General features: G+C 43.1%; 3 protein-coding genes, 1 long non-coding RNA gene and 1 pseudogene across 5 annotated transcripts; all 5 read right to left on the reverse strand.

The window, feature by feature from the left end:
* Positions 1 to 2,038: 2,038 nt before the first annotated feature.
* On the reverse strand, positions 2,039 to 4,647 carry LOC148652180 (uncharacterized). The gene is made up of 4 exons (XM_088597599.1): positions 3,478 to 4,647; positions 2,860 to 3,030; positions 2,242 to 2,712; positions 2,039 to 2,144 (listed from the first exon to the last, which is right to left on the reverse strand). Exons 1-4 carry the CDS (start codon positions 4,592 to 4,594, stop codon positions 2,134 to 2,136), a joined length of 1,770 nt encoding a protein of 589 aa, XP_088453725.1. The 5' UTR covers positions 4,595 to 4,647; the 3' UTR covers positions 2,039 to 2,133.
* A 12,535-nt stretch (positions 4,648 to 17,182) lies between these two features.
* On the reverse strand, positions 17,183 to 19,288 carry LOC148652181 (uncharacterized). The gene is made up of 2 exons (XM_088598870.1): positions 17,386 to 19,288; positions 17,183 to 17,288 (listed from the first exon to the last, which is right to left on the reverse strand). The coding sequence occupies exons 1-2, from the start codon at positions 19,235 to 19,237 to the stop codon at positions 17,278 to 17,280; spliced, it is 1,863 nt and encodes a 620-aa protein (XP_088454996.1). The 5' UTR covers positions 19,238 to 19,288; the 3' UTR covers positions 17,183 to 17,277.
* Positions 19,289 to 24,077: 4,789 nt separating this feature from the next.
* LOC148652182 (uncharacterized) lies at positions 24,078 to 55,211 on the reverse strand. The gene is made up of 6 exons (XM_088597600.1): positions 53,749 to 55,211; positions 53,377 to 53,643; positions 39,071 to 40,279; positions 24,773 to 24,847; positions 24,281 to 24,709; positions 24,078 to 24,183 (listed from the first exon to the last, which is right to left on the reverse strand). The coding sequence occupies exons 1-6, from the start codon at positions 55,181 to 55,183 to the stop codon at positions 24,173 to 24,175; spliced, it is 3,426 nt and encodes a 1,141-aa protein (XP_088453726.1). The 5' UTR covers positions 55,184 to 55,211; the 3' UTR covers positions 24,078 to 24,172.
* LOC148652183 (uncharacterized) lies at positions 38,718 to 39,017 on the reverse strand. Its single transcript, XR_015925249.1, has 2 exons — positions 38,921 to 39,017; positions 38,718 to 38,823 (listed from the first exon to the last, which is right to left on the reverse strand). It is a non-coding gene; the product is annotated as an uncharacterized LOC148652183 (long non-coding RNA).
* Positions 55,212 to 67,778: 12,567 nt separating the features above from the next.
* LOC148652184 (uncharacterized) lies at positions 67,779 to 69,861 on the reverse strand (annotated as a pseudogene). The gene is made up of 2 exons (XR_015925250.1): positions 67,983 to 69,861; positions 67,779 to 67,884 (listed from the first exon to the last, which is right to left on the reverse strand). The product of XR_015925250.1 is annotated as an uncharacterized LOC148652184 (transcript).
* Between the last annotated feature and the right edge of the window lie 2,228 nt (positions 69,862 to 72,089).

The following is a 72,089-nucleotide window of genomic DNA, read 5'->3' on the forward strand; positions in this document are numbered from 1 at the left end:
AATAGAAACTCTATAGGCACTCAAACATTTTACTGTTTTTTTCAGGCAGGTGGCAAGATCCCCTCCGCAAAACCCTTGAATGGCAAGCTGTGGGCATTGATTCGTCGAATATACGTATATTCACGGCGAAAATACGGCTATACGTATATATACGTCGCCGCGACGTATTATCAACGTCGAATTGCAACCGTAAAATCGACGACATTAATAAACGCATATATAACGTCGAAAACACATCTAACACAGTGCCTGAGGCTTTTTACTGTATATATCGTGTGTGCCGCAACTAGGAGTATACGGCACTCTGCACAGTGTACGAAGTAAATTATTTTCGCAGTAATTAATTTATTTACACATGTATAATAAATATAGTAATAAATATAATAAATTAATTAATTACTGCCGTATACTCCTACGTATATACGTATAGCCGTATTTTCGCCGTGAATATACGTATATTCGACGAATCAATGCCCACTGGGCAGTGCGTGGCGTCCTTCTTTGATTGCTTACCTGGTTGTGGACGTTGGCCTGTTTAAAGACTTTGGTTGCTGAGCCAATCACCATCACTGTGAAGTGCAATGTTCTCGTGGGCACTGTCCATCTCCTGGAGTACAATTTGATTCTGGATGTTACTCAACATCCAAAAACAAACCACTGTCGCCCATTTGATTGACTTGGTCTTGTCTGCCTCTTCCTTGAAGAGTTTCTCATGCTTTAACTAAAATGTCTTTGGACATTTGATGTGCGACAAGTCACACTCTCACAACACACAAAATAAAATCAAGGTTTTTGTGATGAACCAATACATATTCATTTCACCAGGAGCGATGAAGCAAGCAAACATCTAGCTTTAATTTATTAGGAATAGCCATTTTGTCCAAAATGTTTGACAAATGTGATTAGTGGCATCGTGAGCTGCCCTGTCAAAATCAAAACAGGCTGCTCTCATGCAGAATAGTGTAATAATATATGATTAAACAATTCCCTCTACATTATGAGCTTTCACTGGGTAGCATACTTTTGAGACTGATGGAGCAGTCAAAGACAGTTAAGATTTAATTCAGCTGGGCTTCCTTGCGGATTCCTGAATGGATCAGAGAAGGCAGTCTTCTCTGGAGACCAACGTCTGTGGAAAGGAAGTCCCGACCATGAGGGGTACTAGCTAGTCAGAAATGCTCAGAGGCCTCCAGCACAAGTACGTGCTAGCACACTCACTACAGTTTTCCCTTCTGGGGCATCTGCTATTCAATCAGAGCCCTACCAGGGGAGAAGGGCAGGCTGCTTTGCTTGCTGGCTTCCTTGTTCAGTATCATTCGCCCATCATTTCCCCTAAAGGCACAGCTGCTGCACAGGCAGCGGTCTGCTCTCGGCCATCTTGCACCAACACACCAAGAGACCTGCAAGATGCTGCTGTGGACAAGCACTCCTAGGTTGGGCCACTGATCTTGATCTTCCTCCATTTGTTCTTCAATCATGGCATGAGTTGTTTCCACACAACAGGATAGTCAAGACTAATCTCATTTCTTTTCTGCTCTTCATACAGAGTAGGTCCTTCCAAACTCAGCCCCCACCAGCTAGTCAGCCACTTCATTATTTGCTTAATTAACCTAATGAAACTAGGGGTTCAATTTCTCACATCCACTATACCTTAGTTACACACTGTTTTTCTAGAGATAGGGATATTCAATTGAAGCTTTACTTGATCTGGTTAAGCTGCGATGGAATGAAAACCAACAGGTATGTGGGTCACCGGGAGCAGTGGTTCCCACCCCTTTCAGATGCCTGCAGGAGGGCAAGCACTTGCACTCCAGATCTGCAAGTTTCCAAGAACCTGGTGTCTGCTCCTGCTTTATGAGGCACATATGGTGGCTCAATCTCTCGGCCCAATATGGCCGCACTCCTGGCAGATCAAAGCACTGGAAGGTAAGAATTGTAGGGCCTGTGGCAAGGGGGAGTCCACAAGCAAGTACAGAGCTATTTCTAAATGGCAACCATGAGGTAGGCGAGCACACAAAGCTGAACACATTCCCAGGCATCTGAATTATACAGGTTTATTGGCATCTCAAAGCAATCCAAGACCAGGGATTCACATAGTCCTCCAGTCACTCCAAGCACTAAAGCAGTAACAGCTCACCAGAACCCTGCAAGAAAGACAGAATGTTAGGTCATGGCAAGAGAAAACAAGTAACGGTGCCACACAAAACGGAACAAAAGTAGAGAAGTTCACAATATTCTCACCCTCCACGTCCCCTTCAGCAGCAGTGGGGTCACCCTCCACGTCACCAAAATCCCCTTCCAGGGAAGAGGGGTCACCCTCCACGTCACCAATATCCCCTTCCAGGGAAGAGGGGTCACCCTCCAGGTCACCTTCAGCAGCAGTGGGGTCACCCTCCACGTCACCAAGATCACCTTCAGCAGCAGTGGGGTCTCCCTCCACGTCACCTTCAGCAGCAGTGGGGTCACCCTCCACGTCACCAATATCCCCTTCCAGGGAAGAGGGGTCTGCCTCCAGGTCACCTTCAGCAGCAGTGGGGTCACCCTCCACGTCACCAACATCCCCTTCCAGGGCAGAGGGATCACCTTCAGCAGCAGAGGGGTCACCCTCCACAGCAGTGGGGTCACCCTCCACGTCACCAACATCCCCTTCTAGTGCAGTGGGGTCCCCCTCAACATCACCTTCAGCAGCAGTGGGGTCACCCTCCACATCACCTACATTCCCTTCCAGGGCAGAGGGATCACCTTCAGCAGCAGTGGGGTCACCCTCCACAGCAGTGGGGTCACCCTCCACGTCACCAACATCCCCTTCCAGGGCAGAGGTATCACCTTCAGCAGCAGAGGGGTCACCCTCCACATCACCAATATCCCCTTCTAGTGCAGTGGGGTCCCCCTCAACATCACCTTCAGCAGCAGTGGGGTCACCCTCCACATCCCCTTCCAGGGAAGAGGGGTCTCCCTCCAGGTCACCTTCTGCAGCAGTGGGGTCACCTTCCACATCACCAACATCCCCTTCCAGGGAAGAGGGATCACCTTCAGCAGCAGTGGGGTCACCCTCCACGTCACCAATATCCCCTTCCAGTGCAGTGGGGTCACCCTCCACGTCACCAATATCCCCTTCCAGGGAAGAGGGGTCTGCCTCCAGGTCACCTTCAGCAGCAGTGGGGTCACCCTCCACATCACCAATATCCCCTTCCAGTGCAGTGGGGTCCCCCTCAACGTCACCTTCTGCAGCAGTGGGGTCCCCCTCAACGTCACCTACATCCCCTTCCAGGGAAGAGGGGTCTCCCTCCACGTCACCTTCAGCAGCAGTGGGGTCACCCTCCACGTCACCAATATCCCCTTCCAGTGCAGTGGGGTCACCCTCCACGTCACCAATATCCCCTTCCAGGGAAGAGGGGTCTGCCTCCAGGTCACCTTCAGCAGCAGTGGGGTCACCCTCCACATCACCAATATCCCCTTCTAGTGCAGTGGGGTCACCCTCCACGTCACCTTCAGCAGCAGTGGGGTCACCTTCAGCAGCAGTGGGGTCACCCTCCACGTCACCTATATCCCCATCCAGGGAAGAGGGGTCCCCCTCAACGTCACCTTCTGCAGCAGTGGGGTCCCCCTCAACGTCACCTACATCCCCTTCCAGGGAAGAGGGGTCTCCCTCCACGTCACCTTCAGCAGCAGTGGGGTCACCCTCCACGTCACCAATATCCCCTTCCAGTGCAGTGGGGTCACCCTCAACGTCACCTTCTGCAGCAGTGGGGTCCCCCTCAACGTCACCTACATCCCCTTCCAGGGAAGAGGGGTCTCCCTCCAGGTCACCTTCAGCAGCAGTGGGGTCCCCCTCCACATCACCAATATCCCCTTCCAGTGCAGTGGGGTCCCCCTCCACGGAAGAGGGGTCTGCCTCCAGGTCACCTTCAGCAGCAGTGGGGTCACCCTCCACGTCACCAATATCCCCTTCTAGTGCAGTGGGGTCACCCTCCACGTCACCAATATCCCTTTCCAGTGCAGTGGGGTCTCCCTCCACGTCACCTTCAGCAGCAGTGGGGTCACCCTCCACGTCACCTGTATCCCCTTCCAGGGAAGAGGGGTCTCCCTCCAGGTCACCTTCAGCAGCAGTGGGGTCCCCCTCCACGTCACCAATATCCCCTTCCAGTGCAGTGGGGTCACCCTCCACGTCACCAATATCCCCTTCCAGTGCAGTGGGGTCCCATTCAATAGCTGTGGGGTCCCCCTCCAGGTCACCAACAGCCTCATCAGGAGAAGGAGCACTTTCTAGGGCATATGGGTACGCTTTAACGGATGATGGGCCATCTTTCCGTGTTGCATCACTCATTGCTTTGTGAAGAACATCGATGTGTAGACTATCTGGAAATGCAGCTGAACTGGCCTGAGCTTTTACCTCGTCTATCCTTTCCCCATGCTGTGCGTCACTGACAAACAAGTTGCTCTTCAATGCAGCCGTGTAATCGCTGCCATCACTCAGCTGCATTTCTTTCCAACGGGATATTCTCGGCCCGCGATCCACTAATGGAACTGCTGCCGTCAGTCCCAGCAGAAGCACATGCAGCAGAAACCAGCGCGTTTTTTTCCGTAACATCATTTTGTCCCACAAAGCTCGTGGAGGTAAGTGCGCTCCTCCGGTATTTATTGAACACCCAAGCTGTCGGCATTAAACGTGGAAGAGCCCGGTGTTTTCACAAACATTCTCACGCGAGTAGAGGGAGTCAAATTGAAGACACTTTATTTCAGGTAATCGCAAATTACAAAGTGGGCTTCTGATTTGTCGTCTTTTCTCCAACCCGAAGGAAAACAGATGATAATGTAATTAAGGCGAGTATTTCGATGACGGAATTGGGAAGCTCTTTGTAGTCAAGCTATTAATATGTCATATCTTCTTACTGTTTGTTTTACTCACTTGTTTTGCTGTAGGTCTAATTCTTCTTGCATCATTTTCAGTCGTGTTGTTTGTCTAATTGTACACAGCTCAGAGTTTCTTTTTAAATACAATACTTTACTATATGTAATCAAGTATTTCGCCATTGAATGTGAGAAATTGATACATATTTCTTATTGTTACTATTAATGTTAGTAGTTTTTTGTGTCTTGCGTTTCGTTATTTCATACAACGTTTCCTTAATAAATACCGAGTGTTCTAGTTTATGTACGTAGTGGGCTCATATTTTCCACCTTGTTGTAGTGCTTTCTGAATGATTATCGCGATTAAGGATTGTAATATTTTCCAGAAGTCAAAAAAAAGTTTTTTTTTCCCCTTCAGTCGTCGTTTTTTAAACTACAAACAGACGAAAAGTATCGGTTGACAGGTTTTTGAATTGCAACCTCCATTTTTAAATCGGACTGGCAAAGTTTTTCTTGTTAAATTTCTTTTCGGATAGAGGCAGCACTGTGAGACACGTTCGTTGTATCCAGAAGCTCTATGAGGACGGGCTGTCTATTAAATTTCATTACCATTACTTTAAGCTCACTCCTTTAGAATCGGAGACCAACAGATAAGTACACGTAAATCACTCCTGTCTCTTCCGTCAGTATCTCTAGCACATTCCAGTAGTTAAACGTTGCTGCAGTAGCAAAGCACTGCAGAAGGTTGGTGAAGGCAGCGCAGCTCATTCCCGGCTGTGAGCTACCAAACATCCAGGATATCCACTAAGCTACAGTAAATGTCTTTAGAAGGCCACGTCAGTTGTCAAGGACCCCAGTCATTCAAGTGATAAACTGTTTTTTCTCCTACCGTCCTTTTAACGGTATAGAAGCATTCAGTCAAAGACCAACAGATTACGGAACAGTTTATACAGTACCTCCAGGCAATAAGACTGCTAAACAGCCAAGCTGCAGTCACCTTCAGCAACCACCGTAATGGTCTTTGTGAATGGTTAGGTTACATGGATATACAGTTTCCATTGTATTTTGCACACTGTATATTGCACTATTTGGACATAATATATTGCATACACCTGGGATATGTAGCAGTTCTATTTATATTATTTTTAAATTCGTTTTGTATTGCACTATTAGTATGCAACTTTGTTCTGTAACTTTTAATTTTGTGATTTTTATTTTTAATTCCCCCTGGTGAGCTCACAGAAAAGACATTTCATTGCCATCAATTACTGCTACACGCTGTGTTGTTGTGCATTTGATAAATAAACTTTGATTGATTGATAAAGCAGCAACAGAAGAACTGAGTCCTTACAGTGGAAAGGCTGGAGAACGCTGCATTGCTGTTTCCACAGTCTGTGACCTCGCTCTCATTTCATGGAAACCCGAACATACAATATAAGGTGAGTCCTTGGAGATAAACGTAAATGATTTTATTAAAACTCAATACACAGAAGCCTTATAAGAGAAAGGCCGCCAAATTGATCTATCTCCAGTAAATTCCTAATTCTGTTATCAATTGTGCACAATTAGCAATTTACTGGAGATCAATTTGAATGTCTTTTCTTTCTACAACTTACATCTTGTTTCTTGTTTCCATGTTAAATGAAATTCTGGATTAATAAAGATGGAAACATAGTAAATAGCATCATTAGATTCTTCAGCTGTCTTCCTCTGGTGAACTGAGGTCCCACTAAGAACTTCTGTCTTTCTCGAACAGTGCAGGAAAGAAGGAAACATATGGTTTTCCATCCAAGCAAAGTGAAATATAATTTGGGATCCAAAATTGGGAAAGAACTGATTGGCATTTTCTATGCCCCCTTTTTTGGGGACCCTTTTTCAATCAGTAATTCTTAATAAGGTTCTCCATATCAAAGTTATTTAAAGTTTCTTTGTATTAGTTACTTTTGCAATTTGCTATACAAATTACTGGTCTTATTACAGGTAGTTCATAAAATTAACAGATCTTTGGCTTAACAGATGCACTGTTTATAGTTGTGTCTGGAAACCTGTACCAATATGGTACAGTATGTAAGTTTCTGGTTGAAATATATAATAATAATAATAACAACAACATTATAACATCACTTTATTAACCCTTTACAATTTCTTGCATTAGGAATTATCTTTTTGCATACCTCAGCTTGCTCCCCATGAGACACACAGACAGGGAGAGAATCTTGGGGTCAGAGCACAGTGTCAGCCATTGTACAGCACCCCTGGAGCAGTTGGGGTTAAGGGACTTGCTCAGGAGCCCCACAGAGTAGGATTCCTCTGCTAGCTGCAGGATTTGAACCAGCAACCTTCCAGCCACAGGTGCAGATCCTATGCCACAGAGCCACCGCTCTGCCCCAAATATACTTTTGTATGATACTGTATAATGAATTCGGTGAAAATTATGTTCTCTCTCTGATGACGCTAAAAACTGTGGAAAAATCAAGGTTTTTATGAAGTTTATGGTCTTCTAAAAGGAAGGAATGCAGTCATCAGTAGTGGCTCAGTTCAGGGACTTTTTCTGAAATGGCGAACCATATCAGTTTAACAGGACACCAATTTTTCTTTTTGGACCTCCCTTCATTATCTTTTAACCAAAGTTCTGTGGCACATTCTCTGCAATATTAACCCTCAGTTTTTTTCATGCCAACATGCTTGCTGATCTTGGCCAAGCTTGCAACTTTATTTTAGATTTTCATTTGGATCCTCTGGGTTCAGGAGACCATGCACCTTACAAGCGAACTGGATTTCATGCCTTGTCCGGCTTCCCCTCTGATGCAAAACCCTTTTAGACTCTTTCTAAAATCTTAGTAGTGCCACTCAAATTTATATTTTTAGTTTGAGTTTTGTATCATACCCACCCTAATTAGAAAAGCCAATTATTATTATCATAATATTAATCATTACATCATTTTAATTAATCTTTTATCCAATTCAGGGTTACAGTGCCTCAGAGCCTATCCTGGGAAGCATTGGGCACAAGGCAGCATTCATCCTGGATGGGACATCGCAGGGCACACACAGACACAAACACGTACCTGCTGACACCACGGTCAGTTTTCCTCTCTTTACAGGCCCCCACCACCAATGTGTGGCTCCACCCAGATGATGTGACGGCAGCCATAGTGCGCCAGTGCGCTCATCGGGATTTTGAATGACCAAAGAGAGTCAGAACCTCTGTTTTACGTCTCATCCGAAGGACACCGCCTTTGCACGGTATAGTGTCCCCGTCCCTATACTGGGGCATTAGGGCCCACACAGGTGAGCACCCCCTGCTGGCCCCACTAACAGTTCTGACTGGAAGATACAGTAGCTCAAGCATGATGGTCTCTGGTTCCTGCCTTCAGCCTCTTGTCTAGTCTTCTGTTCCTTAGAGCTCTTTGAGGGGAGCTTTCCTGTACAATGGCCTTCATATCCAAGTCATGACAATAGAGCTCTTAGAATGGATGGGGCGCTGTCTGGAATGCCTTGAATGCCTGGGTCTTTGTCATTGACATGCTCGGAGGGAGGAGGGGTGCAGTCCCTCCAGACGATAGTTGTGGGGCGACACCACCCAGTGGGCAAAAGACGTATAATATACGTCTATTAAACGCATACCTTAGACGTCTAAATGTGGTCCGCAATTCGTCTAAAATGAAATTCTAATATACGTCTATTGTTATACGTCAGTTATACGTCTATGATTAGATGTTCATTATACGTAAATGGTTGGAGTTCTATTATACGGATAAATTTAGAGGACTATTATACATATATGTTTGGAGTTCCGGATAACTTTAGAGGACTATTATACTTATATGGTTAGAGGTCTATTATACGGATAACTTTAGAGGTCTATTATACGTTTATGGTTAGAGGTTGAAGTAGAACATAAAACATACTTATGTGTGCTCAAAAGTACGATAAAAAATGGATCAACCCGATTGGAAGTAACAAACATTGCTTGTTGAAAAACAAGAAAATGGAATACGTGATGCTGTGTTTTAAAACTTACACAGCTGTTAAAACAGATACATATAAAAGTAAAATGTATACCGCTTTTACGCTAAAACAATAATTAAAAAAATGGTAACTAAAATGTTCGTGAAATACGACATGATCCAACAATTTCCAAATTTAATGCAAAAGCACTATAGATGTGTACGTTTGTTTTTATTAATTTGTGTGCCGGCCTGTGTATGTGTGTGTGTGCGCGCGTGTGTAGGTGAAAAAGCTCAGTGTGTGACTGCGTGTTTCAAATAAGACTATGTGAATGTGTTAAGCCAGCCGGACTGGCTAGACATTAGAGACTTGATTAAAATAAATCAAGAAGCAACTCAGGTGAACAGAAAAATATAAGATCATCTAAAATGTATAAATACAAATACCAACAGAGTACAGGTAGACCTAAATGACTCAGATATATAAATGAGTCAGATAGTATTTGTATAAAAATTAGCTATACAAATTTAGTTGAAACAAAGCATAAATATATGAGGAGAGCACAATCTCACAATAATTAGCATTTGTGCCTCATACAGCTTAGCCTTGGGTTCAATTAATGGGGTGCTGTGTGCATTGAGTCTATATCTTCTCCCCGTATTTGTGTGGGTTCTGTTCCTACGCTCTGGATTCCTCCCACAGTCCAAAGACATGTGGGTGGGTCAAATGGTATCTAAAAAAAAAGGGAAAAGTTTGACCTAGGTGTGAGTGTGTACAGAGCCCCATATCTGTGTGTGCCTTGGGATGGACTGGTGTCTCATTCAGGGTGTTGGACAGGGATGCACTCCAGGTAGTAAAAAAAAAGGGGGAACAGATGAAAATAAGAGTAGGACCCCTGGTTTTCACTTTAGAAGTAAGACCTCAAAAAGAGTTTATAGTTCTCAGATAGACAGGGAGTGAGCCTCAGAGTGGTGGAACAAGGTGGTTAAATTCACGTCTTGAAAAAAAAAAGACTAAAGAAACTATTAAAAGATGCGCCTTAGCAGAGAGTTAGGCCCTGCTTATTTCACAGTTAGTAATTAAAATGTAAAGCATTGCAGGGTTCAGAATGTAAGACTGCCGAGGGTAAAAGTTAAAAAATTTAAGTCAATGTGCTGAATAATGGAGAGCCAGTGCAGAGATGCCACAGTTGGGGCGATGTGGTCACAGTGCCTTAAATGTGTTAGGAGTCACACAGTGGAGTTTTAACCATATAGTTTATTTAGAAGATGAATAGAGAGACCCACTGTAAACTTATGACAGTAATCTAGTTGAGGTGTGATGGAGGCATGAGTGAGGGTGTTTGCAGCACTGTGTAAAGGATGGTCTTGGCAGTTATGACTATGTGGTCTTCCTCACTATATGTTTGACTTAGATGTCTGAAAGCTGTAGTCGTCTATGTCTAGGAGAAGACTGACAATGACAGAGTCACAGCAAATTTAACAATGTGTTCTCAAAAGGGATTCTACAGTTGATTGAATGCAGAATTTATAGGGTGTGGGACAACACAGAGCCCTAAGGCAATCCAGAGGGAGAACAAAGCTGCTCTGATATAACACCTTTAGGTCTCACTCTTTGTCATCATTAAAAAAAGGTAGGTAAAGGCACCACTTTGTAACAAGAATGAGATTAAGGAATTTTTGACATCATATAGATTCCTTCTGGATGAAATAGCCATAGTATGTATTGAATCTTATTGGAATATACAAGTTTGGGAGTAACAGACGAATGTCTATATAATTAAGGTCATGAAGGGATAAGCTAAGGTAATGGCCCTTTGGTATCTGAAGTGACAGGGTCTTCCCAAATAGGAAATTTAAATATTCAAGACATCCAACAGAGAGCTTCACTCAGAGAGGAAACAGAATGGAAGCAGCAGGGTGTAACACCTGGAGAGAAGGGAATCTGGAGAGATTCTCAGCAGAAAGATGCAGGAACTCTGAGGAGTTGACATAGTCATAAAAATCAGGCCTGTTAAGTGATGGAATTTGATGCCACGAGCCCTGTGACTCACGGAAGGAGCACAAAGCAGTAGGCCCTGGCTGATCAGAGCTGAAAGGTAAATGGCGACCAATCCTAATTTCTTCAGATAGGACACAAGGGAAAAGCATGCGTCTAGTCCATTTGGAAGGATTTCTATCCAGATCAACGTGAAGTCTTAATGAATAACGACCCGTGTTTGTTGGACATCTTGTGAGAAAAAAGTTGAAAGTAGTGAGGAAAATTGATAAAAAAACTGTTATTAAGATTCTATTTCTTCAGCAGGAGGGCCAGTAGCTGCTTTCTAAAAAATCTCATTACAGGTGTTATAATATCTGAGCGCTCGAAGAGTGAAGGCCTTGCTTCAGTTACCTTATCAGTCGTAAAACGCAACGCTAATTAATCTGCTTGAGGCCTGGGTGTGTTCAACTCCCAACAGGAGGGACCGCATTGACAAAATAACCTGGCCTTTTGGGTTCCGAGGTGGACTTAGACCTAGTGGACCACCAAGTTATCACCCCAACGACCTCAAGTTAACATAAAGGATTTATTGTTCTTTTCTGAACTGTGGATCCCAATCTTCAGGACGGACAGAGATGCCCCATTTATCTGGGAAACTGGACTGAACTATGAGGGGGGGAATAACCTGACAGATGGTAAACGTAAATATAGGTATAAGTGTTGTACTTTATTTTGTGCACATCGGAGGCCTGTGCAATATCCTGTTATTGCAGAGGCGCCTGATGATATTCTTTGTTATAAGATACCAAGGAAAGTGTTATATGTTGAAGTCTAGTCTAGTGTCTGAAATTGAGTTTTACATTAATTCCGAAGTAAATGGATTATTTACATTGCATTTGAGCAATGACAAGTCAAGCTTTTGGAGAGTGTGAAACCAATTGGACTAAGTTAAACATGATCATTTAAAGAAGTTAATTTAGTAGTGAATTGGTGGTGATTTGTGCAATGGTGTGGAAATGTGGAAGCCATTATGAATCCTTTACTGGTATACCCTTCCTCAGATAGCTCTGCGTAATATTTTAGTAATTAAGCTTATCTAGGAAAGTTTATCACAAGGACCATAGAGGTTATAAAATATAGTCTGTGTAATAGCACAGATGACCACTCAGTAAGTAATGCACTGAGTCAGTCCATTAGATTACATTCTCTTGTGGCACTGCTTATATGTTAAATAATACCAGTTCTGATATAACCTCTTCTGAGCCAATCACTACCTCTTTAAGGGCTGTGCAGAGGTCACCAACCCAGTGCTGTTTTTCATGGTATCGAGGCATGGTGTGCCTGCAAAGCCTGTGCTGCTTGGTGCCACTGGAATCCACGTTCTGCCCACAAGTATCAGAATCCTTCACACTAGAGCGTTATTGTCATTTAAACCCTGGTGGAGTGCAGAGCTGACTGAAGATGGAGAACTAGGAGAGTTGGTTTAGCCTGCAGTATCCAGTAATTAACAGGCAGGACAATCATTAAAGAAGAGGAAATTAAAGGTCAGTCTGGAGCACGGAATAGTGATGAGGTTGGCAGACTCTGTGATGATTGGTGTGTATATAGCTCTTGACACAATTGGTGAGACATTGGGCAGTTGCCACATCAGGAGCCTCAGTGCTATTTCCTGTGACTAGCATCATTTATCACTATTCATGAGATAGTAATTGGCCTTCTAGTCAGATACGAGGAACTAGGGTTTTACCACTGACCCCTCACCCACACCACCAGTTCTTCAACAGAGTTCAGGAAATCAAATCTAAAACTCCCAAGCTCAGGTCCTTCCAATAGGGAATGGCTAAGGCTGTAAGAGGAGTGCAAATACCCAAAACGTCAGGTCAAATGAGTCGACAGACTCTGCTGATGTGTACGTGGAGGGTAATAGGTAACCTACCGGGGCTATCGCCAGGTGGGTAACAGGAGGGACTGAAGTAGAACATAAAACATACTTATATATATATATAATTGATGGAAAATATATATATAATTTATCTGTATTCAACACAACAATTTAATTCAAGAACATTGTGTAATGTATCGGCTGCCTTAACATATCTTAAGCAGCTCCAACAAAGACAGCTACACATCAAAAGACAGGACTTAGCAGATCTACACATATCAAAGGACAGCTACATAACAAAGGACAGGACTTGAGACAGGACCAACTGGTCAACTCATGCTACATATCAAAGGGCAAGACGAATACACATGAAGCAGTGAAACAAAACATCTTCCTGAGATCATACTGTATATAAGAGCTGGGAAACCCTTGCAGTTTCGTCTGTCCTGCGGGGCAGACCCAACGCGCGTTGATGTCATTATTGAGCTCAATAAAACAACTGAATCCACAAAGACTGTGTCCTGCTCCTTGGATGATGGATTTCCCACAACAAGGTCTATTATACATCAAAGATAGGTTTTACAGGTGTAGAAACTAGTAAATCAAGCCAATGATTTGGTTTAGAAATTTATTCTGAAAATACACATTCACACCTGAAAAATATGTATTTCAAATTATACATTGTATACAATCAATCAACATATGGGCAATAATCATAAAAAACACAGCTAGTCTTAAACTTCAGCTACAAATTCTGGTAACATGGCAATATACAGTATAGTAATGACAAACACAAACTAATTACATTAACACACTAACTCAAAACCACATTTTGATTCAAATATACATTTTAAAATGTACAACTTCTATATTTCCAAGAAAAAAAATATTACAATGGAAGTTAAGACGATTTATGTCCACTATTTGCAAACCCTGTCTAATTGTCCTAACAGTTAGAACCAGAAACCTATTATTTTCAGTGTCCAGATCTCCTGGCCCCCTGCCTTGCATATGCATTCTTCAAGTAACACATTGCGTGCTCCTTTATTTCTTTTTCTGTTGATGTAGGATGGGACTTCAGCACCGCAGCTAGGAGAAAATTATAAAATATTACTTCCCAAATAAATAATGATTAATGTCTTCTTTAGTATAATCTAAAAAATGAACGGTTTACTAAGCTCAAAGCTGAAATAAATGTAAAAATTTGGCTTGCATCATAGCAGTTGAGCGATAAAGTCTGTCCTAATTAAAGAGTACCCAAAGTTTGAAAGTACAACATAGAATAAGAATAATTAGAGAAACGGCAATACGATTTTGTGTCATCTTCCCCATTCACACTATTTTCGTGTGCCATTTTTTGCTTATTTACGTACTATTTTAATCAAAATAATATTAAGAAAGATCTGTATGTATTCAGATAGTATTATTATTATTCATACTTACTCGTCAAAAGAGGATTGCTGAGATATTTGCGGATAAATACTTCAATCTTCTACATTTGAAAAACGTGTCCAAAATGGTGACCAACGAATACTAGCAATGCATTGTGGTACAGTATATAACCGGAAAATATGCTGGGTTAGATATTTTCTCAACATATGCGTTTATTAATGTTGTCGATATTATGGTTGAAATTTAACATTGATAATACATCGCGGCTATGTGCTGATGTGCAATTTTAACGCATGCAGTTAGTAAGGATCGGTCACTGTTGTATGGTATTATATATAATGACATTATGGAATAGGATGGGGACAGGCCTGGCATCACAGGGGGAGGGAGGAATGTCGCCTCTTCAGTTTTGGGCAAAAAGATTTACCTAACTTAATTTGCTCCCTAAAAAAATAGTTGTACTTTGTCAATGGTCAGACAACACTAAATGACACTAACAGTCATTCGGACTGTTTGATGTGCAGGAGGGCTATCCATCCAGGAACTGCACATATCAGTGTCGTTATTGAGTGTCAACATTACGATCCTGTTTGCTCAGGTGGACAGATTCCTTTATCATTATACTTAAAATCGTTATATAACTAGGACTAGTTATAGCAGTCTGTGCTTTCTGTTGGTTTTACAACAATTTTTTCTTAACGATTCAGAACCTCCATGTAGCTGCAAAAATGAACGCTTATGGTACTTTTCGCTCCAGGCAATACAAACCACGAGAGTGACGAAAAATGTGAAACTGAACTTCATCGCAAATACTAGATTGCTAGTCGTTATCTATCATGAAGCACTAATCAATGGCATAGCTGCGAGATTTCATTTGGGTAGCTGCACCGTACAGCTCTGTTTCAACCGAAATATCACCCCCCTCAGAATTTCAGACACCCACCTACAGATTTTTTGGGGGACGGGGTGTCCAGGAAATGGTATCAACTTTTCTCAAGAAAATAAAAATAGAAACTCTATAGGCACTCAAACATTTTACTGTTTTTTTCAGGCAGGTGGCAAGCTCCCATCCGCAAAACCCTTGAATGCCAAGCTGTGGGCATTGATTCGTCGAATATACGTATATTCACGGCGAAAATACGGCTATACGTATATATACACATCGCCGCGACGTATACTCAACGTCGAATTGCAACCGTAAAATCGGCGACATTAATAAACGCATATATAACGTCGAAAACACATCTAACACAGTGCCTGAGGCTTTTTACTGTATATATCGTGTGTGCCGCAACTAGGAGTATACGGCACTCTGCACAGTGTACGAAGTAAATTATTTTCGCAGTAATTAATTTATTTACACATGTATAATAAATATAGTAATAAATATAATAAATTAATTAATTACTGCCGTATACTCCTACGTATATACGTATAGCCGTATTTTCGCCGTGAATATACGTATGTTCGACGAATCAATGCCCACTGGGCAGTGCGTGGCGTCCTTCTTTGATTGCTTACCTGGTTGTGGACGTCGGCCTGTTTCAAGACTTTGGTTGCCGAGCCAATCACCATCACTGTGAAGTGCAATGTTCTCGTGGGCACTGTCCATCTCCTGGAGTACAATTTGATTCTGGATGTTACTCAACATCCAAAAACAAACCACTGTCGCCCATTTGATTGACTTGGTCTTGTCTGCCTCTTCCTTGAAGAGTTTCTCATGCTTTAACTAAAATGTCTTTGGACATTTGATGTGCGACAAGTCACACTCTCACAACACACAAAATAAAATCAAGGTTTTTGTGATGAACCAATACATATTCATTTCACCAGGAGCGATGAAGCAAGCAAACATCTAGCTTTAATTTATTAGGAATAGCCATTTTGTCCAAAATGTTTGACAAATGTGATTAGTGGCATCGTGAGCTGCCCTGTCAAAATCAAAACAGGCTGCTCTCATGCAGAATAGTGTAATAATATATGATTAAACAATTCCCTCTACATTATGAGCTTTCACTGGGTAGCATACTTTTGAGACTGATGGAGCAGTCAAAGACAGTTAAGATTTAATTCAGCTGGGCTTCCTTGCGGATTCCTGAATGGATCAGAGAAGGCAGTCTTCTCTGGAGACCAACGTCTGTGGAAAGGAAGTCCTGACCATGAGGGGTACTAGCTAGTCAGAAATGCTCAGAGGCCTCCAGCACAAGTACGTGCTAGCACACTCACTACAGTTTTCCCTTCTGGGGCATCTGCTATTCAATCAGAGCCCTACCAGGGGAGAAGGGCAGGCTGCTTTGCTTGCTGGCTTCCTTGTTCAGTATCATTCGCCCATCATTTCCCCTAAAGGCACAGCTGCTGCACAGGCAGCGGTCTGCTCTCAGCCATCTTGCACCAACACACCAAGAGACCTGCAAGATGCTGCTGTGGACAAGACCTCCTAGGTTGGGCCAATGATCTTGATCTTCCTCCATTTGTAGACTGATAACGGAGATGTAGATTCTCCAGTCCAGAGCAATAATTTTGCAATCCTTTCCAGAGCAAGGAGCTGCAGTAACTCTTTCAGGTGGCCTCAGTCATGTTCTTCAATCATGGCATGAGTTGTTTCCACACAACAGGATAGTCAAGACTAATCTCATTTCTTTTCTGCTCTTCATACAGAGTAGGTCCTTCCAAACTCAGCCCCCACCAGCTAGTCAGCCACTTCATTATTTGCTTAATTAACCTAATGAAACTAGGGGTTCATTTTCTCACATCCACTATACCTTAGTTACACACTGTTTTTCTAGAGACAGGGATATGGTTACTGGAAACTAAAGCAGTCACTGGGTGGAATCCTGGTTTGTGGCTCAAGCACAGACCTGTGTAATGATCGTACCAGCAGGGAACCTATGAAGCAGGGAGCAGTCCTAAGCTTCCATTAACCTGGTGTCTGCTCCTGCTTTATGAGGCACATATGGTGGCTCAATCTCTCTGCCCAATATGGCCGCACTCCTGGCAGATCAAAGCACTGGAAGGTAAGAATTGTAGGGCCTGTGGCAAGGGGGAGTCCACAAGCAAGTACAGAGCTATTTCTAAATGGCAACCATGAGGTAGGCGAGCACACAAAGCTGAACACATTCCCAGGCATCTGAATTATACAGGTTTATTGGCATCTCAAAGCAATCCAAGACCAGGGATTCACATAGTCCTCCAGTCACTCCAAGCACTAAAGCAGTAACAGCTCACCAGAACCCTGCAAGAAAAAAAAAATGTTAGGTCATGGCAAGAGAAAACAAGTAACGGTGCCACACAAAACGGAACAAAAGTAGAGAAGTTCACAATATTCTCACCCTCCACGTCCCCTTCAGCAGCAGTGGGGTCACCCTCCACGTCACCAATATCCCCTTCCAGGGAAGAGGGGTCTCCCTCCAGGTCACCTTCAGCAGCAGTGGGGTCACCTTCAGCAGCAGTGGGGTCACCCTCCACGTCACCAACATCCCCTTCCAGGGCAAAAGAATCACCTTCAGCAGCAGTGTGGTCACCCTCCACGTCACCAATATCCCCTTCCAGGGAAGAGGGGTCTGACTCCAGGTCACCTTCCGCAGCAGTGGGGTCACCCTCCACGTCACCAATATCCCCTTCCAGGGAAGAGGGGTCTCCCTCCAGGTCACCTTCAGCAGCAGTGGGGTCTCCCTCCACATCACCTACATCCCTTTCCAGGGAAGAGGGGTCTCCCTCCAGGTCACCTTCAGCAGCAGTGGGGTCACCCTCCACATCACCTATATCCCCTTCCAGTGCAGTGGGGTCACCCTCCACGTCACCAATATCCCCTTCCAGGGAAGAGGGGTCTGACTCCAGGTCACCTTCCGCAGCAGTGGGGTCACCCTCCACGTCACCTATATCCCCTTCCAGGGAAGAGGGGTCTCCTTCCAGGTCACCTTCAGCAGCAGTGGGGTCCCCCTCCACATCACCAATATCCCCTTCTAGTGCAGTGGGGTCCCCCTCCACATCACCAATATCCCCTTCTAGTGCAGTGGGGTCCCCCTCCACATCACCTTCAGCAGCAGTGGGGTCACCCTCCACGTCACCAATATCCCCTTCCAGTGCAGTGGGGTCACCCTCCACATCACCAATATCCCCTTCCAGGGAAGAGGGGTCTCCTTCCAGGTCACCTTCAGCAGCAGTGGGGTCACCCTCCACATCACCAACATCCCCTTCCAGGGCAGAGGGGTCTCCCTCCACGTCCCCTTCAGCAGCAGTGGGGTCACCCTCCACATCACCAACATCCCCTTCCAGGGAAGAGGGGTCTCCTTCCACATCACCAATATCCCCTTCCAGGGAAGAGGGGTCTCCTTCCAGGTCACCTTCAGCAGCAGTGGGGTCACCCTCCACATCACCAACATCCCCTTCCAGGGCAGAGGGGTCTCCCTCCACGTCCCCTTCAGCAGCAGTGGGGTCACCCTCCACATCACCAATATCCCCTTCTAGTGCAGTGGGGTCCCCCTCCACATCACCTTCAGCAGCAGTGGGGTCACCCTCCACGTCACCAATATCCCCTTCCAGTGCAGTGGGGTCACCCTCCACGTCACCAATATCCCCTTCCAGGGAAGAGGGGTCTCCTTCCAGGTCACCTTCAGCAGCAGTGGGGTCACCCTCCACGTCACCAATATCCCCTTCCAGTGCAGTGGGGTCACCCTCCACGTCACCAATATCCCCTTCCAGGGAAGAGGGGTCTCCTTCCAGGTCACCTTCAGCAGCAGTGGGGTCACCCTCCACATCACCAATATCCCCTTCTAGTGCAGTGGGGTCCCATTCAATAGCTGTGGGGTCCCCCTCCAGGTCACCAACAGCCTCATCAGGAGAAGGAGCACTTTCTAGGGCATATGGGTACGCTTTAACGGATGATGGGCCATCTTTCTGTGTTGCATCACTCATTGCTTTGTGAAGAACATCGATGTGTAGACTATCTGGAAATGCAGCTGAACTGGCCTGAGCTTTTACCTCGTCTATCCTTTCCCCATGCTGTGCGTCACTGACAAACAAGTTGCTCTTCAATGCAGCCGTGTAATCGCTGCCATCACTCTGCTGCATTTCTTTCCAACGGGATATTCTCGGCCCGCGATCCACTAATGGAACTGCTGCCGTCAGTCCCAGCACAAGCACATGCAGCAGAAACCAGCGCGTTTTTTTCCGTAACATCATTTTGTCCCACAAAGCTCGTGGAGGCAAGTGCGCTCCTCCGGTATTTATTGAACACCCTAGCTGTCGGCATTAAATGTGGAAGAGCCCGGTGTTTTCACAAACATTCTCACGCGAGTAGAGGGAGTCAAATTGAAGACACTTTATTTCAGGTAATCGCAAATTACAAAGTGGGCTTCTGATTTGTCGTCTTTTCTCCAACCCGAAGGAAAACAGATGATAATGTAATTAAGGCGAGTATTTCGATGACGGAATTGGGAAGCTCTTTGTAGTCAAGCTATTAATATGACATATCTTCTTACTGTTTGTTTTACTCACTTGTTTTGCTGTAGGTCTAATTCTTCTTGCATCATTTTCAGTCGTGTTGTTTGTCTAATTGTACACAGCTCAGAGTTTCTTTTTAAATACAATACTTTACTATATGTAATCAAGTATTTCGCCATTGAATGTGAGAAATTGATACATATTTCTTATTGTTACTATTAATGTTAGTAGTTTTTTGTGTCTTGCGTTTCGTTATTTCATACAATGTTTCCTTAATAAATACCGAGTGTTCTAGTTTATGTACGTAGTGGGCTCATATTTTCCACCTTGTTGTAGTGCTTTCTGAATGATTATCGCGATTAAGGATTGTAATATTTTCCAGAAGTCAAAAAAAAGTTTTTTTTGTCTACAAAGACGAAAAGTATCGGTTGACAGGTTTTTGAATTGCAATCCCAATTGCAAAATTTCTTTTCGGATAGAGGCAGCACTGTTGAGGCACATTCGTTGTATCCAGAAGCTCTATGAGGACGGGCTGTCTATTAAATTTCTTTAAGCTCACTCCTTCAGAATTGGAGACCAACAGATAAGTACAGGTAAAATCAATCCTGTCTTTCTTCAGTATCTTTAGCACATTCTGGTAGTTAAACGTTGCTGCAGTGGATTAAAGCAACAACAGAAGAACTGAGTCCTTACAGTGGAAAGGCTGGAGAATGCTGCAGTGCTGTTTCCACAGTATGTGACCTCCTGGACCAGCGTTTGAATCGCTCTCATTTCATGGGAACTCGGGTATATAAGATGAGTCCTTGGAGATAAATGTAATTTGTTGTTGGTGTCATTTGTGTTGTCAAAAATGCAAAGAAACTGAAACCTTAAGCTTTATAACAGGAACACACCCAAACTGATCTCCCATAATCTCCTAGTTTTGTTGCCAATTACGCAGAGTACAATCTTGCATTTATATGTTGTTTCCATTTTCATTCAGGTCCTGGATCAATGAAAATGGAAAGACTGTAAATATCATCACCCAATGAGGAACTTACTCTGTCAGCCTTCGCACAATCTACAATCTAGGTCACCTAGGTCAATGTCCCCTTCCCGTGACAGCTGGAAGCGTTGTGCAGGGCAGTGGATCTCTATCAGTACTGTACTGCTCTGAGGATGAAAGGTTGTCTGCCAGAAGACCCCCTGGATTGCTTCATGTCCCCACAACTCTGGCTGAGACACATTTCTCTATGAAAACCAGAAAAACATGGAGAAATGTCTTTTCTCTCCAATGATGATAAAAACATTGCACAGCTCATCTGTGGTTTTAAAGAAATCTGTATTTCCTGTACTGTACTGACAGAACAGACAGTATATCGTATATCACTGCTGTCTGCAGAGTCTGATACTGTTTGACCAAGCCTTCGTTGTCCTGAAGTAGAACATAAAACACATACTGTATATATATTATTGATGGAAAAATATATATATATAATTTATCTGTATTCAACACTACAGTATTAATTCAAACACATTGTATAATATGTCGGCTGTCTTAACATATCTTAAGCAGCTCCAACAATTACACTACATATCAACGGATGGCTACACGTCAAAGGACAGGACTTGGGACAGCACAAACTGGTCAACTCATGCTATATATCAAAGGGCAAGATGAATATCCATGAAGCGGTGAAACAAAACTTCTTCCTGAGATCATACTGTATATAAGAGCTGGGAAACCCTTGCAGTTTGTCTGTTCTGCAGGGCAGATCCAATGCACGTTGATGTCATTATTGAGCTCAATAAAACAACTGAATCCACGCAAGACTGTGTCCTGCTCCTTTGATGAAGGATTTTCCCATAACAATTTGGCGTAGTCGGCAGACGGCACACAGGCTGAGTATATTTTCTATTCTTACCACCCAATTAGGTAGCCGTAAGGGAAGGACCGGATTACAGGGAGAATAAAAGAATTGTTTAAAGGGAAATGAGCAAGGATATGTCTGTGTGAGATTCAAGAAAAAAGAAACAAAAATTTAAAAATCCCTAAACCGAGACAAGACACGATTCCTCTGAGCTTGGTTTCGAAACCAACACAAGGCGTGGTTCCTCGGAGCTCGGGGCGGGTCTCTAAACCAGGGTGCTTTCCCCCTGGGGCGAGGCAAAGTCCCTAAATGGAACAAGGTGAGCTGAGCGACGGTATTGTGCCAGCAAGATTCCCCCTGAGTCCGGGCGGGCAAATTAAGGAAAAGCCAATAATAATAATAATAATAATCCTGGGTGTTAATGGTTTGATCTCTCGTGACTGCTGAGCTGAAATTTAAGGAGAGAATTGACTCTGTATGCTGACGCCAGAGTTAGTGTCACGAGAAGTGACTGACCGTTTCGGCTGGGGTATTTCCAAGTCTGCCGGCACCGGTAGCATTAATAGATAGGGACATGGCATCTTGTCCGGATAAAACGGGATCTGTTTTAGATCACATTAGATTAGACCTACAGATTTTTGGGGGGACGGGGTGTCCAGGAAATGGTATCAACTTTTCTCAAGAAAATAAAAATAGAAACTCTATAGGCACTCAAACATTTTACAGTTTTTTTCAGGCAGGTGGCAAGATCCCCTCCGCAAAACCCTTGAATGGCAAGCTGTGGGCATTGATTCGTCGAATATACGTATATTCACGGCGAAAATACGGCTATACGTATATATACGTCGCCGCGACGTATTATCAACGTCGAATTGCAACCGTAAAATCGACGACATTAATAAACGCATATATAACGTCGAAAACACATCTAACACAGTGCCTGAGGCTTTTTACTGTATATATCGTGTGTGCCGCAACTAGGAGTATACGGCACTCTGCACAGTGTACGAAGTAAATTATTTTCGCAGTAATTAATTTATTTACACATGTATAATAAATATAGTAATAAATATAATAAATTAATTAATTACTGCCGTATACTCCTACGTATATACGTATAGCCGTATTCTCGCCGTGAATATACGTATATTCGACGAATCAATGCCCACTGGGCAGTGCGTGGCGTCCTTCTTTGATTGCTTACCTGGTTGTGGACGTTGGCCTGTTTAAAGACTTTGGTTGCTGAGCCAATCACCATCACTGTGAAGTGCAATGTTCTCGTGGGCACTGTCCATCTCCTGGAGTACAATTTGATTCTGGATGTTACTCAACATCCAAAAACAAACCACTGTCGCCCATTTGATTGACTTGGTCTTGTCTGCCTCTTCCTTGAAGAGTTTCTCATGCTTTAACTAAAATGTCTTTGGACATTTGATGTGCGACAAGTCACACTCTCACAACACACAAAATAAAATCAAGGTTTTTGTGATGAACCAATACATATTCATTTCACCAGGAGCGATGAAGCAAGCAAACATCTAGCTTTAATTTATTAGGAATAGCCATTTTGTCCAAAATGTTTGACAAATGTGATTAGTGGCATCGTGAGCTGCCCTGTCAAAATCAAAACAGGCTGCTCTCATGCAGAATAGTGTAATAATATATGATTAAACAATTCCCTCTACATTATGAGCTTTCACTGGGTAGCATACTTTTGAGACTGATGGAGCAGTCAAAGACAGTTAAGATTTAATTCAGCTGGGCTTCCTTGCGGATTCCTGAATGGATCAGAGAAGGCAGTCTTCTCTGGAGACCAACGTCTGTGGAAAGGAAGTCCCGACCATGAGGGGTACTAGCTAGTCAGAAATGCTCAGAGGCCTCCAGCACAAGTACGTGCTAGCACACTCACTACAGTTTTCCCTTCTGGGGCATCTGCTATTCAATCAGAGCCCTACCAGGGGAGAAGGGCAGGCTGCTTTGCTTGCTGGCTTCCTTGTTCAGTATCATTCGCCCATCATTTCCCCTAAAGGCACAGCTGCTGCACAGGCAGCGGTCTGCTCTCGGCCATCTTGCACCAACACACCAAGAGACCTGCAAGATGCTGCTGTGGACAAGCACTCCTAGGTTGGGCCACTGATCTTGATCTTCCTCCATTTGTTCTTCAATCATGGCATGAGTTGTTTCCACACAACAGGATAGTCAAGACTAATCTCATTTCTTTTCTGCTCTTCATACAGAGTAGGTCCTTCCAAACTCAGCCCCCACCAGCTAGTCAGCCACTTCATTATTTGCTTAATTAACCTAATGAAACTAGGGGTTCAATTTCTCACATCCACTATACCTTAGTTACACACTGTTTTTCTAGAGATAGGGATATTCAATTGAAGCTTTACTTGATCTGGTTAAGCTGCGATGGAATGAAAACCAACAGGTATGTGGGTCACCGGGAGCAGTGGTTCCCACCCCTTTCAGATGCCTGCAGGAGGGCAAGCACTTGCACTCCAGATCTGCAAGTTTCCAAGAACCTGGTGTCTGCTCCTGCTTTATGAGGCACATATGGTGGCTCAATCTCTCGGCCCAATATGGCCGCACTCCTGGCAGATCAAAGCACTGGAAGGTAAGAATTGTAGGGCCTGTGGCAAGGGGGAGTCCACAAGCAAGTACAGAGCTATTTCTAAATGGCAACCATGAGGTAGGCGAGCACACAAAGCTGAACACATTCCCAGGCATCTGAATTATACAGGTTTATTGGCATCTCAAAGCAATCCAAGACCAGGGATTCACATAGTCCTCCAGTCACTCCAAGCACTAAAGCAGTAACAGCTCACCAGAACCCTGCAAGAAAAAAAAAATGTTAGGTCATGGCAAGAGAAAACAAGTAACGGTGCCACACAAAACGGAACAAAAGTAGAGAAGTTCACAATATTCTCACCCTCCACGTCCCCTTCAGCAGCAGTGGGGTCACCCTCCACGTCACCAATATCCCCTTCCAGGGAAGAGGGGTCTGCCTCCAGGTCACCTTCAGCAGCAGTGGGGTCACCTTCCACATCACCAACATCCCCTTCCAGGGCAGAGGGGTCTCCCTCCAGGTCACCTTCAGCAGCAGTGGGGTCACCCTCCACATCACCAATATCCCCTTCTAGTGCAGTGGGGTCACCCTCCACGTCACCAATATCCCCTTCCAGGGAAGAGGGGTCTGCCTCCAGGTCACCTTCAGCAGCAGTGGGGTCCCCCTCCACGTCACCAATATCCCCTTCAAGTGCAGTGGGGTCACCTTCCACATCACCAATATCCCCTTCTAGTGCAGTGGGGTCCCCCTCAACATCACCTTCAGCAGCAGTGGGGTCTCCCTCCACATCACCTACATCCCCTTCCAGGGCAGAGGTATCACCTTCAGCAGCAGAGGGGTCACCCTCCACATCACCAATATCCCCTTCTAGTGCAGTGGGGTCCCCCTCAACATCACCTTCAGCAGCAGTGGGGTCTCCCTCCACATCACCTACATCCCCTTCCAGGGAAGAGGGATCACCTTCAGCAGCAGTGGGGTCACCCTCCACGTCACCTATATCCCCTTCCAGGGAAGAGGGGTCACCCTCCACGTCACCTATATCCCCTTCCAGGGAAGAGGGGTCTCCCTCCACATCACCTTCAGCAGCAGTGGGGTCACCCTCCACGTCACCAATATCCCCTTCCAGTGCAGTGGGGTCACCCTCCACGTCACCAATATCCCCTTCCAGGGAAGAGGGTTCTGCCTCCAGGTCACCTTCAGCAGCAGTGGGGTCACCCTCCACATCACCAATATCCCCTTCCAGTGCAGTGGGGTCCCCCTCAACGTCACCTACATCCCCTTCCAGGGAAGAGGGATCACCTTCAGCAGCAGTGGGGTCACCCTCCACGTCACCAATATCCCTTTCCAGTGCAGTGGGGTCTCCCTCCACGTCACCTTCAGCAGCAGTGGGGTCACCCTCCACGTCACCTATATCCCCTTCCAGGGAAGAGGGGTCTCCCTCCAGGTCACCTTCAGCAGCAGTGGGGTCCCCCTCCACATCACCAATATCCCCTTCCAGTGCCGTGGGGTCCCCCTCCACATCACCTTCAGCAGCAGTGGGGTCACCCTCCACATCACCAATATCCCCTTCTAGTGCAGTGGGGTCACCCTCCACGTCACCAATATCCCCTTCCAGTGCAGTGGGGTCACCCTCCACATCACCAATATCGCCTTCCAGTGCAGTGGGGTCCCATTCAATAGCTGTGGGGTCCCCCTCCAGGTCACCAACAGCCTCATCAGGAGAGGGAGCACTTTCTAGGGCATATGGGTACGCTTTAACGGATGATGGGCCATCTTTCCGTGTTGCATCACTCATTGCTTTGTGAAGAACATCGATGTGTAGACTATCTGGAAATGCAGCTGAACTGGCCTGAGCTTTTACCTCGTCTATCCTTTCCCCATGCTGTGCGTCACTGACAAACAAGTTGCTCTTCAATGCAGCCGTGTATTCGCTGCCATCACTCAGCTGCATTTCTTTCCAACGGGATATTCTCGGCCCGCGATCCACTAATGGAACTGCTGCCGTCAGTCCCAGCAGAAGCACATGCAGCAGAAACCAGCGCGTTTTTTTCCGTAACATCATTTTGTCCCACAAAGCTCGTGGAGGTAAGTGCGCTCCTACGGTATTTATTGAACACCCAAGCTGTCGGCATTAAACGTGGAAGAGCCCGGTGTTTTCACAAACATTCTCACGCGAGTAGAGGGAGTCAAATTGAAGACACTTTATTTCAGGTAATCGCAAATTACAAAGTGGGCTTCTGATTTGTCGTCTTTTCTCCAACCCGAAGGAAAACAGATGATAATGTAATTAAGGCGAGTATTTCGATGACGGAATTGGGTAGCTCTTTGTAATCTAGCTATTAATATGTCATATCTTCTTACTGTTTGTTTTACTCACTTGTTTTGCTGTAGGTCTAATTCTTCTTGCATCATTTTCAGTCGTGTTGTTTGTCTAATTGTACACAGCTCAGAGTTTCTTTTTAAATACAATACTTTACTATATTGTAACGCTTACGGCCGACAGGGCGCTGTGTAAGAGCCGGCGTACCAGAGCGGGTGACGTCACCGCCCTTCCCTGTGATAGCAGGACCACAGTTACTGGGCTGTGGAGAGATCTCTCTTTGGCTCACGGGGCTAGGTCGCTGCAGAGAGACGCGGAAGTCCCGGGTTCGAGCCCCGGAGGGTGCAGGGGCCGACCAGATGCGGCAAGGGTGCCCGCCCGAGCCCCCGTTGCGTTACATTGGTGTCAGAAGCGGGGTGGGATAGCACTTCGCCGGGGACGGCGATTTAAGCGGGGGAGAGTGTAACGCTTACGGCCGACAGGGCGCTGTGTAAGAGCCGGCGTACCAGAGCGGGTGACGTCACCGCCCTTCCCTGTGATAGCAGGACCACAGTTACTGGGCTGTGGAGAGATCTCTCTTTGGCTCACGGGGCTAGGTCGCTGCAGAGAGACGCGGAAGTCCCGGGTTCGAGCCCCGGAGGGTGCAGGGGCCGACCAGATGCGGCAAGGGCGCCCGCCCGAGCCCCCGTTGCGTTACAATATGTAATCAAGTATTTCGCCATTGAATGTGAGAAATTGATACATATTTCTTATTGTTACTATTAATGTTAGTAGTTTTTTGTGTCTTGCGTTTCGTTATTTCATTCAATGTTTCCTTTTCGGATAGAGGCAGCACTGTGAGACACGTTCGTTGTATCCAGAAGCTCTATGAGGCTGTCTATTAAATTTCATTACCATTACTTTAAGCTCACTCCTTTAGAATCGGAGACCAACAGATAAGTACACGTAAATCACTCCTGTCTCTTCCGTCAGTATCTCTAGCACATTCCAGTAGTTAAACGTTGCTGCAGTAGCAAAGCACTGCAGAAGGTTGGTGAAGGCAGCGCAGCTCATTCCCGGCTGTGAGCTACCAAACATCCAGGATATCCACTAAGCTACAGTAAATGTCTTTAGAAGGCCACGTCAGTTGTCAAGGACCCCAGTCATTCAAGTGATAAACTGTTTTTTCTCCTACCGTCCTTTTAACGGTATAGAAGCATTCAGTCAAAGACCAACAGATTACGGAACAGTTTATACAGTACCTCCAGGCAATAAGACTGCTAAACAGCCAAGCTGCAGTCACCTTCAGCAACCACCGTAATGGTCTTTGTGAATGGTTAGGTTACATGGATATACAGTTTCCATTGTATTTTGCACACTGTATATTGCACTATTTGGACATAATATATTGCATACACCTGGGATATGTAGCAGTTCTATTTATATTATTTTTAAATTCGTTTTGTATTGCACTATTAGTATGCAACTTTGTTCTGTAACTTTTAATTTTGTGATTTTTATTTTTAATTCCCCCTGGTGAGCTCACAGAAAAGACATTTCATTGCCATCAATTACTGCTACACGCTGTGTTGTTGTGCATTTGATAAATAAACTTTGATTGATTGATAAAGCAGCAACAGAAGAACTGAGTCCTTACAGTGGAAAGGCTGGAGAACGCTGCATTGCTGTTTCCACAGTCTGTGACCTCGCTCTCATTTCATGGAAACCCGAACATACAATATAAGGTGAGTCCTTGGAGATAAACGTAAATGATTTTATTAAAACTCAATACACAGAAGCCTTATAAGAGAAAGGCCGCCAAATTGATCTATCTCCAGTAAATTCCTAATTCTGTTATCAATTGTGCACAATTAGCAATTTACTGGAGATCAATTTGAATGTCTTTTCTTTCTACAACTTACATCTTGTTTCTTGTTTCCATGTAAAATGAAATTCTGGATTAATAAAGATGGAAACATAGTAAATAGCATCATTAGATTCTTCAGCTGTCTTCCTCTGGTGAACTGAGGTCCCACTAAGAACTTCTGTCTTTCTCGAACAGTGCAGGAAAGAAGGAAACATGTGGTTTTCCATCCAAGCAAAGTGAAATATAATTTGGGATCCAAAATTGGGAAAGAACTGATTGTCATTTTCTATGCCCCCTTTTTTGGGGACCCTTTTTCAATCAGTAATTCTTAATAAGGTTCTCCATATCAAAGTTATTTAAAGTTTCTTTGTATTAGTTACTTTTGCAATTTGCTATACAAATTACTGGTCTTATTACAGGTAGTTCATAAAATTAACAGATCTTTGGCTTAACAGATGCACTGTTTATAGTTGTGTCTGGAAACCTGTACCAATATGGTACAGTATGTAAGTTTCTGGTTGAAATATATAATAATAATAATAATAACAACAACAACATTATAACATCACTTTATTAACCCTTTACAATTTCTTGCATTAGGAATTATCTTTTTGCATACCTCAGCTTGCTCTCCATGAGACACACAGACAGGGAGAGAATCTTGGGGTCAGAGCACAGGGTCAGCCATTGTACAGCACCCCTGGAGCAGTTGGGGTTAAGGGACTTGCTCAGGAGCCCCACAGAGTAGGATTCCTCTGCTAGCTGCAGGATTTGAACCAGCAACCTTCCAGCCACAGGTGCAGATCCTATGCCACAGAGCCACCGCTCTGCCCCAAATATACTTTTGTATGATACTGTATAATGAATTCGGTGAAAATTATGTTCTCTCTCTGATGACGCTAAAAACTGTGGAAAAATCAAGGTTTTTATGAAGTTTATGGTCTTCTAAAAGGAAGGAATGCAGTCATCAGTAGTGGCTCAGTTCAGGGACTTTTTCTGAAATGGCGAACCATATCAGTTTAACAGGACACCAATTTTTCTTTTTGGACCTCCCTTCATTATCTTTTAACCAAAGTTCTGTGGCACATTCTCTGCAATATTAACCCTCAGTTTTTTTCATGCCAACATGCTTGCTGATCTTGGCCAAGCTTGCAACTTTATTTTAGATTTTCATTTGGATCCTCTGGGTTCAGGAGACCATGCACCTTACAAGCGAACTGGATTTCATGCCTTGTCCGGCTTCCCCTCTGATGCAAAACCCTTTTAGACTCTTTCTAAAATCTTAGTAGTGCCACTCAAATTTATATTTTTAGTTTGAGTTTTGTATCATACCCACCCTAATTAGAAAAGCCAATTATTATTATCATAATATTAATCATTACATCATTTTAATTAATCTTTTATCCAATTCAGGGTTACAGTGCCTCAGAGCCTATCCTGGGAAGCATTGGGCACAAGGCAGCATTCATCCTGGATGGGACATCGCAGGGCACACACAGACACAAACACGTACCTGCTGACACCACGGTCAGTTTTCCTCTCTTTACAGGCCCCCACCACCAATGTGTGGCTCCACCCAGATGATGTGACGGCAGCCATAGTGCGCCAGTGCGCTCATCGGGATTTTGAATGACCAAAGAGAGTCAGAACCTGAAGCATGATGGTCTCTGGTTCCTGCCTTCAGCCTCTTGTCTAGTCTTCTGTTCCTTAGAGCTCTTTGAGGGGAGCTTTCCTGTACAATGGCCTTCATATCCAAGTCATGACAATAGAGCTCTTAGAATGGATGGGGCGCTGTCTGGAATGCCTTGAATGCCTGGGTCTTTGTCATTGACATGCTCGGAGGGAGGAGGGGTGCAGTCCCTCCAGACGATAGTTGTGGGGCGACACCACCCAGTGGGCAAAAGACGTATAATATACGTCTATTAAACGCATACCTTAGACGTCTAAATGTGGTCCGCAATTCGTCTAAAATGAAATTCTAATATACGTCTATTGTTATACGTCAGTTATACGTCTATGATTAGATGTTCATTATACGGAAATGGTTGGAGTTCTATTATACGGATAAATTTAGAGGACTATTATACATATATGTTTGGAGTTCCGGATAACTTTAGAGGACTATTATACTTATACGGTTAGAGGTCTATTATACGGATAACTTTAGAGGTCTATTATACGTATATGGTTAGAGGTTGAAGTAGAACATAAAACATACTTATGTGTGCTCAAAAGTACGATAAAAAATGGATCAACCCGATTGGAAGTAACAAACATTGCTTGTTGAAAAACAAGAAAATGGAATACGTGATGCTGTGTTTTAAAACTTACACAGCTGTTAAAACAGATACATATAAAAGTAAAATGTATACCGCTTTTACGCTAAAACAATAATTAAAAAAATGGTAACTAAAATGTTCGTGAAATACGACATGATCCAACAATTTCCAAATTTAATGCAAAAGCACTATAGATGTGTACGTTTGTTTTTATTAATTTGTGTGCCGGCCTGTGTATGTGTGTGTGTGCGCGCGTGTGTAGGTGAAAAAGCTCAGTGTGTGACTGCGTGTTTCAAATAAGACTATGTGAATGTGTTAAGCCAGCCGGACTGGCTAGACATTAGAGACTTGATTAAAATAAATCAAGAAGCAACTCAGGTGAACAGAAAAATATAAGATCATCTAAAATGTATAAATACAAATACCAACAGAGTACAGGTAGACCTAAATGACTCAGATATATAAATGAGTCAGAAAGTATTTGTATAAAAATTAGCTATACAAATTTAGTTGAAACAAAGCATAAATATATGAGGAGAGCACAATCTCATAATAATTAGCATTTGTGCCTCATACAGCTTAGCCTTGGGTTCAATTAATGGGGTGCTGTGTGCATTGAGTCTATATCTTCTCCCCGTATTTGTGTGGGTTCTGTTCCTACGCTCTGGATTCCTCCCACAGTCCAAAGACATGTGGGTGGGTCAAATGGTATCTAAAAAAAAAGGGAAAAGTTTGACCTAGGTGTGAGTGTGTACAGAGCCCCATATCTGTGTGTGCCTTGGGATGGACTGGTGTCTCATTCAGGGTGTTGGACAGGGATGCACTCCAGGTAGTAAAAAAAAAGGGGGAACAGATGAAAATAAGAGTAGGACCCCTGGTTTTCACTTTAGAAGTAAGACCTCAAAAAGAGTTTATAGTTCTCAGATAGACAGGGAGTGAGCCTCAGAGTGGTGGAACAAGGTGGTTAAATTCACGTCTTGAAAAAAAAAAGACTAAAGAAACTATTAAAAGATGCGCCTTAGCAGAGAGTTAGGCCCTGCTTATTTCACAGTTAGTAATTAAAATGTAAAGCATTGCAGGGTTCAGAATGTAAGACTGCCGAGGGTAAAAGTTAAAAAATTTAAGTCAATGTGCTGAATAATGGAGAGCCAGTGCAGAGATGCCACAGTTGGGGCGATGTGGTCACAGTGCCTTAAATGTGTTAGGAGTCACACAGTGGAGTTTTAACCATATAGTTTATTTAGAAGATGAATAGAGAGACCCACTGTAAACTTATGACAGTAATCTAGTTGAGGTGTGATGGAGGCATGAGTGAGGGTGTTTGCAGCACTGTGTAAAGGATGGTCTTGGCAGTTATGACTATGTGGTCTTCCTCACTATATGTTTGACTTAGATGTCTGAAAGCTGTAGTCGTCTATGTCTAGGAGAAGACTGACAATGACAGAGTCACAGCAAATTTAACAATGTGTTCTCAAAAGGGATTCTACAGTTGATTGAATGCAGAATTTATAGGGTGTGGGACAACACAGAGCCCTAAGGCAATCCAGAGGGAGAACAAAGCTGCTCTGATATAACACCTTTAGGTCTCACTCTTTGTCATCATTAAAAAAAGGTAGGTAAAGGCACCACTTTGTAACAAGAATGAGATTAAGGAATTTTTGACATCATATAGATTCCTTCTGGATGAAATAGCCATAGTATGTATTGAATCTTATTGGAATATACAAGTTTGGGAGTAACAGACGAATGTCTATATAATTAAGGTCATGAAGGGATAAGCTAAGGTAATGGCCCTTTGGTATCTGAAGTGACAGGGTCTTCCCAAATAGGAAATTTAAATATTCAAGACATCCAACAGAGAGCTTCACTCAGAGAGGAAACAGAATGGAAGCAGCAGGGTGTAACACCTGGAGAGAAGGGAATCTGGAGAGATTCTCAGCAGAAAGATGCAGGAACTCTGAGGAGTTGACATAGTCATAAAAATCAGGCCTGTTAAGTGATGGAATTTGATGCCACGAGCCCTGTGACTCACGGAAGGAGCACAAAGCAGTAGGCCCTGGCTGATCAGAGCTGAAAGGTAAATGGCGACCAATCCTAATTTCTTCAGATAGGACACAAGGGAAAAGCATGCGTCTAGTCCATTTGGAAGGATTTCTATCCAGATCAACGTGAAGTCTTAATGAATAACGACCCGTGTTTGTTGGACATCTTGTGAGAAAAAAGTTGAAAGTAGTGAGGAAAATTGATAAAAAAACTGTTATTAAGATTCTATTTCTTCAGCAGGAGGGCCAGTAGCTGCTTTCTAAAAAATCTCATTACAGGTGTTATAATATCTGAGCGCTCGAAGAGTGAAGGCCTTGCTTCAGTTACCTTATCAGTCGTAAAACGCAACGCTAATTAATCTGCTTGAGGCCTGGGTGTGTTCAACTCCCAACAGGAGGGACCGCATTGACAAAATAACCTGGCCTTTTGGGTTCCGAGGTGGACTTAGACCTAGTGGACCACCAAGTTATCACCCCAACGACCTCAAGTTAACATAAAGGATTTATTGTTCTTTTCTGAACTGTGGATCCCAATCTTCAGGACGGACAGAGATGCCCCATTTATCTGGGAAACTGGACTGAACTATGAGGGGGGGAATAACCTGACAGATGGTAAACGTAAATATAGGTATAAGTGTTGTACTTTATTTTGTGCACATCGGAGGCCTGTGCAATATCCTGTTATTGCAGAGGCGCCTGATGATATTCTTTGTTATAAGATACCAAGGAAAGTGTTATATGTTGAAGTCTAGTCTAGTGTCTGAAATTGAGTTTTACATTAATTCCGAAGTAAATGGATTATTTACATTGCATTTGAGCAATGACAAGTCAAGCTTTTGGAGAGTGTGAAACCAATTGGACTAAGTTAAACATGATCATTTAAAGAAGTTAATTTAGTAGTGAATTGGTGGTGATTTGTGCAATGGTGTGGAAATGTGGAAGCCATTATGAATCCTTTACTGGTATACCCTTCCTCAGATAGCTCTGCGTAATATTTTAGTAATTAAGCTTATCTAGGAAAGTTTATCACAAGGACCATAGAGGTTATAAAATATAGTCTGTGTAATAGCACAGATGACCACTCAGTAAGTAATGCACTGAGTCAGTCCATTAGATTACATTCTCTTGTGACACTGCTTATATGTTAAATAATACCAGTTCTGATATAACCTCTTCTGAGCCAATCACTACCTCTTTAAGGGCTGTGCAGAGGTCGCCAACCCAGTGCTGTTTTTCATGGTATCGAGGCATGGTGTGCCTGCAAAGCCTGTGCTGCTTGGTGCCACTGGAATCCACGTTCTGCCCACAAGTATCAGAATCCTTCACACTAGAGCGTTATTGTCATTTAAACCCTGGTGGAGTGCAGAGCTGACTGAAGATGGAGAACTAGGAGAGTTGGTTTAGCCTGCAGTATCCAGTAATTAACAGGCAGGACAATCATTAAAGAAGAGGAAATTAAAGGTCAGTCTGGAGCACGGAATAGTGATGAGGTTGGCAGACTCTGTGATGATTGGTGTGTATATAGCTCTTGACACAATTGGTGAGACATTGGGCAGTTGCCACATCAGGAGCCTCAGTGCTATTTCCTGTGACTAGCATCATTTATCACTATTCATGAGATAGTAATTGGCCTTCTAGTCAGATACGAGGAACTAGGGTTTTACCACTGACCCCTCACCCACACCACCAGTTCTTCAACAGAGTTCAGGAAATCAAATCTAAAACTCCCAAGCTCAGGTCCTTCCAATAGGGAATGGCTAAGGCTGTAAGAGGAGTGCAAATACCCAAAACGTCAGGTCAAATGAGTCGACAGACTCTGCTGATGTGTACGTGGAGGGTAATAGGTAACCTACCGGGGCTATCGCCAGGTGGGTAACAGGAGGGACTGAAGTAGAACATAAAACATACTTATATATATATATTATTGATGGAAAATATATATATATATAATTTATCTGTATTCAACACAACAATTTAATTCAAGAACATTGTGTAATGTATCGGTTGCCTTAACATATCTTAAGCAGCTCCAACAAAGACAGCTACACATCAAAAGACAGGACTTAGCAGATCTACACATATCAAAGGACAGCTACATAACAAAGGACAGGACTTGAGACAGGACCAACTGGTCAACTCATGCTACATATCAAAGGGCAAGACGAATACACATGAAGCAGTGAAACAAAACATCTTCCTGAGATCTTACTGTATATAAGAGCTGGGAAACCCTTGCAGTTTCGTCTGTCCTGCGGGGCAGACCCAACGCGCGTTGATGTCATTATTGAGCTCAATAAAACAACTGAATCCACAAAGACTGTGTCCTGCTCCTTGGATGAAGGATTTCCCACAACAAGGTCTATTATACATCAAAGATAGGTTTTACAGGTGTAGAAACTAGTAAATCAAGCCAATGATTTGGTTTAGAAATTTATTCTGAAAATACACATTCACACCTGAAAAATATGTATTTCAAATTATACATTGTATACAATCAATCAACATATGGGCAATAATCATAAAAAACACAGCTAGTCTTAAACTTCAGCTACAAATTCTGGTAACATGGCAATATACAGTATAGTAATGACAAACACAAACTAATTACATTAACACACTAACTCAAAACCACATTTTGATTCAAATATACATTTTAAAATGTACAACTTCTATATTTCCAAGAAAAAAAATATTACAATGGAAGTTAAGACGATTTATGTCCACTATTTGCAAACCCTGTCTAATTGTCCTAACAGTTAGAACCAGAAACCTATTATTTTCAGTGTCCAGATCTCCTGGCCCCCTGCCTTGCATATGCATTCTTCAAGTAACACATTGCGTGCTCCTTTATTTCTTTTTCTGTTGATGTAGGATGGGACTTCAGCACCGCAGCTAGGAGAAAATTATATAATATTACTTCCCAAATAAATAATGATTAATGTCTTCTTTAGTATAATCTAAAAAATGAACGGTTTACTAAGCTCAAAGCTGAAATAAATGTAAAAATTTGGCTTGCATCATAGCAGTTGAGCGATAAAGTCTGTCCTAATTAAAGAGTACCCAAAGTTTGAAAGTACAACATAGAATAAGAATAATTAGAGAAACGGCAATACGATTTTGTGTCATCTTCCCCATTCACACTATTTTCGTGTGCCATTTTTTGCTTATTCACGTACTATTTTAATCAAAATAATATTAAGAAAGATCTGTATGTATTCAGATAGTATTATTATTATTCATACTTACTCGTCAAAAGAGGATTGCTGAGATATTTGCGGATAAATACTTCAATCTTCCACATTTGAAAAACGTGTCCAAAATGGTGACCAACGAATACTAGCAATGCATTGTGGTACAGTATATAACCGGAAAATATGCTGGGTTAGATATTTTCTCAACATATGCGTTTATTAATGTTGTCGATATTATGGTTGAAATTTAACATTGATAATACATCGCGGCTATGTGCTGATGTGCAATTTTAACGCATGCAGTTAGTAAGGATCGGTCACTGTTGTATGGTATTATATATAATGACATTATGGAATAGGATGGGGACAGGCCTGGCATCACAGGGGGAGGGAGGAATGTCGCCTCTTCAGTTTTGGGCAAAAAGATTTACCTAACTTAATTTGCTCCCTAAAAAAATAGTTGTACTTTGTCAATGGTCAGACAACACTAAATGACACTAGCAGTCATTCGGACTGTTTGATGTGCAGGAGGGCTATCCATCCAGGAACTGCACATATCAGTGTCGTTATTGAGTGTCAACATTACGATCCTGTTTGCTCAGGTGGACAGATTCCTTTATCATTATACTTAAAATCGTTATATAACTAGGACTAGTTATAGCAGTCTGTGCTTTCTGTTGGTTTTACAACAATTTTTTCTTAACGATTCAGAACCTCCATGTAGCTGCAAAAATGAACGCTTATGGTACTTTTCGCTCCAGGCAATACAAACCACGAGAGTGACGAAAAATGTGAAACTGAACTTCATCGCAAATACCAGATTGCTAGTCGTTATCTATCATGAAGCACTAATCAATGGCATAGCTGCGAGATTTCATTTGGGTAGCTGCACCGTACAGCTCTGTTTCAACCGAAATATCACCCCCCTCAGAATTTCAGACACCCACCTACAGATTTTTTGGGGGACGGGGTGTCCAGGAAATGGTATCAACTTTTCTCAAGAAAATAAAAATAGAAACTCTATAGGCACTCAAACATTTTACTGTTTTTTTCAGGCAGGTGGCAAGCTCCCCTCCGCAAAACCCTTGAATGCCAAGCTGTGGGCATTCATTCGTCGAATATACGTATATTCACGGCAAAAATACGGCTATACGTATATATACACATCGCCGCGACGTATACTCAACGTCGAATTGCAACCGTAAAATCGGCGACATTAATAAACGCATATATAACGTCGAAAACACATCTAACACAGTGCCTGAGGCTTTTTACTGTATATATCGTGTGTGCCGCAACTAGGAGTATACGGCACTCTGCACAGAGTACAAAGTAAATTATTTTCGCAGTAATTAATTTATTTCCACGTGTATAATAAATATAGTAATAAATATAATAAATTAATTAATTACTGCCGTATACTCCTACGTATAGCCGTATTTTCGCCGTGAATATAGGCATGTTCGACGAATCAATGCCCACTGGGCAGTGCGTGGCGTCCTTCTTTGATTGCTTACCTGGTTGTGGACGTCGGCCTGTTTCAAGACTTTGGTTGCCGAGCCAATCACCATCACTGTGAAGTGCAATGTTCTCGTGGGCACTGTCCATCTCCTGGAGTACAATTTGATTCTGGATGTTACTCAACATCCAAAAACAAACCACTGTCGCCCATTTGATTGACTCGGTCTTGTCTGCCTCTTCCTTGAAGAGTTTCTCATGCTTTAACTAAAATGTCTTTGGACATTTGATGTGCGACAAGTCACACTCTCACAACACACAAAATAAAATCAAGGTTTTTGCGATGAACCAATACATATTCATTTCACCAGGAGCGATGAAGCAAGCAAACATCTAGCTTTAATTTATTAGGAATAGCCATTTTGTCCAAAATGTTTGACAAATGTGATTAGTGGCATCGTGAGCTGCCCTGTCAAAATCAAAACAGGCTGCTCTCATGCAGAATAGTGTAATAATATATGATTAAACAATTCCCTCTACATTATGAGCTTTCACTGGGTAGCATACTTTTGAGACTGATGGAGCAGTCAAAGACAGTTAAGATTTAATTCAGCTGGGCTTCCTTGCGGATTCCTGAATGGATCAGAGAAGGCAGTCTTCTCTGGAGACCAACGTCTGTGGAAAGGAAGTCCTGACCATGAGGGGTACTAGCTAGTCAGAAATGCTCAGAGGCCTCCAGCACAAGTACGTGCTAGCACACTCACTACAGTTTTCCCTTCTGGGGCATCTGCTATTCAATCAGAGCCCTACCAGGGGAGAAGGGCAGGCTGCTTTGCTTGCTGGCTTCCTTGTTCAGTATCATTCGCCCATCATTTCCCCTAAAGGCACAGCTGCTGCACAGGCAGCGGTCTGCTCTCAGCCATCTTGCACCAACACACCGAGAGACCTGCAAGATGCTGCTGTGGACAAGACCTCCTAGGTTGGGCCAATGATCTTGATCTTCCTCCATTTGTAGACTGATAACAGAGATGTAGATTCTCCAGTCCAGAGCAATAATTTTGCAATCCTTTCCAGAGCAAGGAGCTGCAGTAACTCTTTCAGGTGGCCTCAGTCATGTTCTTCAATCATGGCATGAGTTGTTTCCACACAACAGGATAGTCAAGACTAATCTCATTTCTTTTCTGCTCTTCATACAGAGTAGGTCCTTCCAAACTCAGCCCCCACCAGCTAGTCAGCCACTTCATTATTTGCTTAATTAACCTAATGAAACTAGGGGTTCATTTTCTCACATCCACTATACCTTAGTTACACACTGTTTTTCTAGAGACAGGGATATGGTTACTGGAAACTAAAGCAGTCACTGGGTGGAATCCTGGTTTGTGGCTCAAGCACAGACCTGTGTAATGATCGTACCAGCAGGGAACCTATGAAGCAGGGAGCAGTCCTAAGCTTCCATTAACCTGGTGTCTGCTCCTGCTTTATGAGGCACATATGGTGGCTCAATCTCTCTGCCCAATATGGCCGCACTCCTGGCAGATCAAAGCACTGGAAGGTAAGAATTGTAGGGCCTGTGGCAAGGGGGAGTCCACAAGCAAGTACAGAGCTATTTCTAAATGGCAACCATGAGGTAGGCGAGCACACAAAGCTGAACACATTCCCAGGCATCTGAATTATACAGGTTTATTGGCATCTCAAAGCAATCCAAGACCAGGGATTCACATAGTCCTCCAGTCACTCCAAGCACTAAAGCAGTAACAGCTCACCAGAACCCTGCAAGAAAAAAAAAATGTTAGGTCATGGCAAGAGAAAACAAGTAACGGTGCCACACAAAACGGAACAAAAGTAGAGAAGTTCACAATATTCTCACCCTCCACGTCCCCTTCAGCAGCAGTGGGGTCACCCTCCACGTCACCAATATCCCCTTCCAGGGCAGAAGGATCACCTTCAGCAGCAGTGGGGTCACCCTCCACGTCACCAATATCCCCTTCCAGTGCAGTGGGGTCCCCCTCCACGTCACCTATATCCCCTTCCAGGGAAGAGGGGTCTCCCTCCACGTCACCTTCAGCAGCAGTGGGGTCTCCCTCCACGTCACCAATATCCCCTTCCAGTGCAGTGGGGTCCCCCTCCACGTCACCTATATCCCCTTCCAGGGAAGAGGGGTCTCCCTCCACGTCACCTTCAGCAGCAGTGGGGTCACCCTCCACGTCACCAATATCCCCTTCCAGTGCAGTGGGGTCACCCTCCACGTCACCAATATCCCCTTCCAGTGCAGTGGGGTCCCCCTCAACGTCACCTTCTGCAGCAGTGGGGTCCCCCTCCACATCACCAATATCCCCTTCCAGGGAAGAGGGGTCTCCCTCCAGGTCACCTTCAGCAGCAGTGGGGTCCCCCTCCACATCACCAACATCCCCTTCCAGGGCAGAAGGATCACCTTCAGCAGCAGTGGGGTCACCCCCCACGTCACCAATATCCCCTTCCAGGGAAGAGGGGTCTCCCTCCAGGTCACCTTCAGCAGCAGTGGGGTCTCCCTCCACGTCACCAATATCCCCTTCCAGTGCAGTGGGGTCCCCCTCCACGTCACCTATATCCCCTTCCAGGGAAGAGGGGTCTCCCTCCACGTCACCTTCAGCAGCAGTGGGGTCACCCTCCACGTCACCAATATCCCCTTCCAGGGAAGAGGGGTCTGCCTCCAGGTCACCTTCAGCAGCAGTGGGGTCACCCTCCACATCACCAATATCCCCTTCCAGTGCAGTGGGGTCCCCCTCAACGTCACCTTCTGCAGCAGTGGGGTCCCCCTCAACGTCACCTACATCCCCTTCCAGGGAAGAGGGATCACCTTCAGCAGCAGTGGGGTCACCCTCCACATCACCAATATCCCCTTCTAGTGCAGTGGGGTCACCCTCCACGTCACCAATATCCCTTTCCAGTGCAGTGGGGTCACCCTCCACGTCACCAATATCCCCTTCCAGGGAAGAGGGGTCTGCCTCCACGTCACCTTCAGCAGCAGTGGGGTCACCCTCCACATCACCTATATCCCCTTCCAGGGAAGAGGGGTCTCCCTCCAGGTCACCTTCAGCAGCAGTGGGGTCCCCCTCCACGTCACCAATATCCCCTTCCAGTGCAGTGGGGTCACCCTCCACGTCACCAATATCCCCTTCCAGGGAAGAGGGGTCTGCCTCCACGTCACCTTCAGCAGCAGTGGGGTCACCCTCCACGTCACCAATATCTCCTTCCAGTGCAGTGGGGTCACCCTCCACATCACCAATATCCCCTTCTAGTGCAGTGGGGTCCCCCTCCACATCACCTTCAGCAGCAGTGGGGTCACCCTCCACGTCACCAATATCGCCTTCCAGTGCAGTGGGGTCCCATTCAATAGCTGTGGGGTCCCCCTCCAGGTCACCAACAGCCTCATCAGGAGAAGGAGCACTTTCTAGGGCATATGGGTACGCTTTAACGGATGATGGGCCATCTTTCCGTGTTGCATCACTCATTGCTTTGTGAAGAACATCGATGTGTAGACTATCTGGAAATGCAGCTGAACTGGCCTGAGCTTTTACCTCGTCTATCCTTTCCCCATGCTGTGCGTCACTGACAAACAAGTTGCTCTTCAATGCAGCCGTGTAATCGCTGCCATCACTCAGCTGCATTTCTTTCCAACGGGATATTCTCGGCCCGCGATCCACTAATGGAACTGCTGCCGTCAGTCCCAGCAGAAGCACATGCAGCAGAAACCAGCGCGTTTTTTTCCGTAACATCATTTTGTCCCACAAAGCTCGTGGAGGTAAGTGCGCTCCTACGGTATTTATTGAACACCCAAGCTGTCGGCATTAAACGTGGAAGAGCCCGGTGTTTTCACAAACATTCTCACGCGAGTAGAGGGAGTCAAATTGAAGACACTTTATTTCAGGTAATCGCAAATTACAAAGTGGGCTTCTGATTTGTCGTCTTTTCTCCAACCCGAAGGAAAACAGATGATAATGTAATTAAGGCGAGTATTTAGATGACGGAATTGGGAAGCTCTTTGTAGTCAAGCTATTAATATGTCATATCTTCTTACTGTTTGTTTTACTCACTTGTTTTGCTGTAGGTCTAATTGTTCTTGCATCATTTTCAGTCGTGTTGTTTGTCTAATTGTACACAGCTCAGAGTTTCTTTTTAAATACAATACTTTACTATATGTAATCAAGTATTTCGCCATTGAATGTGAGAAATTGATACATATTTCTTATTGTTACTATTAATGTTAGTAGTTTTTTGTGTCTTGCGTTTCGTTATTTCATACAATGTTTCCTTAATAAATACCGAGTGTTCTAGTTTATGTACGTAGTGGGCTCATATTTTCCACCTTGTTGTAGTGCTTTCTGAATGATTATCGCGATTAAGGATTGTAATATTTTCCAGAAGTCAAAAAAAAAGTTTTTTTTTCCCCTTCAGTCGTCGTTTTTTAAACTACAAACAGACGAAAAGTATCGGTTGACAGGTTTTTGAATTGCAACCTCCATTTTTAAATCGGACTGGCAAAGTTTTTCTTGTTAAATTTCTTTTCGGATAGAGGCAGCACTGTGAGACACGTTCGTTGTATCCAGAAGCTCTATGAGGACGGGCTGTCTATTAAATTTCATTACCATTACTTTAAGCTCACTCCTTTAGAATCGGAGACCAACAGATAAGTACACGTAAATCACTCCTGTCTCTTCCGTCAGTATCTCTAGCACATTCCAGTAGTTAAACGTTGCTGCAGTAGCAAAGCACTGCAGAAGGTTGGTGAAGGCAGCGCAGCTCATTCCCGGCTGTGAGCTACCAAACATCCAGGATATCCACTAAGCTACAGTAAATGTCTTTAGAAGGCCACGTCAGTTGTCAAGGACCCCAGTCATTCAAGTGATAAACTGTTTTTTCTCCTACCGTCCTTTTAACGGTATAGAAGCATTCAGTCAAAGACCAACAGATTACGGAACAGTTTATACAGTACCTCCAGGCAATAAGACTGCTAAACAGCCAAGCTGCAGTCACCTTCAGCAACCACCATAATGGTCTTTGTGAATAGTTAGGTTACATGGATATACAGTTTCCATTGTATTTTGCACACTGTATATTGCACTATTTGGACATAATATATTGCATACACCTGGGATATGTAGCAGTTCTATTTATATTATTTTTAAATTCGTTTTGTATTGCACTATTAGTATGCAACTTTGTTCTGTAACTTTTAATTTTGTGATTTTTATTTTTAATTCCCCCTGGTGAGCTCACAGAAAAGACATTTCATTGCCATCAATTACTGCTACACGCTGTGTTGTTGTGCATTTGATAAATAAACTTTGATTGATTGATAAAGCAGCAACAGAAGAACTGAGTCCTTACAGTGGAAAGGCTGGAGAACGCTGCATTGCTGTTTCCACAGTCTGTGACCTCGCTCTCATTTCATGGAAACCCGAACATACAATATAAGGTGAGTCCTTGGAGATAAACGTAAATGATTTTATTAAAACTCAATACACAGAAGCCTTATAAGAGAAAGGCCGCCAAATTGATCTATCTCCAGTAAATTCCTAATTCTGTTATCAATTGTGCACAATTAGCAATTTACTGGAGATCAATTTGAATGTCTTTTCTTTCTACAACTTACATCTTGTTTCTTGTTTCCATGTAAAATGAAATTCTGGATTAATAAAGATGGAAACATAGTAAATAGCATCATTAGATTCTTCAGCTGTCTTCCTCTGGTGAACTGAGGTCCCACTAAGAACTTCTGTCTTTCTCGAACAGTGCAGGAAAGAAGGAAACATGTGGTTTTCCATCCAAGCAAAGTGAAATATAATTTGGGATCCAAAATTGGGAAAGAACTGATTGTCATTTTCTATGCCCCCTTTTTTGGGGACCCTTTTTCAATCAGTAATTCTTAATAAGGTTCTCCATATCAAAGTTATTTAAAGTTTCTTTGTATTAGTTACTTTTGCAATTTGCTATACAAATTACTGGTCTTATTACAGGTAGTTCATAAAATTAACAGATCTTTGGCTTAACAGATGCACTGTTTATAGTTGTGTCTGGAAACCTGTACCAATATGGTACAGTATGTAAGTTTCTGGTTGAAATATATAATAATAATAATAATAACAACAACAACATTATAACATCACTTTATTAACCCTTTACAATTTCTTGCATTAGGAATTATCTTTTTGCATACCTCAGCTTGCTCTCCATGAGACACACAGACAGGGAGAGAATCTTGGGGTCAGAGCACAGGGTCAGCCATTGTACAGCACCCCTGGAGCAGTTGGGGTTAAGGGACTTGCTCAGGAGCCCCACAGAGTAGGATTCCTCTGCTAGCTGCAGGATTTGAACCAGCAACCTTCCAGCCACAGGTGCAGATCCTATGCCACAGAGCCACCGCTCTGCCCCAAATATACTTTTGTATGATACTGTATAATGAATTCGGTGAAAATTATGTTCTCTCTCTGATGACGCTAAAAACTGTGGAAAAATCAAGGTTTTTATGAAGTTTATGGTCTTCTAAAAGGAAGGAATGCAGTCATCAGTAGTGGCTCAGTTCAGGGACTTTTTCTGAAATGGCGAACCATATCAGTTTAACAGGACACCAATTTTTCTTTTTGGACCTCCCTTCATTATCTTTTAACCAAAGTTCTGTGGCACATTCTCTGCAATATTAACCCTCAGTTTTTTTCATGCCAACATGCTTGCTGATCTTGGCCAAGCTTGCAACTTTATTTTAGATTTTCATTTGGATCCTCTGGGTTCAGGAGACCATGCACCTTACAAGCGAACTGGATTTCATGCCTTGTCCGGCTTCCCCTCTGATGAAAAACCCTTTTAGACTCTTTCTAAAATCTTAGTAGTGCCACTCAAATTTATATTTTTAGTTTGAGTTTTGTATCATACCCACCCTAATTAGAAAAGCCAATTATCATAATATTAATCATTACATCATTTTAATTAATCTTTTATCCAATTCAGGGTTACAGTGCCTCAGAGCCTATCCTGGGAAGCATTGGGCACAAGGCAGCATTCATCCTGGATGGGACATCGCAGGGCACACACAGACACAAACACGTACCTGCTGACACCACGGTCAGTTTTCCTCTCTTTACAGGCCCCCACCACCAATGTGTGGCTCCACCCAGATGATGTGACGGCAGCCATAGTGCGCCAGTGCGCTCATCGGGATTTTGAATGACCAAAGAGAGTCAGAACCTCTGTTTTACGTCTCATCCGAAGGACACCGCCTTTGCACGGTATAGTGTCCCCGTCCCTATACTGGGGCATTAGGGCCCACACAGGTGAGCACCCCCTGCTGGCCCCACTAACAGTTCTGACTGGAAGATACAGTAGCTCAAGCATGATGGTCTCTGGTTCCTGCCTTCAGCCTCTTGTCTAGTCTTCTGTTCCTTAGAGCTCTTTGAGGGGAGCTTTCCTGTACAATGGCCTTCATATCCAAGTCATGACAATAGAGCTCTTAGAATGGATGGGGCGCTGTCTGGAATGCCTTGAATGCCTGGGTCTTTGTCATTGACATGCTCGGAGGGAGGAGGGGTGCAGTCCCTCCAGACGATAGTTGTGGGGCGACACCACCCAGTGGGCAAAAGACGTATAATATACGTCTATTAAACGCATACCTTAGACGTCTAAATGTGGTCCGCAATTCGTCTAAAATGAAATTCTAATATACGTCTATTGTTATACGTCAGTTATACGTCTATGATTAGATGTTCATTATACGGAAATGGTTGGAGTTCTATTATACGGATAAATTTAGAGGACTATTATACATATATGTTTGGAGTTCCGGATAACTTTAGAGGACTATTATACTTATACGGTTAGAGGTCTATTATACGGATAACTTTAGAGGTCTATTATACGTATATGGTTAGAGGTTGAAGTAGAACATAAAACATACTTATGTGTGCTCAAAAGTACGATAAAAAATGGATCAACCCGATTGGAAGTAACAAACATTGCTTGTTGAAAAACAAGAAAATGGAATACGTGATGCTGTGTTTTAAAACTTACACAGCTGTTAAAACAGATACATATAAAAGTAAAATGTATACCGCTTTTACGCTAAAACAATAATTAAAAAAATGGTAACTAAAATGTTCGTGAAATACGACATGATCCAACAATTTCCAAATTTAATGCAAAAGCACTATAGATGTGTACGTTTGTTTTTATTAATTTGTGTGCCGGCCTGTGTATGTGTGTGTGTGCGCGCGTGTGTAGGTGAAAAAGCTCAGTGTGTGACTGCGTGTTTCAAATAAGACTATGTGAATGTGTTAAGCCAGCCGGACTGGCTAGACATTAGAGACTTGATTAAAATAAATCAAGAAGCAACTCAGGTGAACAGAAAAATATAAGATCATCTAAAATGTATAAATACAAATACCAACAGAGTACAGGTAGACCTAAATGACTCAGATATATAAATGAGTCAGAAAGTATTTGTATAAAAATTAGCTATACAAATTTAGTTGAAACAAAGCATAAATATATGAGGAGAGCACAATCTCACAATAATTAGCATTTGTGCCTCATACAGCTTAGCCTTGGGTTCAATTAATGGGGTGCTGTGTGCATTGAGTCTATATCTTCTCCCCGTATTTGTGTGGGTTCTGTTCCTACGCTCTGGATTCCTCCCACAGTCCAAAGACATGTGGGTGGGTCAAATGGTATCTAAAAAAAAAGGGAAAAGTTTGACCTAGGTGTGAGTGTGTACAGAGCCCCGTATCTGTGTGTGCCTTGGGATGGACTGGTGTCTCATTCAGGGTGTTGGACAGGGATGCACTCCAGGTAGTAAAAAAAAAGGGGGAACAGATGAAAATAAGAGTAGGACCCCTGGTTTTCACTTTAGAAGTAAGACCTCAAAAAGAGTTTATAGTTCTCAGATAGACAGGGAGTGAGCCTCAGAGTGGTGGAACAAGGTGGTTAAATTCACGTCTTGAAAAAAAAAAGACTAAAGAAACTATTAAAAGATGCGCCTTAGCAGAGAGTTAGGCCCTGCTTATTTCACAGTTAGTAATTAAAATGTAAAGCATTGCAGGGTTCAGAATGTAAGACTGCCGAGGGTAAAAGTTAAAAAATTTAAGTCAATGTGCTGAATAATGGAGAGCCAGTGCAGAGATGCCACAGTTGGGGCGATGTGGTCACAGTGCCTTAAATGTGTTAGGAGTCACACAGTGGAGTTTTAACCATATAGTTTATTTAGAAGATGAATAGAGAGACCCACTGTAAACTTATGACAGTAATCTAGTTGAGGTGTGATGGAGGCATGAGTGAGGGTGTTTGCAGCACTGTGTAAAGGATGGTCTTGGCAGTTATGACTATGTGGTCTTCCTCACTATATGTTTGACTTAGATGTCTGAAAGCTGTAGTCGTCTATGTCTAGGAGAAGACTGACAATGACAGAGTCACAGCAAATTTAACAATGTGTTCTCAAAAGGGATTCTACAGTTGATTGAATGCAGAATTTATAGGGTGTGGGACAACACAGAGCCCTAAGGCAATCCAGAGGGAGAACAAAGCTGCTCTGATATAACACCTTTAGGTCTCACTCTTTGTCATCATTAAAAAAAGGTAGGTAAAGGCACCACTTTGTAACAAGAATGAGATTAAGGAATTTTTGACATCATATAGATTCCTTCTGGATGAAATAGCCATAGTATGTATTGAATCTTATTGGAATATACAAGTTTGGGAGTAACAGACGAATGTCTATATAATTAAGGTCATGAAGGGATAAGCTAAGGTAATGGCCCTTTGGTATCTGAAGTGACAGGGTCTTCCCAAATAGGAAATTTAAATATTCAAGACATCCAACAGAGAGCTTCACTCAGAGAGGAAACAGAATGGAAGCAGCAGGGTGTAACACCTGGAGAGAAGGGAATCTGGAGAGATTCTCAGCAGAAAGATGCAGGAACTCTGAGGAGTTGACATAGTCATAAAAATCAGGCCTGTTAAGTGATGGAATTTGATGCCACGAGCCCTGTGACTCACGGAAGGAGCACAAAGCAGTAGGCCCTGGCTGATCAGAGCTGAAAGGTAAATGGCGACCAATCCTAATTTCTTCAGATAGGACACAAGGGAAAAGCATGCGTCTAGTCCATTTGGAAGGATTTCTATCCAGATCAACGTGAAGTCTTAATGAATAACGACCCGTGTTTGTTGGACATCTTGTGAGAAAAAAGTTGAAAGTAGTGAGGAAAATTGATAAAAAAACTGTTATTAAGATTCTATTTCTTCAGCAGGAGGGCCAGTAGCTGCTTTCTAAAAAATCTCATTACAGGTGTTATAATATCTGAGCGCTCGAAGAGTGAAGGCCTTGCTTCAGTTACCTTATCAGTCGTAAAACGCAACGCTAATTAATCTGCTTGAGGCCTGGGTGTGTTCAACTCCCAACAGGAGGGACCGCATTGACAAAATAACCTGGCCTTTTGGGTTCCGAGGTGGACTTAGACCTAGTGGACCACCAAGTTATCACCCCAACGACCTCAAGTTAACATAAAGGATTTATTGTTCTTTTCTGAACTGTGGATCCCAATCTTCAGGACGGACAGAGATGCCCCATTTATCTGGGAAACTGGACTGAACTATGAGGGGGGGAATAACCTGACAGATGGTAAACGTAAATATAGGTATAAGTGTTGTATTTTATTTTGTGCACATCGGAGGCCTGTGCAATATCCTGTTATTGCAGAGGCGCCTGATGATATTCTTTGTTATAAGATACCAAGGAAAGTGTTATATGTTGAAGTCTAGTCTAGTGTCTGAAATTGAGTTTTACATTAATTCCGAAGTAAATGGATTATTTACATTGCATTTGAGCAATGACAAGTCAAGCTTTTGGAGAGTGTGAAACCAATTGGACTAAGTTAAACATGATCATTTAAAGAAGTTAATTTAGTAGTGAATTGGTGGTGATTTGTGCAATGGTGTGGAAATGTGGAAGCCATTATGAATCCTTTACTGGTATACCCTTCCTCAGATAGCTCTGCGTAATATTTTAGTAATTAAGCTTATCTAGGAAAGTTTATCACAAGGACCATAGAGGTTATAAAATATAGTCTGTGTAATAGCACAGATGACCACTCAGTAAGTAATGCACTGAGTCAGTCCATTAGATTACATTCTCTTGTGACACTGCTTATATGTTAAATAATACCAGTTCTGATATAACCTCTTCTGAGCCAATCACTACCTCTTTAAGGGCTGTGCAGAGGTCGCCAACCCAGTGCTGTTTTTCATGGTATCGAGGCATGGTGTGCCTGCAAAGCCTGTGCTGCTTGGTGCCACTGGAATCCACGTTCTGCCCACAAGTATCAGAATCCTTCACACTAGAGCGTTATTGTCATTTAAACCCTGGTGGAGTGCAGAGCTGACTGAAGATGGAGAACTAGGAGAGTTGGTTTAGCCTGCAGTATCCAGTAATTAACAGGCAGGACAATCATTAAAGAAGAGGAAATTAAAGGTCAGTCTGGAGCACGGAATAGTGATGAGGTTGGCAGACTCTGTGATGATTGGTGTGTATATAGCTCTTGACACAATTGGTGAGACATTGGGCAGTTGCCACATCAGGAGCCTCAGTGCTATTTCCTGTGACTAGCATCATTTATCACTATTCATGAGATAGTAATTGGCCTTCTAGTCAGATACGAGGAACTAGGGTTTTACCACTGACCCCTCACCCACACCACCAGTTCTTCAACAGAGTTCAGGAAATCAAATCTAAAACTCCCAAGCTCAGGTCCTTCCAATAGGGAATGGCTAAGGCTGTAAGAGGAGTGCAAATACCCAAAACGTCAGGTCAAATGAGTCGACAGACTCTGCTGATGTGTACGTGGAGGGTAATAGGTAACCTACCGGGGCTATCGCCAGGTGGGTAACAGGAGGGACTGAAGTAGAACATAAAACATACTTATATATATATATTATTGATGGAAAATATATATATATATAATTTATCTGTATTCAACACAACAATTTAATTCAAGAACATTGTGTAATGTATCGGTTGCCTTAACATATCTTAAGCAGCTCCAACAAAGACAGCTACACATCAAAAGACAGGACTTAGCAGATCTACACATATCAAAGGACAGCTACATAACAAAGGACAGGACTTGAGACAGGACCAACTGGTCAACTCATGCTACATATCAAAGGGCAAGACGAATACACATGAAGCAGTGAAACAAAACATCTTCCTGAGATCTTACTGTATATAAGAGCTGGGAAACCCTTGCAGTTTCGTCTGTCCTGCGGGGCAGACCCAACGCGCGTTGATGTCATTATTGAGCTCAATAAAACAACTGAATCCACAAAGACTGTGTCCTGCTCCTTGGATGAAGGATTTCCCACAACAAGGTCTATTATACATCAAAGATAGGTTTTACAGGTGTAGAAACTAGTAAATCAAGCCAATGATTTGGTTTAGAAATTTATTCTGAAAATACACATTCACACCTGAAAAATATGTATTTCAAATTATACATTGTATACAATCAATCAACATATGGGCAATAATCATAAAAAACACAGCTAGTCTTAAACTTCAGCTACAAATTCTGGTAACATGGCAATATACAGTATAGTAATGACAAACACAAACTAATTACATTAACACACTAACTCAAAACCACATTTTGATTCAAATATACATTTTAAAATGTACAACTTCTATATTTCCAAGAAAAAAAATATTACAATGGAAGTTAAGACGATTTATGTCCACTATTTGCAAACCCTGTCTAATTGTCCTAACAGTTAGAACCAGAAACCTATTATTTTCAGTGTCCAGATCTCCTGGCCCCCTGCCTTGCATATGCATTCTTCAAGTAACACATTGCGTGCTCCTTTATTTCTTTTTCTGTTGATGTAGGATGGGACTTCAGCACCGCAGCTAGGAGAAAATTATATAATATTACTTCCCAAATAAATAATGATTAATGTCTTCTTTAGTATAATCTAAAAAATGAACGGTTTACTAAGCTCAAAGCTGAAATAAATGTAAAAATTTGGCTTGCATCATAGCAGTTGAGCGATAAAGTCTGTCCTAATTAAAGAGTACCCAAAGTTTGAAAGTACAACATAGAATAAGAATAATTAGAGAAACGGCAATACGATTTTGTGTCATCTTCCCCATTCACACTATTTTCGTGTGCCATTTTTTGCTTATTCACGTACTATTTTAATCAAAATAATATTAAGAAAGATCTGTATGTATTCAGATAGTATTATTATTATTCATACTTACTCGTCAAAAGAGGATTGCTGAGATATTTGCGGATAAATACTTCAATCTTCTACATTTGAAAAACGTGTCCAAAATGGTGACCAACGAATACTAGCAATGCATTGTGGTACAGTATATAACCGGAAAATATGCTGGGTTAGATATTTTCTCAACATATGCGTTTATTAATGTTGTCGATATTATGGTTGAAATTTAACATTGATAATACATCGCGGCTATGTGCTGATGTGCAATTTTAACGCATGCAGTTAGTAAGGATCGGTCACTGTTGTATGGTATTATATATAATGACATTATGGAATAGGATGGGGACAGGCCTGGCATCACAGGGGGAGGGAGGAATGTCGCCTCTTCAGTTTTGGGCAAAAAGATTTACCTAACTTAATTTGCTCCCTAAAAAAATAGTTGTACTTTGTCAATGGTCAGACAACACTAAATGACACTAGCAGTCATTCGGACTGTTTGATGTGCAGGAGGGCTATCCATCCAGGAACTGCACATATCAGTGTCGTTATTGAGTGTCAACATTACGATCCTGTTTGCTCAGGTGGACAGATTCCTTTATCATTATACTTAAAATCGTTATATAACTAGGACTAGTTATAGCAGTCTGTGCTTTCTGTTGGTTTTACAACAATTTTTTCTTAACGATTCAGAACCTCCATGTAGCTGCAAAAATGAACGCTTATGGTACTTTTCGCTCCAGGCAATACAAACCACGAGAGTGACGAAAAATGTGAAACTGAACTTCATCGCAAATACCAGATTGCTAGTCGTTATCTATCATGAAGCACTAATCAATGGCATAGCTGCGAGATTTCATTTGGGTAGCTGCACCGTACAGCTCTGTTTCAACCGAAATATCACCCCCCTCAGAATTTCAGACACCCACCTACAGATTTTTTGGGGGACGGGGTGTCCAGGAAATGGTATCAACTTTTCTCAAGAAAATAAAAATAGAAACTCTATAGGCACTCAAACATTTTACTGTTTTTTTCAGGCAGGTGGCAAGCTCCCCTCCGCAAAACCCTTGAATGCCAAGCTGTGGGCATTCATTCGTCGAATATACGTATATTCACGGCGAAAATACGGCTATACGTATATATACACATCGCCGCGACGTATACTCAACGTCGAATTGCAACCGTAAAATCGGCGACATTAATAAACGCATATATAACGTCGAAAACACATCTAACACAGTGCCTGAGGCTTTTTACTGTATATATCGTGTGTGCCGCAACTAGGAGTATACGGCACTCTGCACAGAGTACAAAGTAAATTATTTTCGCAGTAATTAATTTATTTCCATGTTACTCAACATCCAAAAACAAACCACTGTCGCCCATTTGATTGACTCGGTCTTGTCTGCCTCTTCCTTGAAGAGTTTCTCATGCTTTAACTAAAATGTCTTTGGACATTTGATGTGCGACAAGTCACACTCTCACAACACACAAAATAAAATCAAGGTTTTTGTGATGAACCAATACATATTCATTTCACCAGGAGTGATGAAGCAAGCAAACATCTAGCTTTAATTTATTAGGAATAGCCATTTTGTCCAAAATGTTTGACAAATGTGATTAGTGGCATCGTGAGCTGCCCTGTCAAAATCAAAACAGGCTGCTCTCATGCAGAATAGTGTAATAATATATGATTAAACAATTCCCTCTACATTATGAGCTTTCACTGGGTAGCATACTTTTGAGACTGATGGAGCAGTCAAAGACAGTTAAGATTTAATTCAGCTGGGCTTCCTTGCGGATTCCTGAATGGATCAGAGAAGGCAGTCTTCTCTGGAGACCAACGTCTGTGGAAAGGAAGTCCTGACCATGAGGGGTACTAGCTAGTCAGAAATGCTCAGAGGCCTCCAGCACAAGTACGTGCTAGCACACTCACTACAGTTTTCCCTTCTGGGGCATCTGCTATTCAATCAGAGCCCTACCAGGGGAGAAGGGCAGGCTGCTTTGCTTGCTGGCTTCCTTGTTCAGTATCATTCGCCCATCATTTCCCCTAAAGGCACAGCTGCTGCACAGGCAGCGGTCTGCTCTCAGCCATCTTGCACCAACACACCGAGAGACCTGCAAGATGCTGCTGTGGACAAGACCTCCTAGGTTGGGCCAATGATCTTGATCTTCCTCCATTTGTAGACTGATAACAGAGATGTAGATTCTCCAGTCCAGAGCAATAATTTTGCAATCCTTTCCAGAGCAAGGAGCTGCAGTAACTCTTTCAGGTGGCCTCAGTCATGTTCTTCAATCATGGCATGAGTTGTTTCCACACAACAGGATAGTCAAGACTAATCTCATTTCTTTTCTGCTCTTCATACAGAGTAGGTCCTTCCAAACTCAGCCCCCACCAGCTAGTCAGCCACTTCATTATTTGCTTAATTAACCTAATGAAACTAGGGGTTCATTTTCTCACATCCACTATACCTTAGTTACACACTGTTTTTCTAGAGACAGGGATATGGTTACTGGAAACTAAAGCAGTCACTGGGTGGAATCCTGGTTTGTGGCTCAAGCACAGACCTGTGTAATGATAGTACCAGCAGGGAACCTATGAAGCAGGGAGCAGTCCTAAGCTTCCATTAACCTGGTGTCTGCTCCTGCTTTATGAGGCACATATGGTGGCTCAATCTCTCTGCCCAATATGGCCGCACTCCTGGCAGATCAAAGCACTGGAAGGTAAGAATTGTAGGGCCTGTGGCAAGGGGGAGTCCACAAGCAAGTACAGAGCTATTTCTAAATGGCAACCATGAGGTAGGCGAGCACACAAAGCTGAACACATTCCCAGGCATCTGAATTATACAGGTTTATTGGCATCTCAAAGCAATCCAAGACCAGGGATTCACATAGTCCTCCAGTCACTCCAAGCACTAAAGCAGTAACAGCTCACCAGAACCCTGCAAGAAAAAAAAAATGTTAGGTCATGGCAAGAGAAAACAAGTAACGGTGCCACACAAAACGGAACAAAAGTAGAGAAGTTCACAATATTCTCACCCTCCACGTCCCCTTCAGCAGCAGTGGGGTCACCCTCCACGTCACCAATATCCCCTTCCAGGGAAGAGGGGTCTCCCTCCAGGTCACCTTCAGCAGCAGTGGGGTCACCTTCAGCAGCAGTGGGGTCACCCTCCACGTCACCAATATCCCCTTCCAGGGAAGAGGGGTCTGCCTCCAGGTCACCTTCAGCAGCAGTGGGGTCCCCCTCCACATCACCAACATCCCCTTCCAGTGCAGTGGGGTCCCCCTCAACGTCACCTTCTGCAGCAGTGGGGTCCCCCTCAACGTCACCTACATCCCCTTCCAGGGAAGAGGGATCACCTTCAGCAGCAGTGGGGTCACCCTCCACATCACCAATATCCCCTTCCAGGGAAGAGGGGTCTCCCTCCAGGTCACCTTCAGCAGCAGTAGGGTCACCTTCAGCAGCAGTAGGGTCCCCCTCCACATCACCAACATCCCCTTCCAGGGCAGAAGGATCACCTTCAGCAGCAGTGGGGTCACCCTCCACGTCACCAATATCCCCTTCCAGGGAAGAGGGGTCTCCCTCCAGGTCACCTTCAGCAGCAGTGGGGTCTCCCTCCACGTCACCAATATCCCCTTCCAGTGCAGTGGGGTCCCCCTCCACGTCACCAATATCCCCTTCCAGGGAAGAGGGGTCTCCCTCCACGTCACCTTCAGCAGCAGTGGGGTCACCCTCCACGTCACCAATATCCCCTTCCAGGGAAGAGGGGTCTGCCTCCAGGTCACCTTCAGCAGCAGTGGGGTCACCCTCCACGTCACCAATATCCCCTTCCAGGGAAGAGGGGTCTGCCTCCAGGTCACCTTCAGCAGCAGTGGGGTCACCCTCCACATCACCAATATCCCCTTCTAGTGCAGTGGGGTCACCCTCCACGTCACCAATATCCCTTTCCAGTGCAGTGGGGTCACCCTCCAGGTCACCTTCAGCAGCAGTGGGGTCACCCTCCACATCACCTATATCCCCTTCCAGGGAAGAGGGGTCTCCCTCCAGGTCACCTTCAGCAGCAGTGGGGTCCCCCTCCACGTCACCAATATCCCCTTCCAGTGCAGTGGGGTCACCCTCCACGTCACCAATATCCCCTTCCAGGGAAGAGGGGTCTGCCTCCACGTCACCTTCAGCAGCAGTGGGGTCACCCTCCACGTCACCAATATCTCCTTCCAGTGCAGTGGGGTCACCCTCCACGTCACCAATATCCCCTTCCAGGGAAGAGGGGTCTCCTTCCAGGTCACCTTCAGCAGCAGTGGGGTCACCCTCCACATCACCTATATCCCCTTCCAGGGAAGAGGGGTCTCCTTCCAGGTCACCTTCAACAGCAGTGGGGTCACCCTCCACATCACCAATATCCCCTTCTAGTGCAGTGGGGTCCCCCTCCACATCACCTTCAGCAGCAGTGGGGTCACCCTCCACGTCACCAATATCGCCTTCCAGTGCAGTGGGGTCCCATTCAATAGCTGTGGGGTCCCCCTCCAGGTCACCAACAGCCTCATCAGGAGAAGGAGCACTTTCTAGGGCATATGGGTACGCTTTAACGGATGATGGGCCATCTTTCCGTGTTGCATCACTCATTGCTTTGTGAAGAACATCGATGTGTAGACTATCTGGAAATGCAGCTGAACTGGCCTGAGCTTTTACCTCGTCTATCCTTTCCCCATGCTGTGCGTCACTGACAAACAAGTTGCTCTTCAATGCAGCCGTGTAATCGCTGCCATCACTCAGCTGCATTTCTTTCCAACGGGATATTCTCGGCCCGCGATCCACTAATGGAACTGCTGCCGTCAGTCCCAGCAGAAGCACATGCAGCAGAAACCAGCGCGTTTTTTTCCGTAACATCATTTTGTCCCACAAAGCTCGTGGAGGTAAGAGCGCTCCTCCGGTATTTATTGAACACCCAAGCTGTCGGCATTAAACGTGGAAGAGCCCGGTGTTTTCACAAACATTCTCACGCGAGTAGAGGGAGTCAAATTGAAGACACTTTATTTCAGGTAATCGCAAATTACAAAGTGGGCTTCTGATTTGTCGTCTTTTCTCCAACCCGAAGGAAAACAGATGATAATGTAATTAAGGCGAGTATTTCGATGACGGAATTGGGAAGCTCTTTGTAGTCAAGCTATTAATATGTCATATCTTCTTACTGTTTGTTTTACTCACTTGTTTTGCTGTAGGTCTAATTCTTCTTGCATCATTTTCAGTCGTGTTGTTTGTCTAATTGTACACAGCTCAGAGTTTCTTTTTAAATACAATACTTTACTATATGTAATCAAGTATTTCGCCATTGAATGTGAGAAATTGATACATATTTCTTATTGTTACTATTAATGTTAGTAGTTTTTTGTGTCTTGCGTTTCGTTATTTCATACAACGTTTCCTTAATAAATACCGAGTGTTCTAGTTTATGTACGTAGTGGGCTCATATTTTCCACCTTGTTGTAGTGCTTTCTGAATGATTATCGCGATTAAGGATTGTAATATTTTCCAGAAGTCAAAAAAAAGTTTTTTTTTCCCCTTCAGTCGTCGTTTTTTAAACTACAAACAGACGAAAAGTATCGGTTGACAGGTTTTTGAATTGCAACCTCCATTTTTAAATCGGACTGGCAAAGTTTTTCTTGTTAAATTTCTTTTCGGATAGAGGCAGCACTGTGAGACACGTTCGTTGTATCCAGAAGCTCTATGAGGACGGGCTGTCTATTAAATTTCATTACCATTACTTTAAGCTCACTCCTTTAGAATCGGAGACCAACAGATAAGTACACGTAAATCACTCCTGTCTCTTCCGTCAGTATCTCTAGCACATTCCAGTAGTTAAACGTTGCTGCAGTAGCAAAGCACTGCAGAAGGTTGGTGAAGGCAGCGCAGCTCATTCCCGGCTGTGAGCTACCAAACATCCAGGATATCCACTAAGCTACAGTAAATGTCTTTAGAAGGCCACGTCAGTTGTCAAGGACCCCAGTCATTCAAGTGATAAACTGTTTTTTCTCCTACCGTCCTTTTAACGGTATAGAAGCATTCAGTCAAAGACCAACAGATTACGGAACAGTTTATACAGTACCTCCAGGCAATAAGACTGCTAAACAGCCAAGCTGCAGTCACCTTCAGCAACCACCGTAATGGTCTTTGTGAATGGTTAGGTTACATGGATATACAGTTTCCATTGTATTTTGCACACTGTATATTGCACTATTTGGACATAATATATTGCATACACCTGGGATATGTAGCAGTTCTATTTATATTATTTTTAAATTCGTTTTGTATTGCACTATTAGTATGCAACTTTGTTCTGTAACTTTTAATTTTGTGATTTTTATTTTTAATTCCCCCTGGTGAGCTCACAGAAAAGACATTTCATTGCCATCAATTACTGCTACACGCTGTGTTGTTGTGCATTTGATAAATAAACTTTGATTGATTGATAAAGCAGCAACAGAAGAACTGAGTCCTTACAGTGGAAAGGCTGGAGAACGCTGCATTGCTGTTTCCACAGTCTGTGACCTCGCTCTCATTTCATGGAAACCCGAACATACAATATAAGGTGAGTCCTTGGAGATAAACGTAAATGATTTTATTAAAACTCAATACACAGAAGCCTTATAAGAGAAAGGCCGCCAAATTGATCTATCTCCAGTAAATTCCTAATTCTGTTATCAATTGTGCACAATTAGCAATTTACTGGAGATCAATTTGAATGTCTTTTCTTTCTACAACTTACATCTTGTTTCTTGTTTCCATGTAAAATGAAATTCTGGATTAATAAAGATGGAAACATAGTAAATAGCATCATTAGATTCTTCAGCTGTCTTCCTCTGGTGAACTGAGGTCCCACTAAGAACTTCTGTCTTTCTCGAACAGTGCAGGAAAGAAGGAAACATGTGGTTTTCCATCCAAGCAAAGTGAAATATAATTTGGGATCCAAAATTGGGAAAGAACTGATTGTCATTTTCTATGCCCCCTTTTTTGGGGACCCTTTTTCAATCAGTAATTCTTAATAAGGTTCTCCATATCAAAGTTATTTAAAGTTTCTTTGTATTAGTTACTTTTGCAATTTGCTATACAAATTACTGGTCTTATTACAGGTAGTTCATAAAATTAACAGATCTTTGGCTTAACAGATGCACTGTTTATAGTTGTGTCTGGAAACCTGTACCAATATGGTACAGTATGTAAGTTTCTGGTTGAAATATATAATAATAATAATAATAATAACAACAACAACATTATAACATCACTTTATTAACCCTTTACAATTTCTTGCATTAGGAATTATCTTTTTGCATACCTCAGCTTGCTCTCCATGAGACACACAGACAGGGAGAGAATCTTGGGGTCAGAGCACAGGGTCAGCCATTGTACAGCACCCCTGGAGCAGTTGGGGTTAAGGGACTTGCTCAGGAGCCCCACAGAGTAGGATTCCTCTGCTAGCTGCAGGATTTGAACCAGCAACCTTCCAGCCACAGGTGCAGATCCTATGCCACAGAGCCACCGCTCTGCCCCAAATATACTTTTGTATGATACTGTATAATGAATTCGGTGAAAATTATGTTCTCTCTCTGATGACGCTAAAAACTGTGGAAAAATCAAGGTTTTTATGAAGTTTATGGTCTTCTAAAAGGAAGGAATGCAGTCATCAGTAGTGGCTCAGTTCAGGGACTTTTTCTGAAATGGCGAACCATATCAGTTTAACAGGACACCAATTTTTCTTTTTGGACCTCCCTTCATTATCTTTTAACCAAAGTTCTGTGGCACATTCTCTGCAATATTAACCCTCAGTTTTTTTCATGCCAACATGCTTGCTGATCTTGGCCAAGCTTGCAACTTTATTTTAGATTTTCATTTGGATCCTCTGGGTTCAGGAGACCATGCACCTTACAAGCAAACTGGATTTCATGCCTTGTCCGGCTTCCCCTCTGATGCAAAACCCTTTTAGACTCTTTCTAAAATCTTAGTAGTGCCACTCAAATTTATATTTTTAGTTTGAGTTTTGTATCATACCCACCCTAATTAGAAAAGCCAATTATTATTATCATAATATTAATCATTACATCATTTTAATTAATCTTTTATCCAATTCAGGGTTACAGTGCCTCAGAGCCTATCCTGGGAAGCATTGGGCACAAGGCAGCATTCATCCTGGATGGGACATCGCAGGGCACACACAGACACAAACACGTACCTGCTGACACCACGGTCAGTTTTCCTCTCTTTACAGGCCCCCACCACCAATGTGTGGCTCCACCCAGAAGATGTGACGGCAGCCATAGTGCGCCAGTGCGCTCATCGGGATTTTGAATGACCAAAGAGAGTCAGAACCTCTGTTTTACGTCTCATCCGAAGGACACCGCCTTTGCACGGTATAGTGTCCCCGTCCCTATACTGGGGCATTAGGGCCCACACAGGTGAGCACCCCCTGCTGGCCCCACTAACAGTTCTGACTGGAAGATACAGTAGCTCAAGCATGATGGTCTCTGGTTCCTGCCTTCAGCCTCTTGTCTAGTCTTCTGTTCCTTAGAGCTCTTTGAGGGGAGCTTTCCTGTACAATGGCCTTCATATCCAAGTCATGACAATAGAGCTCTTAGAATGGATGGGGCGCTGTCTGGAATGCCTTGAATGCCTGGGTCTTTGTCATTGACATGCTCGGAGGGAGGAGGGGTGCAGTCCCTCCAGACGATAGTTGTGGGGCGACACCACCCAGTGGGCAAAAGACGTATAATATACGTCTATTAAACGCATACCTTAGACGTCTAAATGTGGTCCGCAATTCGTCTAAAATGAAATTCTAATATACGTCTATTGTTATACGTCAGTTATACGTCTATGATTAGATGTTCATTATACGGAAATGGTTGGAGTTCTATTATACGGATAAATTTAGAGGACTATTATACATATATGTTTGGAGTTCCGGATAACTTTAGAGGACTATTATACTTATACGGTTAGAGGTCTATTATACGGATAACTTTAGAGGTCTATTATACGTATATGGTTAGAGGTTGAAGTAGAACATAAAACATACTTATGTGTGCTCAAAAGTACGATAAAAAATGGATCAACCCGATTGGAAGTAACAAACATTGCTTGTTGAAAAACAAGAAAATGGAATACGTGATGCTGTGTTTTAAAACTTACACAGCTGTTAAAACAGATACATATAAAAGTAAAATGTATACCGCTTTTACGCTAAAACAATAATTAAAAAAATGGTAACTAAAATGTTCGTGAAATACGACATGATCCAACAATTTCCAAATTTAATGCAAAAGCACTATAGATGTGTACGTTTGTTTTTATTAATTTGTGTGCCGGCCTGTGTATGTGTGTGTGTGCGCGCGTGTGTAGGTGAAAAAGCTCAGTGTGTGACTGCGTGTTTCAAATAAGACTATGTGAATGTGTTAAGCCAGCCGGACTGGCTAGACATTAGAGACTTGATTAAAATAAATCAAGAAGCAACTCAGGTGAACAGAAAAATATAAGATCATCTAAAATGTATAAATACAAATACCAACAGAGTACAGGTAGACCTAAATGACTCAGATATATAAATGAGTCAGAAAGTATTTGTATAAAAATTAGCTATACAAATTTAGTTGAAACAAAGCATAAATATATGAGGAGAGCACAATCTCACAATAATTAGCATTTGTGCCTCATACAGCTTAGCCTTGGGTTCAATTAATGGGGTGCTGTGTGCATTGAGTCTATATCTTCTCCCCGTATTTGTGTGGGTTCTGTTCCTACGCTCTGGATTCCTCCCACAGTCCAAAGACATGTGGGTGGGTCAAATGGTATCTAAAAAAAAAGGGAAAAGTTTGACCTAGGTGTGAGTGTGTACAGAGCCCCATATCTGTGTGTGCCTTGGGATGGACTGGTGTCTCATTCAGGGTGTTGGACAGGGATGCACTCCAGGTAGTAAAAAAAAAGGGGGAACAGATGAAAATAAGAGTAGGACCCCTGGTTTTCACTTTAGAAGTAAGACCTCAAAAAGAGTTTATAGTTCTCAGATAGACAGGGAGTGAGCCTCAGAGTGGTGGAACAAGGTGGTTAAATTCACGTCTTGAAAAAAAAAAGACTAAAGAAACTATTAAAAGATGCGCCTTAGCAGAGAGTTAGGCCCTGCTTATTTCACAGTTAGTAATTAAAATGTAAAGCATTGCAGGGTTCAGAATGTAAGACTGCCGAGGGTAAAAGTTAAAAAATTTAAGTCAATGTGCTGAATAATGGAGAGCCAGTGCAGAGATGCCACAGTTGGGGCGATGTGGTCACAGTGCCTTAAATGTGTTAGGAGTCACACAGTGGAGTTTTAACCATATAGTTTATTTAGAAGATGAATAGAGAGACCCACTGTAAACTTATGACAGTAATCTAGTTGAGGTGTGATGGAGGCATGAGTGAGGGTGTTTGCAGCACTGTGTAAAGGATGGTCTTGGCAGTTATGACTATGTGGTCTTCCTCACTATATGTTTGACTTAGATGTCTGAAAGCTGTAGTCGTCTATGTCTAGGAGAAGACTGACAATGACAGAGTCACAGCAAATTTAACAATGTGTTCTCAAAAGGGATTCTACAGTTGATTGAATGCAGAATTTATAGGGTGTGGGACAACACAGAGCCCTAAGGCAATCCAGAGGGAGAACAAAGCTGCTCTGATATAACACCTTTAGGTCTCACTCTTTGTCATCATTAAAAAAAGGTAGGTAAAGGCACCACTTTGTAACAAGAATGAGATTAAGGAATTTTTGACATCATATAGATTCCTTCTGGATGAAATAGCCATAGTATGTATTGAATCTTATTGGAATATACAAGTTTGGGAGTAACAGACGAATGTCTATATAATTAAGGTCATGAAGGGATAAGCTAAGGTAATGGCCCTTTGGTATCTGAAGTGACAGGGTCTTCCCAAATAGGAAATTTAAATATTCAAGACATCCAACAGAGAGCTTCACTCAGAGAGGAAACAGAATGGAAGCAGCAGGGTGTAACACCTGGAGAGAAGGGAATCTGGAGAGATTCTCAGCAGAAAGATGCAGGAACTCTGAGGAGTTGACATAGTCATAAAAATCAGGCCTGTTAAGTGATGGAATTTGATGCCACGAGCCCTGTGACTCACGGAAGGAGCACAAAGCAGTAGGCCCTGGCTGATCAGAGCTGAAAGGTAAATGGCGACCAATCCTAATTTCTTCAGATAGGACACAAGGGAAAAGCATGCGTCTAGTCCATTTGGAAGGATTTCTATCCAGATCAACGTGAAGTCTTAATGAATAACGACCCGTGTTTGTTGGACATCTTGTGAGAAAAAAGTTGAAAGTAGTGAGGAAAATTGATAAAAAAACTGTTATTAAGATTCTATTTCTTCAGCAGGAGGGCCAGTAGCTGCTTTCTAAAAAATCTCATTACAGGTGTTATAATATCTGAGCGCTCGAAGAGTGAAGGCCTTGCTTCAGTTACCTTATCAGTCGTAAAACGCAACGCTAATTAATCTGCTTGAGGCCTGGGTGTGTTCAACTCCCAACAGGAGGGACCGCATTGACAAAATAACCTGGCCTTTTGGGTTCCGAGGTGGACTTAGACCTAGTGGACCACCAAGTTATCACCCCAACGACCTCAAGTTAACATAAAGGATTTATTGTTCTTTTCTGAACTGTGGATCCCAATCTTCAGGACGGACAGAGATGCCCCATTTATCTGGGAAACTGGACTGAACTATGAGGGGGGGAATAACCTGACAGATGGTAAACGTAAATATAGGTATAAGTGTTGTACTTTATTTTGTGCACATCGGAGGCCTGTGCAATATCCTGTTATTGCAGAGGCGCCTGATGATATTCTTTGTTATAAGATACCAAGGAAAGTGTTATATGTTGAAGTCTAGTCTAGTGTCTGAAATTGAGTTTTACATTAATTCCGAAGTAAATGGATTATTTACATTGCATTTGAGCAATGACAAGTCAAGCTTTTGGAGAGTGTGAAACCAATTGGACTAAGTTAAACATGATCATTTAAAGAAGTTAATTTAGTAGTGAATTGGTGGTGATTTGTGCAATGGTGTGGAAATGTGGAAGCCATTATGAATCCTTTACTGGTATACCCTTCCTCAGATAGCTCTGCGTAATATTTTAGTAATTAAGCTTATCTAGGAAAGTTTATCACAAGGACCATAGAGGTTATAAAATATAGTCTGTGTAATAGCACAGATGACCACTCAGTAAGTAATGCACTGAGTCAGTCCATTAGATTACATTCTCTTGTGACACTGCTTATATGTTAAATAATACCAGTTCTGATATAACCTCTTCTGAGCCAATCACTACCTCTTTAAGGGCTGTGCAGAGGTCGCCAACCCAGTGCTGTTTTTCATGGTATCGAGGCATGGTGTGCCTGCAAAGCCTGTGCTGCTTGGTGCCACTGGAATCCACGTTCTGCCCACAAGTATCAGAATCCTTCACACTAGAGCGTTATTGTCATTTAAACCCTGGTGGAGTGCAGAGCTGACTGAAGATGGAGAACTAGGAGAGTTGGTTTAGCCTGCAGTATCCAGTAATTAACAGGCAGGACAATCATTAAAGAAGAGGAAATTAAAGGTCAGTCTGGAGCACGGAATAGTGATGAGGTTGGCAGACTCTGTGATGATTGGTGTGTATATAGCTCTTGACACAATTGGTGAGACATTGGGCAGTTGCCACATCAGGAGCCTCAGTGCTATTTCCTGTGACTAGCATCATTTATCACTATTCATGAGATAGTAATTGGCCTTCTAGTCAGATACGAGGAACTAGGGTTTTACCACTGACCCCTCACCCACACCACCAGTTCTTCAACAGAGTTCAGGAAATCAAATCTAAAACTCCCAAGCTCAGGTCCTTCCAATAGGGAATGGCTAAGGCTGTAAGAGGAGTGCAAATACCCAAAACGTCAGGTCAAATGAGTCGACAGACTCTGCTGATGTGTACGTGGAGGGTAATAGGTAACCTACCGGGGCTATCGCCAGGTGGGTAACAGGAGGGACTGAAGTAGAACATAAAACATACTTATATATATATATTATTGATGGAAAATATATATATATATATAATTTATCTGTATTCAACACAACAATTTAATTCAAGAACATTGTGTAATGTATCGGTTGCCTTAACATATCTTAAGCAGCTCCAACAAAGACAGCTACACATCAAAAGACAGGACTTAGCAGATCTACACATATCAAAGGACAGCTACATAACAAAGGACAGGACTTGAGACAGGACCAACTGGTCAACTCATGCTACATATCAAAGGGCAAGACGAATACACATGAAGCAGTGAAACAAAACATCTTCCTGAGATCTTACTGTATATAAGAGCTGGGAAACCCTTGCAGTTTCGTCTGTCCTGCGGGGCAGACCCAACGCGCGTTGATGTCATTATTGAGCTCAATAAAACAACTGAATCCACAAAGACTGTGTCCTGCTCCTTGGATGAAGGATTTCCCACAACAAGGTCTATTATACATCAAAGATAGGTTTTACAGGTGTAGAAACTAGTAAATCAAGCCAATGATTTGGTTTAGAAATTTATTCTGAAAATACACATTCACACCTGAAAAATATGTATTTCAAATTATACATTGTATACAATCAATCAACATATGGGCAATAATCATAAAAAACACAGCTAGTCTTAAACTTCAGCTACAAATTCTGGTAACATGGCAATATACAGTATAGTAATGACAAACACAAACTAATTACATTAACACACTAACTCAAAACCACATTTTGATTCAAATATACATTTTAAAATGTACAACTTCTATATTTCCAAGAAAAAAAATATTACAATGGAAGTTAAGACGATTTATGTCCACTATTTGCAAACCCTGTCTAATTGTCCTAACAGTTAGAACCAGAAACCTATTATTTTCAGTGTCCAGATCTCCTGGCCCCCTGCCTTGCATATGCATTCTTCAAGTAACACATTGCGTGCTCCTTTATTTCTTTTTCTGTTGATGTAGGATGGGACTTCAGCACCGCAGCTAGGAGAAAATTATATAATATTACTTCCCAAATAAATAATGATTAATGTCTTCTTTAGTATAATCTAAAAAATGAACGGTTTACTAAGCTCAAAGCTGAAATAAATGTAAAAATTTGGCTTGCATCATAGCAGTTGAGCGATAAAGTCTGTCCTAATTAAAGAGTACCCAAAGTTTGAAAGTACAACATAGAATAAGAATAATTAGAGAAACGGCAATACGATTTTGTGTCATCTTCCCCATTCACACTATTTTCGTGTGCCATTTTTTGCTTATTCACGTACTATTTTAATCAAAATAATATTAAGAAAGATCTGTATGTATTCAGATAGTATTATTATTATTCATACTTACTCGTCAAAAGAGGATTGCTGAGATATTTGCGGATAAATACTTCAATCTTCTACATTTGAAAAACGTGTCCAAAATGGTGACCAACGAATACTAGCAATGCATTGTGGTACAGTATATAACCGGAAAATATGCTGGGTTAGATATTTTCTCAACATATGCGTTTATTAATGTTGTCGATATTATGGTTGAAATTTAACATTGATAATACATCGCGGCTATGTGCTGATGTGCAATTTTAACGCATGCAGTTAGTAAGGATCGGTCACTGTTGTATGGTATTATATATAATGACATTATGGAATAGGATGGGGACAGGCCTGGCATCACAGGGGGAGGGAGGAATGTCGCCTCTTCAGTTTTGGGCAAAAAGATTTACCTAACTTAATTTGCTCCCTAAAAAAATAGTTGTACTTTGTCAATGGTCAGACAACACTAAATGACACTAGCAGTCATTCGGACTGTTTGATGTGCAGGAGGGCTATCCATCCAGGAACTGCACATATCAGTGTCGTTATTGAGTGTCAACATTACGATCCTGTTTGCTCAGGTGGACAGATTCCTTTATCATTATACTTAAAATCGTTATATAACTAGGACTAGTTATAGCAGTCTGTGCTTTCTGTTGGTTTTACAACAATTTTTTCTTAACGATTCAGAACCTCCATGTAGCTGCAAAAATGAACGCTTATGGTACTTTTCGCTCCAGGCAATACAAACCACGAGAGTGACGAAAAATGTGAAACTGAACTTCATCGCAAATACCAGATTGCTAGTCGTTATCTATCATGAAGCACTAATCAATGGCATAGCTGCGAGATTTCATTTGGGTAGCTGCACCGTACAGCTCTGTTTCAACCGAAATATCACCCCCCTCAGAATTTCAGACACCCACCTACAGATTTTTTGGGGGACGGGGTGTCCAGGAAATGGTATCAACTTTTCTCAAGAAAATAAAAATAGAAACTCTATAGGCACTCAAACATTTTACTGTTTTTTTCAGGCAGGTGGCAAGCTCCCCTCCGCAAAACCCTTGAATGCCAAGCTGTGGGCATTCATTCGTCGAATATACGTATATTCACGGCAAAAATACGGCTATACGTATATATACACATCGCCGCGACGTATACTCAACGTCGAATTGCAACCGTAAAATCGGCGACATTAATAAACGCATATATAACGTCGAAAACACATCTAACACAGTGCCTGAGGCTTTTTACTGTATATATCGTGTGTGCCGCAACTAGGAGTATACGGCACTCTGCACAGAGTACAAAGTAAATTATTTTCGCAGTAATTAATTTATTTCCACGTGTATAATAAATATAGTAATAAATATAATAAATTAATTAATTACTGCCGTATACTCCTACGTATAGCCGTATTTTCGCCGTGAATATAGGCATGTTCGACGAATCAATGCCCACTGGGCAGTGCGTGGCGTCCTTCTTTGATTGCTTACCTGGTTGTGGACGTCGGCCTGTTTCAAGACTTTGGTTGCCGAGCCAATCACCATCACTGTGAAGTGCAATGTTCTCGTGGGCACTGTCCATCTCCTGGAGTACAATTTGATTCTGGATGTTACTCAACATCCAAAAACAAACCACTGTCGCCCATTTGATTGACTCGGTCTTGTCTGCCTCTTCCTTGAAGAGTTTCTCATGCTTTAACTAAAATGTCTTTGGACATTTGATGTGCGACAAGTCACACTCTCACAACACACAAAATAAAATCAAGGTTTTTGCGATGAACCAATACATATTCATTTCACCAGGAGCGATGAAGCAAGCAAACATCTAGCTTTAATTTATTAGGAATAGCCATTTTGTCCAAAATGTTTGACAAATGTGATTAGTGGCATCGTGAGCTGCCCTGTCAAAATCAAAACAGGCTGCTCTCATGCAGAATAGTGTAATAATATATGATTAAACAATTCCCTCTACATTATGAGCTTTCACTGGGTAGCATACTTTTGAGACTGATGGAGCAGTCAAAGACAGTTAAGATTTAATTCAGCTGGGCTTCCTTGCGGATTCCTGAATGGATCAGAGAAGGCAGTCTTCTCTGGAGACCAACGTCTGTGGAAAGGAAGTCCTGACCATGAGGGGTACTAGCTAGTCAGAAATGCTCAGAGGCCTCCAGCACAAGTACGTGCTAGCACACTCACTACAGTTTTCCCTTCTGGGGCATCTGCTATTCAATCAGAGCCCTACCAGGGGAGAAGGGCAGGCTGCTTTGCTTGCTGGCTTCCTTGTTCAGTATCATTCGCCCATCATTTCCCCTAAAGGCACAGCTGCTGCACAGGCAGCGGTCTGCTCTCAGCCATCTTGCACCAACACACCGAGAGACCTGCAAGATGCTGCTGTGGACAAGACCTCCTAGGTTGGGCCAATGATCTTGATCTTCCTCCATTTGTAGACTGATAACAGAGATGTAGATTCTCCAGTCCAGAGCAATAATTTTGCAATCCTTTCCAGAGCAAGGAGCTGCAGTAACTCTTTCAGGTGGCCTCAGTCATGTTCTTCAATCATGGCATGAGTTGTTTCCACACAACAGGATAGTCAAGACTAATCTCATTTCTTTTCTGCTCTTCATACAGAGTAGGTCCTTCCAAACTCAGCCCCCACCAGCTAGTCAGCCACTTCATTATTTGCTTAATTAACCTAATGAAACTAGGGGTTCATTTTCTCACATCCACTATACCTTAGTTACACACTGTTTTTCTAGAGACAGGGATATGGTTACTGGAAACTAAAGCAGTCACTGGGTGGAATCCTGGTTTGTGGCTCAAGCACAGACCTGTGTAATGATCGTACCAGCAGGGAACCTATGAAGCAGGGAGCAGTCCTAAGCTTCCATTAACCTGGTGTCTGCTCCTGCTTTATGAGGCACATATGGTGGCTCAATCTCTCTGCCCAATATGGCCGCACTCCTGGCAGATCAAAGCACTGGAAGGTAAGAATTGTAGGGCCTGTGGCAAGGGGGAGTCCACAAGCAAGTACAGAGCTATTTCTAAATGGCAACCATGAGGTAGGCGAGCACACAAAGCTGAACACATTCCCAGGCATCTGAATTATACAGGTTTATTGGCATCTCAAAGCAATCCAAGACCAGGGATTCACATAGTCCTCCAGTCACTCCAAGCACTAAAGCAGTAACAGCTCACCAGAACCCTGCAAGAAAAAAAAAAATGTTAGGTCATGGCAAGAGAAAACAAGTAACGGTGCCACACAAAACGGAACAAAAGTAGAGAAGTTCACAATATTCTCACCCTCCACGTCCCCTTCAGCAGCAGTGGGGTCACCCTCCACGTCACCAATATCCCCTTCCAGGGCAGAAGGATCACCTTCAGCAGCAGTGGGGTCACCCTCCACGTCACCAATATCCCCTTCCAGGGAAGAGGGGTCTCCCTCCAGGTCACCTTCAGCAGCAGTGGGGTCTCCCTCCACGTCACCAATATCCCCTTCCAGTGCAGTGGGGTCCCCCTCCACGTCACCTATATCCCCTTCCAGGGAAGAGGGGTCTCCCTCCACGTCACCTTCAGCAGCAGTGGGGTCACCCTCCACGTCACCAATATCCCCTTCCAGTGCAGTGGGGTCACCCTCCACGTCACCAATATCCCCTTCCAGTGCAGTGGGGTCCCCCTCAACGTCACCTTCTGCAGCAGTGGGGTCCCCCTCCACATCACCAATATCCCCTTCCAGGGAAGAGGGGTCTCCCTCCAGGTCACCTTCAGCAGCAGTGGGGTCCCCCTCCACATCACCAACATCCCCTTCCAGGGCAGAAGGATCACCTTCAGCAGCAGTGGGGTCACCCCCCACGTCACCAATATCCCCTTCCAGGGAAGAGGGGTCTCCCTCCAGGTCACCTTCAGCAGCAGTGGGGTCTCCCTCCACGTCACCAATATCCCCTTCCAGTGCAGTGGGGTCCCCCTCCACGTCACCTATATCCCCTTCCAGGGAAGAGGGGTCTCCCTCCACGTCACCTTCAGCAGCAGTGGGGTCACCCTCCACGTCACCAATATCCCCTTCCAGGGAAGAGGGGGTCTGCCTCCAGGTCACCTTCAGCAGCAGTGGGGTCACCCTCCACATCACCAATATCCCCTTCCAGTGCAGTGGGGTCCCCCTCAACGTCACCTTCTGCAGCAGTGGGGTCCCCCTCAACGTCACCTACATCCCCTTCCAGGGAAGAGGGATCACCTTCAGCAGCAGTGGGGTCACCCTCCACATCACCAATATCCCCTTCTAGTGCAGTGGGGTCACCCTCCACGTCACCAATATCCCTTTCCAGTGCAGTGGGGTCACCCTCCACGTCACCAATATCCCCTTCCAGGGAAGAGGGGTCTGCCTCCACGTCACCTTCAGCAGCAGTGGGGTCACCCTCCACATCACCTATATCCCCTTCCAGGGAAGAGGGGTCTCCCTCCAGGTCACCTTCAGCAGCAGTGGGGTCCCCCTCCACGTCACCAATATCCCCTTCCAGTGCAGTGGGGTCACCCTCCACGTCACCAATATCCCCTTCCAGGGAAGAGGGGTCTGCCTCCACGTCACCTTCAGCAGCAGTGGGGTCACCCTCCACGTCACCAATATCTCCTTCCAGTGCAGTGGGGTCACCCTCCACATCACCAATATCCCCTTCTAGTGCAGTGGGGTCCCCCTCCACATCACCTTCAGCAGCAGTGGGGTCACCCTCCACGTCACCAATATCGCCTTCCAGTGCAGTGGGGTCCCATTCAATAGCTGTGGGGTCCCCCTCCAGGTCACCAACAGCCTCATCAGGAGAAGGAGCACTTTCTAGGGCATATGGGTACGCTTTAACGGATGATGGGCCATCTTTCCGTGTTGCATCACTCATTGCTTTGTGAAGAACATCGATGTGTAGACTATCTGGAAATGCAGCTGAACTGGCCTGAGCTTTTACCTCGTCTATCCTTTCCCCATGCTGTGCGTCACTGACAAACAAGTTGCTCTTCAATGCAGCCGTGTAATCGCTGCCATCACTCAGCTGCATTTCTTTCCAACGGGATATTCTCGGCCCGCGATCCACTAATGGAACTGCTGCCGTCAGTCCCAGCAGAAGCACATGCAGCAGAAACCAGCGCGTTTTTTTCCGTAACATCATTTTGTCCCACAAAGCTCGTGGAGGTAAGTGCGCTCCTACGGTATTTATTGAACACCCAAGCTGTCGGCATTAAACGTGGAAGAGCCCGGTGTTTTCACAAACATTCTCACGCGAGTAGAGGGAGTCAAATTGAAGACACTTTATTTCAGGTAATCGCAAATTACAAAGTGGGCTTCTGATTTGTCGTCTTTTCTCCAACCCGAAGGAAAACAGATGATAATGTAATTAAGGCGAGTATTTAGATGACGGAATTGGGAAGCTCTTTGTAGTCAAGCTATTAATATGTCATATCTTCTTACTGTTTGTTTTACTCACTTGTTTTGCTGTAGGTCTAATTGTTCTTGCATCATTTTCAGTCGTGTTGTTTGTCTAATTGTACACAGCTCAGAGTTTCTTTTTAAATACAATACTTTACTATATGTAATCAAGTATTTCGCCATTGAATGTGAGAAATTGATACATATTTCTTATTGTTACTATTAATGTTAGTAGTTTTTTGTGTCTTGCGTTTCGTTATTTCATACAATGTTTCCTTAATAAATACCGAGTGTTCTAGTTTATGTACGTAGTGGGCTCATATTTTCCACCTTGTTGTAGTGCTTTCTGAATGATTATCGCGATTAAGGATTGTAATATTTTCCAGAAGTCAAAAAAAAAGTTTTTTTTTCCCCTTCAGTCGTCGTTTTTTAAACTACAAACAGACGAAAAGTATCGGTTGACAGGTTTTTGAATTGCAACCTCCATTTTTAAATCGGACTGGCAAAGTTTTTCTTGTTAAATTTCTTTTCGGATAGAGGCAGCACTGTGAGACACGTTCGTTGTATCCAGAAGCTCTATGAGGACGGGCTGTCTATTAAATTTCATTACCATTACTTTAAGCTCACTCCTTTAGAATCGGAGACCAACAGATAAGTACACGTAAATCACTCCTGTCTCTTCCGTCAGTATCTCTAGCACATTCCAGTAGTTAAACGTTGCTGCAGTAGCAAAGCACTGCAGAAGGTTGGTGAAGGCAGCGCAGCTCATTCCCGGCTGTGAGCTACCAAACATCCAGGATATCCACTAAGCTACAGTAAATGTCTTTAGAAGGCCACGTCAGTTGTCAAGGACCCCAGTCATTCAAGTGATAAACTGTTTTTTCTCCTACCGTCCTTTTAACGGTATAGAAGCATTCAGTCAAAGACCAACAGATTACGGAACAGTTTATACAGTACCTCCAGGCAATAAGACTGCTAAACAGCCAAGCTGCAGTCACCTTCAGCAACCACCATAATGGTCTTTGTGAATAGTTAGGTTACATGGATATACAGTTTCCATTGTATTTTGCACACTGTATATTGCACTATTTGGACATAATATATTGCATACACCTGGGATATGTAGCAGTTCTATTTATATTATTTTTAAATTCGTTTTGTATTGCACTATTAGTATGCAACTTTGTTCTGTAACTTTTAATTTTGTGATTTTTATTTTTAATTCCCCCTGGTGAGCTCACAGAAAAGACATTTCATTGCCATCAATTACTGCTACACGCTGTGTTGTTGTGCATTTGATAAATAAACTTTGATTGATTGATAAAGCAGCAACAGAAGAACTGAGTCCTTACAGTGGAAAGGCTGGAGAACGCTGCATTGCTGTTTCCACAGTCTGTGACCTCGCTCTCATTTCATGGAAACCCGAACATACAATATAAGGTGAGTCCTTGGAGATAAACGTAAATGATTTTATTAAAACTCAATACACAGAAGCCTTATAAGAGAAAGGCCGCCAAATTGATCTATCTCCAGTAAATTCCTAATTCTGTTATCAATTGTGCACAATTAGCAATTTACTGGAGATCAATTTGAATGTCTTTTCTTTCTACAACTTACATCTTGTTTCTTGTTTCCATGTAAAATGAAATTCTGGATTAATAAAGATGGAAACATAGTAAATAGCATCATTAGATTCTTCAGCTGTCTTCCTCTGGTGAACTGAGGTCCCACTAAGAACTTCTGTCTTTCTCGAACAGTGCAGGAAAGAAGGAAACATGTGGTTTTCCATCCAAGCAAAGTGAAATATAATTTGGGATCCAAAATTGGGAAAGAACTGATTGTCATTTTCTATGCCCCCTTTTTTGGGGACCCTTTTTCAATCAGTAATTCTTAATAAGGTTCTCCATATCAAAGTTATTTAAAGTTTCTTTGTATTAGTTACTTTTGCAATTTGCTATACAAATTACTGGTCTTATTACAGGTAGTTCATAAAATTAACA

Source organism: Lepisosteus platostomus, chromosome 11, assembly GCF_059453375.1.
Source record: "Lepisosteus platostomus isolate fLepPlt1 chromosome 11, fLepPlt1.hap1, whole genome shotgun sequence".
NCBI lineage: Eukaryota > Metazoa > Chordata > Actinopteri > Semionotiformes > Lepisosteidae > Lepisosteus > Lepisosteus platostomus.

Excerpts from the sequence above, each read along its gene's own strand:
- LOC148652180 (XM_088597599.1), bottom strand. The coding sequence starts at position 4,594 with ATGATGTTACGGAAAAAAACGCGCTGGTTTCTGCTGCATGTGCTTCTG. Across the intron at positions 3,031-3,477 it reads TGCTGAAGGTGACGTGGAGG|GTGATCCCTCTTCCCTGGAA; the intron begins GTGACCCCACTG and ends CTGCTGCTGAAG. Across the intron at positions 2,713-2,859 it reads TGCACTAGAAGGGGATATTG|GTGATGTGGAGGGTGACCCC; the intron begins GTGATGTGGAGG and ends AAGGGAATGTAG.
- LOC148652181 (XM_088598870.1), bottom strand. The coding sequence starts at position 19,237 with ATGATGTTACGGAAAAAAACGCGCTGGTTTCTGCTGCATGTGCTTGTG.
- LOC148652182 (XM_088597600.1), bottom strand. The coding sequence starts at position 55,183 with ATGATGTTACGGAAAAAAACGCGCTGGTTTCTGCTGCATGTGCTTCTG. Across the intron at positions 40,280-53,376 it reads TTCCCTGGAAGGGGATATTG|ATATTGGTGACGTGGAGGGT; the intron begins GTGACGTGGAGG and ends CACTGGAAGGAG. Across the intron at positions 24,848-39,070 it reads TTCCCTGGAAGGGGATATAG|GTGATGTGGAGGGAGACCCC; the intron begins GTGACGTGGAGG and ends AAGGGGATGTAG.